Raw genomic sequence first — 72,089 nt, forward strand, 5'->3', positions numbered from 1 at the left:
AATAAGCATTAAGATGTTATTTCAAGTAATCTTACTGACTTAGAATACAACAACCTCTTTAGATGACGCATTGTCAACGCAAAATCTGACGCGAGGATTGTGTATCTGATGAGTGTTAGTAGGCGGATCTTTAAATAATCGCGACAGTTGAACTTCTTCAAGAAAAAGTATTGTACTTAATGAACGCCTTTCTGCAGTTCCATAAGCTGAAAATGTAGGTTGTATTCTCTGACTATCATACGCTACTCCTATTTGCAGCTTCATACAAGCACCACAAATTTCGCTTTTGGTACTACACATGTGTAACATAACACCGCTCTTTTTCTATTGGACAGGTCAGCATTGCCCTATTTTTATTGGTCAGCATAGTTATATAATTTCGCATATTTGAAGCGAGCTTTATTGGAAAAGATGGCTTTAACACATTTGGTTCTTTTGTTGTGTTGTTCGTGAAATATGAATGAAAACAGAGTTAGTAATCAATTATTTAAAAAAAAAAAATTTAAGATATTTTTTCACTAATCTATAAACTGATGTAACGAGACGGCTTTAATAAACAAATTGACAATGTGTTCGTGTTCTGATTCTTCAGTGATTTTATTCCAGCATTTAAATTTTAGAAATATCGGATGGATATTGTTATTTTTCAATCATTCCGGGTATAACATTTCTGTAATGAATGCAGCTCTGGAAATGGCATTGCTTTTTGGTGTTCAGCGCGTCGGCGCCTTAGCGGTACAGGTGAATTGTTTTAAGATGTTTTATTATTTTGACCAGAAAAAAATATGCGATGAAAAGAATCTGATACTTGTTGTCATATAAGACACATCTGTATTCAACTCGTCCAAGCAAATTCATATTTCCTAAAATTGTTGAATAAAATTATTGCCTTATATGACGACTCGAGGCAGCTGCAATATTTACCGTATGAAAAGACCGGAGAAGCAAAGAGACAAACAAAATATACGAAAATCAAGCAATTTTGGAACGTTTTATTCAATATTTGTAATAAATATGAATTCAAGTTCAAAAGACAGCGGATTTCGGACTTCAAGAGGGGAGGCGGTGATACACCCTCCATAACTATACATCTAATACCTCACATCAAATCTACTTTCTACTTGTTTCACAAATGAATCCGACTTGGTTCATAAGTGTTTCAGAGGAAATTTTTCCATTTGCTCGAAGCATGAGCCGATTTTCCGGAAACATGAAGTTATCCCGTCCTTCTGTCGGCTCGCCGCGAGCGAACCATGACGCGTCCGTGTTGTCAGGGGTGAGGTCAGTGTAGACGTCGTTTCCGTTGTTGTCAACGTGATACCACTGCCACACATTGCGTTTAACGTTCCAAAAGCCACCAATCCAGTAGCCTTCCAAATCTGAAACAAAGAAATATTTCGTACACAAATAAAATATATGTTTTAAAATTGTTTTAAAAATTCGTATTATTCTGAGAGTACTGACTAAATACAGAAAGCGTATGCTGTTTGTTTTAGTTTCAGTTTGCATTAGTCTATTAGATGGTTGGAGCCTTTTAATGATTGCTGGTTATTAAATGTATAAATACAGTCGAAACTCGTTAGCTCGAACTCCAAGAGACAGGCGAAAATACTTCGAGCCTCGAAAAATTCGAGCTAAGCGGAATGGCTTACATTCAGAATAAAGAAATCGGTCCTTACAATCCAGATCGAGCCAACGAGGAATTCGAACCAAGCGAGTTCGAGCCAACAAGGTTCGACTGTATGGGGAAAACTGATTAAATAAACGGTTACACGTACGTTTGAACCGTCGGCCCCCTAGTAGTGTATTAATATGATCGAGTTCTATTTCTGCGTTTATGTTGGCCAAGTAATATCCCCTGTCTGTGCAGTACCTCAGAGCTTCCGGGAACGACCTTGATCCCTCGTGAACCTCATAACAGGCGCCATTGTATTCGGACATTCCATTCGGACACTTGCTAGCATATGTGATGCCTAGCAACATCACCATCACCATGAGAACGATTAGAGAAGCTGATTTCATCATTTTCTGAATACAATATACACATGTAATATCATAAAACGCTATTAACAAGGAAATCAAAATGTCAACGCTTAGTTTAGGACATAACACCATTACGTATTAATATAAAATATAAGTAAACCACGATTCGATCAAATATTCATTTTTATCCAATATAAGTTAAAATCCAAAAATATGATTATGAACAATGCTTTTAAAAAATCGATTTTTAGGTACATTACTCCTAAGCAGTGTTGTTTCCGACAAATGCGTATCTTCTGATCTGTGAAACTGTTGCTATGTGGTTAAATATAGCTGCTGCAACCATCTGGTGCCCAGTGCTGGTCGTTCATCACGCGTGTCAGCGTATGACACGTTGTCTCTTCATGCTGTTACTCGGCAGATGCAGGCCCTAATAGCAACACTATATCGTTATGGCAATGATCTCAAAGCATATTTCGTGTCATTTCACTCGGAAAATGCTCGACAAACGGCCTCTGGCGATGTGCCTAGTTACCAGATCGTATAACGTGTGAACTGGATTAATGAATCAATCAAACAATAAAACAATTATTCGGAACATCTCGGCCATTTTCCATCTAAACAACCTCGGATTACAATGTCAGAAATCTTTTCATTTAACTACGCTGCAAGTAATATCAACTAAGCAGTTAAATATAAGGACTTTACTTTTGGGAATCTTAATTATTTATACTGTAATACACTTCATTGGCAATTAATTTAAACTTGGGTATACAAAACGCACGTTAAAACACAACAAATGATAAATACTATTATATAAATTTTTGCGAACTACTTCTATTTATGTGCCTTACATATTTGATTTGGGCATTCTATTTCATGTGTGTACGTTCACGGGTACACGTTTCAATGCTTATCTTGAAAAACGCTTGTGCTATGACAACGCTGGAGTTGAACACGTTTTTCTTATGATACAAGAACATGACTCAAGTACTATAAAGACCAGAGCAAACTGCTTATATGTTCTGGCCGAGAATATTGTTGCATAATCGAGGAGCCTAACACATTTTTATTTAAATCTAGTGTTGATTGCAGTAATCATAGCATCTATTAACAACCAAGTTCTCTAATGAAATGCTATGGTATCATACATTTACTGACAGTTAATTTGACAGGATAATTCCAATTCAGGTCAATTCAACCTCCATTTTGAATGGTAAAACAAAGTAATGTCATAAGTGTAATTTCATTTACATTTACAAACCAGCTAAGGGATCACTACGTTACTTTGATTATGTATCTTAGAAGCCGATTTCATTAGAAACAAGTGTAACAAGAGTTGTCACAGCTACGTGACCAATCCAGTTAGGCCTAATCGGACAAATAAACCTTATACAGCACAATATAGACCTGAGACCTTTACCTGTTGACCTTAAGGTCAATAGGGGTAATCTTTAATTTTCAAGGTAAATGAGATCAGGACCTTTGAGATATTAGATAACATTCGGAGCTCCTCGGCCATTTTTTTAAAAACAACCTCGGATGTATATGGACGGTTTACATACTTAAAAAGTGGTACGTTTAAGTCCGCTGCAAATAGATCGCGTAGTAATCTTATTTAGTAGTTAAAATTTATGACTTAACTCTTGGGAATCGTAATTATGTTTGCAATAATACACTTCACTGGCAATCAATTTAAACTGAGAGCATTGAATACAAATCTTAAACACTACATTGAATTAATGCTTTTATTAAAAAAAATACGGACTACTTCAACTGATGTACCGGCATACATTCGAGGTTGTTTTTGAAAAAATGGCCGAGGAGTTCCGAATGATTAAATAAGAGTCTTCTACAGGTAATGACCAAGCTTTTTGTGTTTATGATAACTGCAACCATAACTTTTGATACACTGACGTCAAAAACACTAGGGATTAACTGCTGGTCATTACCATCTTCTCTTCCAAGTTTGATAATCGCAGACACAAGCGTACTCAAGTAATCGATCGGACGAGCCTTTTTGTGCAATGTTTTCGCAACCGTAACCGTTCATATACTGACTAAAAATCAAAGTCATCTGATAATCATGACCCTACCCAAGTGACCACAAAAATAAGATGAGTGAAAACGCTTGTAACGTATTGTACATGCATGTTGTTTCGTCACGAAATCGCAAGTAGTGTAGCAGGTTTAATTTTCAGTTTAATCAATGTTATGTTTGTTTTATCATACCATAGATAATTGACATCAATTCGAAGTAATCATTATCTATTTTTATAAGCTCTCTTTGATTTTTGTTTGAGTGACATAAAACTGATTTTACATTTATGGTGTGTTTGCTTTTAAGCAAAATTCGAAGACTTTCGTAGCATAATTCTGCTGTATGATAAATGCTGCTACCGGTAAAATGTATTTCAAGTTTATACTTTAGCACACATGAACATGTTTGTTCTAACTTTGTTTCAACCTATTGTTCGATTACTTCGGCTAAAAAAATATTTGATCTGTGTAGCCATATTTAAGGTAAAAACTAAAAAAAATAATCTTGATATTGAAAATCATACTTATTTAACCGACGCCATGTGCTAAATATTTTTTGGATAATTATATTTTGAAAAAACAAATGTCAAATTATGCAATCTAAGCAATAGCAATCGGAATATTCGGAATCGGAGAAAATTACTGTGCTTACATAGAACGCATGCTTTACTTTATTTAATGACCTGCAATAAAATACATGGAATTTAATTATTTAGACAATTCACTTTCACGTCATTCAACAAAATGTTATTGGTAAGCATTTTTTTTAAAGTATTTAACTATTTTTTCGGTAGATCCGAAAGTTGGGGATGGTGTCTCCAGGTGTTGTTAGTCGTTAAAACCGGAGGTATGGGTGTAACCGGGAGTTTTAGGCGTTGGCTCAAGAAGCTAGTAGCGGGAGATCAAGGATGTGGCCGAGGATTTGTGAGTTGGTGGCGGCGGTCCCAAGCGTAACACCAGGATTTGGGGAGGTGGATCAAGGTGTTGACAGCTGTGCAATCAGGAGTTTGCAGCGGTAGACCAATGAGTTTGCAGGTGTGCAACCATAGTTTATGCGGTGGATCAATGAGTCAGCAGGTGTGCGACCAAGAGTTTTCCACGGTTGCTCAAAGAGTTGGAAGCTGTGAAACCAGAAGTTTGAGGCGTTGTATCCTGAAGTTGGCGTTAAGGGGTTTCTGTGTTTCTTTGTAACAATATCACCATAATTTAGCTCTATGCCGTATGCGATTATAATAATAGAAAAAAATAGTTACTATTAACCCATAAACGATTTTACTGAAGACTACTGAGCAAAAACACACATCATAGCACACATCGTAGCATCAGCTGCGTTTCGGATTTATCCAGCCCTTAGATTGGCTCGCTGTCAGCGAACCATGACGCATCTGTGTTGTATGATTGTACGCGTCACTTCCGGTGTTGCCTAGGTAATACCATTGTCACTTACTGCAATTATTGTTCCAAAAGCCGCCAATCCAGTAGCCGGCGTCCTCGAGCGATCCCATTTTAAACGTAGATAAAACAGAACACCGCTATTAAACTTACTTCCACTATAACCCCTTCTCCTTATCATCAATATCACCAGCAGCAGCTGTCATAGTTGGAGCAACAATGAAACATAAGTATAAAAGTAGCAGTGCATTCAGCAAATGTCAAATGGCCAATTGTATTCTTTTGCATTTAAATAAGAATAGCTTTTGCAAACATTGCACACAAGGTACCTCAAGTTCTAATGTGCTTAAAAAATTATTTCGAATGACACAATTAGGGAACAGTGGGCCAAAGAGCTATGGTTCTTGTCATATGCCCGGCACTCAACGAACTCAACATTTTGACAATCAATATCCTTATGCGGAATCAGCATGCCCTTTGTTCACATATAATTCACCATGTCATGAGCTACCGTATTTAGGGCTCACATGAACCGTACGCGGAATGAGCTCTATGCGGTCTTACAAAGCGTATGGTGGTATTTAGGTTCAATTCAATAAAACAATGATTATCGATTAACGCCAGAAAATAAGAGTGTGTAGCTAGTTTTTAAATCGATTGATAAACAACAAAAATCAGACTTGACCTACTTTTGAACACGTGGTTTTGCTGAATAAGGCCATTAATATGGCCGAGCTCTATATCTGCGTTTATGTTGACCAAGTAATATCCCATGTTTTGCAGTACCTCAGGGCATCACGAACCGATTTTATTTCATATAGAATCTCAAAGCATGCGCCATTGTATTCGGACATTCCATCCGGACACTGGCTATCATATGGCATCCCTAGCAACATCACCATCACCATGGAAACGGCAAGAGGCACATATTTTATCATGTCCTGAATATAATGATATCTATAATTAAGAGAATAGTGAAATATTTTAAAAAATGAAGCAATTATATCACATAACTTAAAGACGGATTGATCAATTAGTATTCTTTAAAAAATATATATATATTTTTTAAAACAGTGTTTTAGAAAAAATACCAGTACTTCTAAACATGCATTGTGCGAACACTGATTTTTTTTCAGACGAATAAGTTCCTTCTGATATGTATCAGTGCTATGAAATTGTTAAATACAGTTACTTGAATTGCCTGGTGCCCAGTGCTGTTCGTTCATCACGCGTGTCAACGTATGACACGTTGTCTCTTCAGGCTGTTACTCGGCAGATGCAGGCCCTACTAGCAACACAATCATTTTATGGCAGTGATCTTGGTGCCTTTGTGAGCTGTTTGTGCAAGAGTGCCACGATGTAATAAATACATGCCCATGGTTTCGAAGCATTTTTCATGTCATGTCCCTTGGACAATGCTCAAAAACCGATCAATTTAAAAAAATATATTCAAATTTAATTCGGAAACATTTGTGAATTCAAGGGCTTTAACTCTAGTTATAGTGTTGATTAAACTCGACCGAACCAGTATGCCAATAATATTACATGTAATAAATGTTGATCTTTTTTGTTTAACAACTGCTTTAGTTAGACAGTGGAATTGAACGAATACGGAGGACAATATGCTCCCTTTATGTTTTCCATACTACGCAAGCCATGTCATTAAATATCATTAGAAGCAATTGAGAAAAAATACAGCGACTTCAACGAGTATTTTGAAACGCACAGCCAGTACCAAATATCTGACGCATGCAAATATACACAGCATGCATTTGCGTTTTAAAGAATAAAAAAACCCCAGACCAGATCATATTGTTTTCTATTTAATGTGATATCAAGTGTTAAACAATAATACAGAGCTTTTGAAAAAATAGAAGCATTCAAATTATAACAACTGGAAGAGCAATTTTTATTAACTACATAAGTATATTTATAACACACACAAAGTAAATGCTATTAACAAAAAACATGAGTGTACATCAAGGAAGACAAATAAACAACATAAAATAATATTGTTACATACCCAAAATTCATTTCCTATATATTGATATTGTTCACAATCGTCCGATTTCAATTTGTAGAATGTAGGAATCAAAAATGGGTTGAACTTCGAAACAGGTCAAAAGTAATGTCCAGTCGTTTATGCAAACAAAGGTTTTGATATAGAGACGTTTACACATACGCACGCCCCAGAACTCATTTAATATGTATAATAAAATTGACGGGATAATAAATGCTCAAGTGAGCGAACATTTTGAGTTTGATCAAGTTTTAACGAGTCATTGGCCATAACTCTTGAATGTACAAAGCGATCTGGTGGAGACAACAAGTGAGATATTGTCCCCATTAACGCCTCCCCATTTGCTTAGAGATAAATACGAAATGATCCGAGTAAAAGAGGAAATAATGAATGTAGTAAAAAAATGTATAACTTAAATGCGAATGGCTGTTGATAGACTAGAATATTGCAGATAGAATGCCATTTAACATTAGTTACCAAGTTCAATTCAGATAAGACAATACATGTTAAAAATAAGAACCTATCAGATGGCAACACGTGCTCAAGTTAGGGAGAAAACAAAGATAATTTGGTCACTATTTTTGGTTTGCTATTGAAATAAACCGTTTTAATTGAAAACATTTAAAAGTCGTTTATTCTGTCGGAGGCGTTTGCAATAAAAAGTTAAGGCAGTTATATGAAAATGCATGGTTAATGAATTTTTATATGAAAATATATTCGATCGTTCTGGCGTTAAGTAATGCTGCTCTCCTCATGTCGCAATAATACACCACCTCGGAACTCGTATATACACTACATACAGTTTGTTGTAAAATACATCAAATAAAGGTGGTCTGTTAGGTAACCAAATATACCTGCATAAATGCACTAAAAGAAATGAAATACGCCATAACAACTAAGCCAGTAAATGACACTAACACTTGCCCACTATTCAATTTCATCAAATTCATAAACGAAAATTCAATAAGTACATTTTATAAATGTCACTGACCTCTTAATTAGTAAATTCACAAAGCAGAACAGAAGTCAACTTCAACAAAAGTACATAGTTTCAAAGTATATACATATATACATACATACACGGTAGGGGTATGATTTGTTTTACACCGCAAAATATAAATAAATAATTAAAGTATAACTATTAAAATCATAAGTAACAGTATGAGAAACAGTTATTGTAACAGAGGCTAAACACTATACTATATTTACATACCAAAAATACAGTAATTAATAGAGTTAATTACATCGACCAATACGCAAAATACATAATGGCGATATAATGAACTTACATGAAATTCAACATACATAAAAACATATTACTACGCCTTTCATAATAAATATGACTAATATGAGTCTCTATACAATACATGGTTATGTGATTAAATTAAGAGATAACTGTAAAAAAATCAGCTTAACCATACATATTTCTCATAAAAAATACAAGAAATAGCATCGCCATTTGGTCCGGTCGTTGGTCATTTTTTTGGAGTGTCTCCGAGTCATTTTCAACATTCATTTTGTACCATGTATAACAAAACATTTTTTTTTCTGTAACTGATGTTACATTTAAACTATATCAAACTGGCAAGTTTAAGTTTAAAGTGACACTCTTATTCAGAATCAACAAATTCACAGGTAAAACAAACTTAAATTTGAGTAATACACCCTCAACTACTTACTTAATTAATAATGCATTTATGGAAAATATTAATAACTATTAACAATATTATAAATGTGTATTTTATAGCTGAAAACGCAAAAATCATTAAATGATCGGTGAATGCTAAAAGATTTACTGCGATTTACTATGGTCTCATCAGAGAGAAATACCGTGCTTTTTGCACTTTTCGTTTAAATTAAACTCGTTATCCTTCATAAGAACCATTGGTTTTGACATTTGTTTATCCCTTTTGGTATATCAAAACAATTGTATTAAATGTTGAAATTATTTGGAAGTATTAGTGCATCTTTAAGGTTTGGGAGGAATCCGCAAAAAAGGCAAGTACGATTACACTAAGCTTTGACCAGTAACCATACTTCTTTAAAAACCAGACGAGCTAGCTTGTTTTCCATCTGTTACCTTTAGAATGGCAATGAATGTAGCAGAAAAAGTTCCATTTATATCAAATACATTTACTCTAACGGGCAAAGCCTTCCTAACAATTAAAATGTAAAGTCCATGTATTTCCCCAACAACAAAATGTCAAAATGATAAATGAAACTCATTATTATGATAAATGAAACTCATTATTATAGTAAAGCTGAACATCATTTACATTCCTGTTTCAGTTTTAAACAAAAGTGTACGATGTGTAAATCTAATTTCCGAGTCATGTTTATAAAATTGAATGCAGGGGTTCTAATGTTGCCAGCTGACTCTGAGTATGAGGGTAAGCGGGCATGCTTCCAAATTTAACATTTATTTCAAGGTACGTTTCAAATGTCCTAGCCAAAAAGCAATAATTTACAACTACACAATAGTCTGAAGGTAAAAGTACCCGTTCCTGATTTCAGAATTAATTATGAAATTTAGATTTACCCCTGTTTTTTTTCCTACATAAAAATACATTTAAATTAAATATGACAATGCAAATGCAATATTCAAGTATACACCCATGTCCATCAAACTTCAAACAAATCTATGTAACAGCGGATTATATTATACCTCAATAAAAAGCCATGACCTGTGTATGCTAAATATTGTTGATTTAAATATAAGAATATTACCAGACTTTGTCTTAGATTTATTCAAATCACGTGTGTAACAATAGTGATTAGGGTATCATTATACTAGACATCCGAAGCTTTACTTGCATAATTATCCTTATAACAAAGCCTTGAATCACGGAAATGTACATTTTTATGATTTGTTTTCATGTTGCGGAAATCATGTAGGTATGATGCAGTATTTGTTTACATATATCCCTATTTAATAAACCCCTATCAGGATTAATGAAAATGACGCGGGGTAAAAAATCGCATATCTATTAGTGAACGTTTTCATTAATAAATATATCTTTTATAAAAGTAAAGGTCAAAGCAAGTCGAAGTGAACTTGTCAGTGTTATCACAATAATTATCCAAATCACACAGCTTCAATGTCTTATAACACATCACGCATTCAAGACAGTGTTGCTTGGAAGCCAGATTGGCCACATTATATCATCCCTAACTAAAGATATTCACTTTCGACCGTTTTATTTTGTAGTTTGTATCAGTGACCCTTGGGACCCCAAAACGCAATCAAATGACAGGTCTCCATGATCTCTTTCTGTATACCAAGTTCGGTCACAATATGTCAACCCAAACTTGTAATTGAGTTTGACTCCGCACGCAGAGCCCGCACATGCATGTCTATGCCAACGCCGACGCCGAGGCGAATAGTACAGCCTTCTTATTCTTCGAATAGTCGAGCTAAAACACCAAATTTGGTAAATCCTGGTAGTGAAGAACTCAATGTACAGCTGTAGAATAACACAACATGCATCTCCTATATCAGTTACAGAATTTGTGCAATTTATCAGCACTTACATTAACAACAAAACTTTAAAATCCCTCGAAGAAAAGAAACTAACTAAATTATTGGATGAGAGTACAGATAATTCAAATCGAAGTCAGGCTAGATGGGTAGACGAAGAGTGATTTTTGAAGAGTACCTCGGTCTAATTGAACTAAGAGGGACCAAGACGGCAGACTTTGAAGCAGTTGTCAAGATCTTTTTCAATGAAAGTGGGATTAAGCTGACTAATAAACGCTTCATTCTAGATGACTGCAATACAATGAGTGGAGAGAAGACAGGAAGGGTTCATTTCTCTGAAAAAACTGCATTCAAATCAAACCAGTTAATTGTACGTTAACTAAAATAAAGTAAATATAATGAACTGATTTTATTTTACAAGACAACGTGTGCTATCAATAAGATAGTGTATACTTACAGTAATTTGTAAGTGTAAAATAGTAGAAATGGATAAGATACACTTTTTCTTGAATCATTTTTGCTTTTTAGGCTTTTAAAGAGAATACATCATGCCTGCCCACTTTCTCTATATGCCGGTTGCAGAAACGAAAAATACGAACTTTGATCTACCCGCCTTTTGAAAAAACAACAACAATGAAACAATGGCGGGAGTTACAAGTAGATGGAAATTGTTTGCATATTTTGCGAAATGGTCGTGTGTGTGTGAAGGCGCTCATAACTGTATGACTAGGAGCTATTGACATTTATTTGAGTTGTTGTCACAAGATATACTATTTTGTCAATGATTTTTGTCCACCAAATTAACTAACTGATTGAATCAATTCCCAAAATGAAGTATTTAAAGTAATATCCAGGTTTTGTAATTTATATTACTTTTTATAAGCATTAAATCAATTTTAATTGATACGTCATTATTCAAATGCCTACACGACAAATGCCTGACAGGAGGGCTCACAATAGGTTCATACTCCGATTAGAAAGTAATTTAGATACTTTGGATGCCTAAGACGAGGAGCTTGCTGACCCAGATGTTAAGAGGTATTCGTGCTAGGCAACAAGGAAGAAGTTGGTTTATACCATTCTCTTGCTGAACGACCTTCTGAAACCAGTAGAAGTACTGAACCGGTATCATCAAACAGATAAGTTTTTTTTTAACAAACTTAAATGAAGGCATGAACAAAGTCCTTGGGTATCATGATCAAGTCACACAGGAGAGGAACAGATGACGGATTAGAATTCTGAACAACTCCATTTAAATACAATAAGTTTTTTTAGTCTAGATTAAAGTGACTCAAATATTCTCTCATAGCCTCATCGCCACACGTTTTTGACTGCAATACGTTTGCAGAGGATGATAGTGATGCATTTATGGAAAGGTCCACATAGACTATACAATCGGGAGGTCTAAGAGTTGACAAAAATGTGGAAAATAAGTTCAATGGTGAACTATCATTTACCAAAGTAATTATCGATGCACAGTTATCTGAAACGGTGAAAAGTCATGTTGTTCAGTTCAAAATAACAGTGATGAGAAAATATTTGAAAGTTAAGATGAAGAATGTCAAGTTGATTTAAAGACCTCAAATTCCAACACTCAGGAAGTGGGCGCTTTGAAGCGCAAACAAACATGCCAAGAAACTGACAGTTTGGCTGTAAAACAAAAATGGCCGAACTAATCAGCACATGTGGCCCGATATCATCGGACGAATCAAGCGATGACAAATTGCATGAAATTTGCCAATCTCAACACGAGGCCCCAAAAGGGGAATGGCCCGAGCTGAATGATTCTTTCGATGAAATTGGCCAACCAGTGAGTGACGGGTTGGCTTGACTGGTTTACTGATCATTAAGATCTAAATCTAAACCGGAGAAGGTTAAAGCTCTTAGAGAAAAACATAAATGACCAAGGAACGTTGACAATTTACAAATATCAAAAGTTGAAGAGCAAGTTTGGAGACATCTGGAGAAAGATACAAAGTCTCATGACTTTGCAATGCAAAAGAGCCAACAAGATATGTGCATGGCTGTGTTGCCAACAATAAAAGCATTGCAAGTGTTGAAGCAAAGTAGCCCAGATTGGAACACCTTAAAGGAATTGACTGAGAATCTGATATAAAACTCTGGCACAATCTATAATTGTCTCCAATGAGGGAAGAATAGGGAGGATAAAAAGAGATTTGTTACCTATATGCAAGCCCCTTTGTGACACAATACTATCTGCAACGGAGTTATTTGGAGACAAGTTGCAAGAAAAAAAATAATCAAAATGATGACCACAAATTCAAAATGTTTTGCAGACAATCCGGACAATTGTACCTAAGTATAAAGATATTAACTAGGCTACATAAATGCTTTGTTGGTTTGTTGTCACATAAATTGTGTTTATGCATTAACATGTTAAATAGTTTTACATAATTATGAATGAGATTCAATTCTGATTTTAATGTTAAGTGCACTATTAATGTCATGGTTTATCTGTTTTACAGATGCTGATTAGTATATATTGGCATATATTAATATGTTATATTTTGTGCTTTATATAAGATCAAACCTGCAGGTAACGAGGGTGAGTATGCGACTTTGCTCAAACAGAACATGTTACATGTCCATGAAGTAGCTAGAGCTCACCTAGACAAAGAAGCACAACGGAGTAAGGAGCTATATGACAGCAAGTTGTCCTACAACCAGTACAGTGTAGGGGATGTAGTGTGGTGCCTGCATGAGACACGTAAGGTTGGTGTAACCACAAAGTTGCAAAAGGCGTACGATGGCCCTTATTTAGTCAAGGTTAGACGGTCTGCAGTTAACTTCATAATACAGCTAGACAAACGAGACACTGAGCGATTAATACACCACAAGAAGCTCAAACCGTACCGCGGAAGTTCCATACCGAAATGGATTCGAGAAGCACGCGCGTCGTAAATAAAATCCGTTTATATCGAGATCGCAGAAAACGCAAATAGGCACAATGAGACAAAAGGGCTTCTGGCACGATCAAGGTGTAATCAATGTTTTATGCTTACTTGTATTATTTTTTTCTTATGAATGGATCATACATTACAGATGATGAATGCTGAGCCATCCCGAAAGCAGTGGCAGTGCATAAGATGTGGGAAGCGAGACCGGAGGGACTGGATAGTTGGCCATATTCTGAAGGAACATGTCCCCATCGAAAAGGTGCCCTTCCGATGTACTCTTTATAAGTTCAGATGTCAGGATGGTGTGACGCTGAGGGACCACAATCAAATATATGCCAGACACCGGGAGGCAGAAGAAAGGTCGGTCTTCCCTGCTGACTATCGACATATTTTGATGAAATCTCCTCAACCCATGTATGTAAGCGAAAGTGACATGATTCGCCTTAATGCAAAGCCGACGGCTGTACTGGAGGTAGGGCTGGACGACATCCAGGATGAGTCGCCATTTCCGGATTGGCTGGGTCAACTCAGTGGACCAAGCACTAACGACCCACCTGTGCCAGAGTACACCCCAACAAATAAGGCACTTTTGAGTGACGCTAATGGCCTCTTTGATGCCATTACCTTTGGGGATTATACTCGCAGCCCCAGTGGGGACCTTCCAGTGTTGGGTGTATCGAACTCCGCTCAAACCACAATGGCGCATTCAGCTTCGGGTTACATTAGTCTGCCCCTGTAGCACACATAAGTAACCATACAGTTCCAACAGCAGCACCCGTATTGAGCCTGACTTCATATAGTTCTGCCCCTGTAGCACCCTTTGTTAACCAATCCGTTTCCACAGCAGCACCGGCATTCGGGTTTACTTCATTTAGCTCCGCCCCTACAACACCCATGGCGAACATGGATTATACAGCCAGTAAACTGCCTGCCGCGTTGAGAACCCCGGTTTTACCAAGGACACCCAGACAGCCAACACTCGACACTCCGGTGATGCCTACTTCGTCGTCTACCCCCATGTCAAAAAGACAAGCAGACGATGTTGTCGGGGTGTTGCCTACCCTAGAAGTCCGGATGGACCCATTATTTGGGGATATATCAAGCACAACGCCGCCGTCAACACCGCCACCAAGGCTAGAATTACCCAAGGGTTTGGCTGGCAGAGAAGAGGGAGTTCAAGTCGGAAGTAGCAGACGAACGGATACCGGGACGCAGACGTTTATGGAGGATCGCATCACTCAGGTCATTGAGGAGTGGTCAAATCGGACCATAAAAGCTTTTGATGAGAGCGTCAAGGCTACTAACGCTTCGGCCAGGGCCATGAAGGACAGCCTGGGTGAGTTGAAGGCCATCGAGAAGAAGGTGACACGCATATGCCATAGCATAGAGGACCGGTACCAGGATGAGAACCAGGAGCCGAGAGTGAGGAGCGTTGTCGTAAAGCGAACGGGAGAGGCACTACGCGATCGCAACGTGAAGAGGAACAGGAAAGGGGATTACTAAAGAAGAAGATTGATGTGTTCATTAGTTTATTTAAATGTTTATACATTGTAATTTATAAGGTTAATTGCATGTAAAACAAATGTTTTTTATGAACAATTTAAGGCACTGTCTTTTTAATGTTAATGATGAATCATTTGAATTTTAATGCATTTGCATTTGTTATATATAGATATAGGCGCGCTAGCCCTGGTTGAGCTTCGCCCGACTGTTAGCATATCCATTGTAAGGCACTTAAGATGACTATTTTTGCCTTCCTCGAATATAAATTGTTTATTGTTAATCAGATTATTAGATTCTACTAGTAATGTTATTGTGTGTTGTCATGATTTAGACATGAGATAACATTTTACATTTTAATTCAAACCTTGTTATAGCGGTATTTCACAGCAAAACAACGGCTTATATCCACGAGTATTCAGTAATTCACATTTAAACATTGGTACTTCCTTGTTTGGGTCGCCATTTTTGCTAAGATTCTTGGGAGTTCTGGTGCCAGTAGTGACCTCGATACGCTCTAGTTAGCATACTTTCACTTTCGAAAAATCACACTTTAATGATGTTTTCATGGCAGGTGATGATGGTTTTCATTCTTTCTTATGTTTGTTGTCATTACCGATGAAATATCTCGCCTTTATACTGTTTCATTAAGTAGAAACTTCGATTCCAAAATATTCCAAAGTTGTCGATTCATTTAAGCTGCCATCTTGGATTTCACTTGGCTGTCAGCCAATAGGCCCAACTTTTTGACCGCGTACCCCAATTTGTGGGACGTCGCCCAAATTTGCCCATAAATGCCCTATTATTCGGGTGCGCCCACCTGAGACAGTATATAAGATCCGGATTTTTCATATAGAGAAGGCAAGGCAATCCAGAATAACTCAACTGTAAGACCCGTCACGCTCCATTTCTTGACATTTCCTAAAAATAAGATAGAAAAGCATTTTAAAACAAGAAGTTCACATTGGAGCAACACTTTTATACAAGAATAAAAGCAATAATTATTATAAACAAGTAAAATACCACACTTTACAAAGAATAACGAATGCATAAAGTCACATTTACCTGATGCTGTTGTACATGTAACACATGTCGCTTGCCGTGCCAGAAAGCCTGCCTTTCAAACGATTGTTTTGCTGTGACCGCGTTATTTTCATACTGTTTCCGATGTTTGATGCGTACACATTGATTCAACTGTAACTGCATTGTGGTTTAATACAGTACAAGATACACAATATTAAACATTCGTTAAACTGTTCATCGTGTCCTGTTATTTATCACTGAGTTATACACAAGTACATGAGCAGAAAGTACACAGCGGTTCGACTAAATGCCGGAAAGTAAGGCACGAAAATATACTTAAATCCTCGTCTTAAACTCTACTGAGAAGAACAAAAGGAGTTGCTTGATCAGCTCATCCCCAGCATAGCGGCCGGGGGCGTAACAATATATATGCATATTGACTTTGTGGTATACGGTGTATATTATACCTAAATAAATTGAACCAGTCACTGGACGGAGTTAATTTGTGTATCCGGGGTCAGTTACAATATCAAGTGATGAGTCCAAGACTATATCATTCCTTAAGGATTTATGTGGAGTGATGTGAAAACGGACAGCTGATCAAGAGAACAACTAGACCTAGGGTATATGGGCGTGACATTAACATGTTATCTGATTAGAATACTGGAATACGATCGCAATGAAAGTACAAGTAAGGAACAAAAAACCCCACATTTTTTCAAGATGTGCTTGTGCATTCATTGCAGTATTGCCAATGACTGTTTAGGGAAATGACATGCCGTTTAAAGAGAAGTAAGATACAATAAGAGAAACCTTCATTGTTCTATATCTATGGAACGGACTATAGATAGACTGACCACGTGATTGGCCAGAGCCCGCGGAGCCCGGCACGCTCCAGCGTCAGTCATTAACTATAGCTCGATAGGATAACATGCAACTGTAGATTGTGTATTAAACTGTTAAATAGACATAGCCTTTTGTACTTGCCTTCACCCTTGTGTTGACTTTACATTAGCACTACTACAAATATAAAACATGATGTCAGAAAATAGACGAATTACGTAGTCCTGTGACAGTGATCTTGACATTATTTGGACTTAATTCATAACAGCGAAATATGGATATGTCAGGAATTACACCTCCGTGCATGGATTGGGACAGTACAAACCTCCCGGAGGCGTGGGAAAGGTTCAAGCGACACGTGGAACTCATCTTCACTGGACCTTTGAGCTCCAAATCAGAGATAGAGAAAGTGTCATATCTTCTCTTGTGGATAGGCGACAAAGGCCGCGACGTTCATCAAGCGTGGACTCTGATTGAAGCCGAGAAAAAGAGCCTGAAATCCATTTACAAGAAATTTCAAGCTCACGTCCAGCCAAAACTCAACCCAATTTTCGCGCGCTTCAGATTCTACAACGAAGTTCAAGGAGCTGACACTATCGACAAATTTGTCACTCGACTACGACTACGCTCACGTGACTGTAAGTTCAACGCAAACGAAGACGAAATGATCAGAGACAGGATCGTTTTCGGCACGAACAATTCAAGAATAAGGGAAAAACTCATCAATGAAGGAGAGAAGCTAACGCTTGACAAAGCACTCCAGATAGCTCAAAGCTTTGAGTACTGCCAGACTCAAATGGCAACCATGAATTTGACGTCAACGCAAACGGACACACCGCCAGTCACCCCAACACCCGTGGACGCCATACACAGACGTAACGGACGTAAGCCACCGCCAGACAACCACCAACAGCAGCGCCAACCACCACAGCAGCGCCAACAACAACGTTCATATCAACGATATGAGAAATCATGTGACAATTGCGGACGAGTGCACGGACCTACCAAAACTCAGTGCCCAGCATTTGGCAAATTGTGTAACAAGTGCCAAAAACAAAATCATTTTGGACATATGTGCAGAAGTAACCAGAATTACCACAAATCTGTACATGACATTGACGCTAGTGCTGTAGACGGTGCATGTGGATATTCATGTGACACACCGGAATACTACATCGACATGGTAAGCACACGTTCTTTATCACAATCGCCAGACCGTGCCTTCGTTCCCATCACTCTTGGTCCTAGCAAAGTACCAATACATTTCAAAATTGATACAGGCAGTGAATGCAACATAGTTTCACATGAAACGTTCAAACGCCTAAAATTAAGTGCCCCTCTCGAGCCCCCCGACAGCAAACTGACCTCTTACTCAGGCGACCTTCTCAAGGTTCTTGGAAAAGTGAGTCTTCCCTGCTGCCACAAATCTGATACAATCATGGCTACAATCTATGTTGTTGAAAATCGTGCCCCTCCATTGTTAGGACTCAGATCATCAGTAGAGTTGAATTTGATCAAGCTGACCTACTCTGTAGAAAACTCCCCCAAAGAGCCCCAAGTACTGACTAGGGATTCTGTAATGTCCGAATACAAAGAGCTTTTCCATGGAGTTGGGGAAATTCCAGGGTTTGCGAAATTACACCTTAAGGAAAATGCAGTCCCCGTTGTGAACCCCCCGCGAAAAGTGCCCGAAGCTCTTAAACCACGACTTAAGGACGAACTCGACCGCATGGTCAAAGACGGAATTGTCACTAAGGTCACCGAACCCACTGACTGGGTAAATTCGATAGTTTTGGTAGAAAAGCCAAAGACAGGTAAACTTAGGGTTTGCATTGACCCAAAGGCTCTAAATGACTCAATCCGTAGACCGCATTACCCAATGCCGACTTTAGACGACGTGACGTCAGAGCTATGTGGGGCTACACATTTCAGTATTCTAGATATTACGCATGCGTATTGGAGTGTCAAACTAGATCACGAGTCTTCCCTACTTACAACGTTCAGTACGCCTTTCGGCAGATATAGATACCTAAGGCTCCCATTTGGCATCACATCTTCAGGCGACATATTTCAGCAGAAATGCAATGAAATCTTTGAAAACTTGCCCGGAATTCATGCCATAGTAGACGACATTTTGATACATGGTCGCTCACGGTCAGAACACGACGAAAATTTGCGAAAAGCGCTCAATAGAGCACACGAAATAGGCATTAAATTTAATCCCGACAAATGCGTTATCGGAGCGACAGAAGTCCCTTTCTTTGGTCACGTCATTTCTAGTCATGGCCTCAAACCCGACAATGCCAAAATAGACGCCATTGTGAAACTCAAAACGCCGGACTCCCGCGCAGAGTTAGAAACATTCCTCGGCATGGTCAATTACTTGGCCAAATTCGCGCCAAAACTCGCCGAAACCACATCCCCTCTCCGGAGCCTCTTGCAGAAAGATATCGAGTTCTTTTGGGATGAGCCGCAGACACGCGCGTTCGAAAAGGTCAAGGAGACGATAACAAGCTCACCCGTTCTAGGTTACTTTGACCCAAAGAAGCCCTTAGTCTTAGAATGTGACGCATCACAAAACGGGCTCGGATGCTCCTTATGGCAGGACGGTAGGCCCATAGCATACGCTTCAAAAAGCTTAACTAATACTGAGAAAATGTACGCAAACATTGAACGCGAACTCCTTGCAATCGTGTTTGGTTGTAAGCGATTCCATCAGTTTAGGTATGGTAGACACGTAATAGTTCACAGTGACCACCGACCGATTTCTGCAATAATGAAAAAACCCCTGTCGGCAGCCCCTCCCAGGCTTCAGAGATTGCTGCTATCTCTGCAAAAGTATGACGTAACAGTAGAACACGTACGCGGAAAGGACATTCCCGTTTCTGATTACTTGTCAAGGCACTCAGTAAATGAAACTTACCCGACACTGATTGAAGGTTTGGACACACACGTCCATTCGGTTAAAAGACAGCTTCTTGTAACCGACTCACGTCTTGAAAAAATAAGACTATTAGAGACGATCATGACATGAAAGTATTGAAACGGACTATACTACAAGGTTGGCCGGAATCGCGGTCAGACTGCGAGTCCGCGGTAACCGATTTCTGGAATCACCGGGACGAATTGTCATTCGAAGATGAACTATTTTTCAGAGGTCAAACACTCCTCATTCCAAAATCCCTGCAAGTAGAAATGGTTAAACAGGTTCACACAGGTCACCTATGTGTAACCAAGACTTTACAGCGCGCCAAAGACTGTTTGTTTTGGCCTGGCATGCAAAGGCAGATCACAGAACACGTGTTGCAATGCCCTATATGTTTGACTCACAGAGATTCAAATACGAAAGAACCCATGATCTCTCTAGAATTCCCAGAATGACCGTACCAAGTTTTGTCAACAGACTTGTTTCATTTGGACGGCAGAGACTATCTACTTACGATTGATCATTATTCAAGATTTTTTGAAGTTGACCATTTGACAAATACACGATCTAGTACGATTGTTCACAAACTGCAGGCACATTTTGCTCGCAATGGAATTTGCGATGTTTTACATAGTGATAATGGGCCTCAATTTTCGAGCTCAGAATTCGCTGATTTTGCAAAATCATGGAATTTCAAACATCAAACGTCTTCACCTCTTCATCCCCAGGGTAACTGCTTGGCTGAACGCGGAGTAGGTATTGCGAAGAAAATTATGAAAAAAGCAAGAGATAGTGGTCAAAATGTATACCTTGCTTTATTAGAATATAGAAATACGCCACTAGATTGTGGATACACCCCTGTTCAACTACTTTGTAGTCGCAGAACCAAATCAGTTTTGCCAATCACAAACAAAGCTCTATTGCCCCAAATAGTGAATGCTAGCAAGGTGAAACAGACGGCTATTCATACAAAATCGAAGCAAAAGCAGCATCACGATTCATCATCAAGGCAATTAAAGCCCATATCCATTAATGACTCTGTTAGAGTTCAAACAGGAAAAATTTGGGTTCCTGCAAAAGTCGCGCAACAAAATGGACCGAGGTCATTCACTGTACAAACACGAGATGGAAAAATTTACCGCCGAAATCGCAAAGTTCTACATAAAACAAATGAAATTGTGTCAGACATCCTGCCTTTAGATTACAACATTTCGGCTAGCTCTCCGATTTCCCCAGATGCGCCCCAGTCGGTCAGCTCAGGTCAAATTCCGACTTCAAGCAATTCAAACAGTGAATCAGGCTCCCCTTATGTAACACGGTGTGGCAGATTTGTGAGAAGGAATGTGCGCAACTATGATCAGAACTGGGTTAACCACTAATCAGCGATCAAATGCTGATAAGCACATTTTCCTTTACCTGTGCTTTGAACAATGTAGGAGCAGTGGTTAACTAGCACGATTTATTGTTTTTACATGTAATGTATACAACTAATCCACATTGGTATTAGCATCTCATTGTGTAATGCAATAACTTATTTTATTCCAGAACGAGGAAGATGTTCTATATCTATGGAACGGACTATAGATAGACTGACCACGTGATTGGCCAGAGCCCGCGGAGCCCGGCACGCTCCAGCGTCAGTCATTAACTATAGCTCGATAGGATAACATGCAACTGTAGATTGTGCATTAAACTGTTAAATAGACATAGCCTTTTGTACTTGCCTTCACCCTTGTGTTGACTTTACATTAGCACTACTACAAATATAAAACATTCATATTAGAGTATTTTTTCTTATGACCTGACAAGTGAGGACGGTCCTCTGGGCATAAAACAGTTCAGTCATACTGTAATAAAATATTCAGATTTTGCTTGAAAATGTGGTTAGCCGAATACTCTGAACTTCAACATTTACGTTGAAGCGTGAAACACAGGTAAGAAAATAATAAAATTCTGCATTTCCACGCAATAAAATTTATTCCAGTAAATAAATCATATTAATGAGGTCAATACCAAAAAGCCACTCCTGAGACAAGAATTCATATGACTCCAGAGACTTCTTGAGGTCCAGATCTCGATCTTGCAGCCCACCCTCAAGGAAGGCAGATTATTTTCCCATGTCTTATGAGAGTAAGTTGTAGTTCAACGTAGTAGGTAAATTGTTGTCTGCTTAAATCATTCTAACCGAAAACCCTACATATGTTTGAAAAGTCCTATTACTGTCAGTATATTCTCCAAACCACTGGTCCTTTAATCAGAATGATTTATTAAAACACTGGTCAGGCATGCTGATGAAAAAAATTGCCGCCAAGCGTTTTCAATAAGGTCACTCTTAACTCGTCCATGAGTTAATTTTATTCAAGCAAGTGGAAATTCTTAGCTGTCTGCCCGATAGGGCAAGTCCCCGAGTCAAAAAGAAACTATTGTGCAGACTGCTCACATAAATTAAGAAATAGGAAAATTTATATTAATCTTAAGCATTACCGTATATATGTAGGGGAAATTGATCTGACTGTGATGTAAAATGCTGAAAATCAACTTTCTGCATTTTTAATGTGCGCCCTTTTGTGACCGTTAAGATTTTTTTCTTTGTAGTATATTATCAAAACTAGTATTTGAATGCGTGTGTGTTTTGGTCTTATAAGCCCTGTTTCAACAATTTTCAGCCATATTTTAGTGGATTGAATGCAGTTTGTAAGCATTTTACATACTATCCTTTCAGGATTCCAAAAGAGGGTAATTTTCTTACTTGCATCAATAAGGTATGCTGTTTAATCATCCAAGAAAAGCCAAGGAACAGGGTCGGGCTGAAACTACATTAGCTAAGAATTGTGGAAGACTTGGAGGAGTTTGAGGGAAGGCTTGAACGAGGGGAGATACTAACTGGCTTGGCAAGTTTTTAATAATATAGTACATAATTCATATGTATATTGTGGGTACTTTGGATTGTCTGGTAGACTTGATTCCACCGAGTGGCCACATAATACAGGGTTTGAGAGATTAACAAATGATTTTCAGCAAGTGATTCTCTCCTTATCAAGAGCTCTAAACTGGATCTATAGTCCCCAGGTTTCATAGCAAGTGAAACCTTTAAAACCTGTGAAAACCTCTATTTTTTTGGAAAATTCATTAAAACCTTATTTTTTTTGTAAATAACTATAAAACTGCCTGATGAATTCTCTCCAGAACTTTGATGTTTAAAATGAAAACCAGCCTGCTCTCATAGCCAACTATTTTTGCAGCTGATCGTGAACGTCCAATTTGTGTCGCTTACGTGGTTCATATCGTTCAAATTAAGGCTCTGTTTTGCTCTTTGACCAGAGGTGCTTAAAGGTAAATCCGGTCAGTCTGTTTAAATAATCTGGATCCTGATATTGACTGGAAAACTGTTTAATGCAACTCTGCAAATAGCCTAGTGCACTGTCTTCAAAAAACTCTTGTTATCAATCTAATCCTTTGAATTGTGTATATGCTGAAAATGGTATTCAAAATGAATAATATATGGTAAACCCCATATAATAATTTCCCACTGACTTCATTTTAGACATACCCAATGCAGAGGAATTTTGCAAATGACTTCAATTATGATGATGATGGAGTTCAAGGTGGGCGAACGGCTGCTCAAAAGGTTGCTCACCTAGAGTTATTGTTGGGACAGATTGCCAACTACTGCCCAGTGATATCAAGAAACACAATGGTAAAGAAATTCCTTCTGGCAAGACTGCAGTTTGGTTTTCAGTCAACTGGTGGCCACTTTCTTGATTTTGGTGCTATTAAGTTGGAACCAGGAGAAAGGCCATAGGATCAACGTCTAGCAAGTTTTGTTGAAGACAGTCTTCTCAAAGGCGGGGGGTCTACCAGTCACAATGGCGAGGTTCCTGCGGATGAGGAGGAACTTACTCCCACTGTTAAAAATGTCATAGTCCTCACTTGGCTCAGGCTCATTCATCCTTCACTTCCAGCTCTTATGAAACAGGAATTTGCTTTTGAGCTCCGTTCTAGGACACTGGCATCTCTTAAATATCTCTAGCAATTACTAGCTTGTTAGATGAGGTACACTCCCTTGCAGATGCAAAGGTTTTGCCTCAACGTTCAGAAGTGCCCAGACCCAAAGATCCAATTTGCAAACAAGCAGGACGGTCTCGGTTCCAACACTTTTTGAGTAAGTGTAAGTCTTTTCCAGAAGAAGAAAAAACCAGAGAAGGTTAAAGCTCATACAGCAAATCATAAACGACCAAGTAACGGTGACAATTTACAAGGACCAAAAGTTGAAAAGCAAGCTTGGAGACAACTGAAGAAAGATACAAAGTCTCATGACTTAGCAATGCTACAGCGCCAACAATATATGTACATTGCTGTGGTGCCAACATTAAAAACATACCATGTGTTAAAGCAAAGTAACACGTAAAAGGAATTGACTGAGGATAATTGTCTGCAATGAGGGAAGAATAGAGAGGATAAAAAGAGATTTGTATAAAAGCCCCTTTGTGACACCAAGCCATCTGCAACGAAGTTGCAAGAAAAAATGAAGACCTGATGAATCCAAACTTTTGCTTACAAAATCGTCGCAGAAAAAGCCTTTTTTATTGAAAAGGGGAGGTGGGGGGAGGGGCGTACCACAGACAAACGAACAACAGCAACTACTACGGTATCAAAAATTATCAAGGTACGACCGCGTGAACCGACCATCTCATCGCAGGGATATGGATAAGAAATATACGAAGGCGTTTTGGAAATAATAAACAATGTAGGTACATCAATTAAAGTAAAACTTGAAAATACATCAGACAATTTTAGAGCCGGAAAGATTGCTGACAATATCCATATGTGGGAAACAATAACATCGGATAGATGCATTTTAAATACTAATCGGGGGTGCGAAATATAATTAACATATTGGAAAAAAAACGTGTTGAGTATTTATAAACATAAATGTATTGAGAGGAAGCATTTGTGAAGAATATTTACTGTAGTCTTAATAAAACTCTACCAATTATTAAGGCCCAGTACAGTTTAGTAATTTGTTTATGAAAATCAGGGACATAAATCAAGAAGCTAGATACTTCTGTGCATAAATAAAAACACATTTTCCCGACAACATCATGTAATATTTTAGCTTGTTCATATTAATTCATTTGCAAACTCTGTGCATTTATACAAAATTGATCTGATGGCCCTATGAAAATTTCTTAATTTCATTACCACTTGTCACCACATGTATAGAATCAAGACTTTCGCATGTGTTGTATTTGTTTTGCATTTCAGACAATGGGTCCTAAACGCAAAGTGTCCATCAACACCATCTCAGATGAAAGCTAAAAAATGTTAAGTAGTATGGGAAAAAGTGTCACCGGGGAAAAGGGAGAGAATCCGGAAAGCCCTCTTCAGTGTAAGTCAGTCAGTATCTTTAGAAAAGGCAGCATAAGACAATAGTGATTTACCATACTCCGTATTGTACAGACGTTGGACAGCCTTGTTGCTATGTGGTTAGTGAAAGGACCAAAGACAATTTTTAATGAAGCTGAAGAAAAATACATGACAAACTGGCTAAAAGAAATGGCGCAAAGGGATACAGGAATATGTGAGTTTTTAGACTTTTTGCAGGGTGTTATTAAGAGAGAAAAGAGGAAAGTGCCATTTAAGGATGGACGACCAGGAAAGAAATGGTACTATTCATTCATAAACAGAATAACGAAATCATTAGCACAAGATATGACTCCGTTTTGGAAAAGAAACGGTCAAAGGTGTCAAAAGAGAAAACTGACCAATGGTGTAACAATTTCAGGGACTTTCTCGTCAGTAAGGATCTAACTGAAAACCCCAGCTGGATTTGAAATGCAGATAAGGCAGGATTAAATATGGGATAAAAAAAGAAAAGTCATAGGACCAACCAGACAGGACTTGGCTGTCCCTCACATAACAAGTGGAAAAGAAAGACTTACAGTTATGTTCTGTGGTAATGCTTCAGGTAAGATGATGTCCCCTTATTTAGTGTCCCCTAGTGTAAGCCTAAAATCCATTAACTGGGTCTCTGGAGGGGTCGGACATAGCATATACACCCAATGGGTGGATGAACAACCCAACATTGGCCATGTTCATTGACCACCTAGACAGGCATGCAGGACCTGATCGGCCGATAGTGTTGCTAATTGATAGTGTCAGCAGATCGTGTTTGGGTTGAATGTGACAGTTGTCATTAATGGATGCACACAGACTGCTAAAATTATGAACTTGATGAAAATGAATCATTCGTGTGCCCTTTATGTGAAAAATGATTAGCCTCCTACAACTTCGAGATAGAGTAACGATCAGGTAGACTGCAGGGCCACTGCGACGCACTTTCCAGGTGTCATACGCCAGGAAGCGGGCGGAAGTAAGGTAGCTATTAGTGTTGAAGGTTCAAAAATTGTAAGAGCTATCGGAGCAGAGCAATTGCAGGCAACTGGGACAGGGTCGGGTCTGTGCAACTGGCTTGACGGGTATAAGGCATGCGAAATTGCTGAGCTACAGCTGCAGGATAGTAGCATCGGGATAGTCTATCGCCGTCTACTCGAGGGTACGAAACCCTCATCTAAGCCATGCATGGCAGAGTCCTGAGGCGCGGCACAACTGGCTGATCTGGGACACCCTGACTTTGCATGATGGTGACGCCTTCAGGTCTCAGAATCCTGATAATTGGCCTCAGCTAGTTGTACCACACAGCCTGAAAAGATGTGATGCGCCTTGTCCACGACGCAGTCACTGGCGGCCACATGGGTATCAAAGCCACCAAGGCCAAGTTACTTAAGGCCTTCTACTGGTATAACGTCATAATGGACGTTAAGCTATATGTCGGCTCCTGTGACGTCTGTGAAGCAGACAAGCGACCCCAAAAGACGGCAAGAGCGCCCAGGGGACATATAGGGGTTGGCGCACCATGGAGCTAGACTTCATGAATCCACTTTCGGTCAAACCCAGGGGAAACCGTTACGTCCTCGTTGCCGCTGATCACTTTACGAAGTATGTCGAAGTGTGGGCCGTGCCGAGGCAGACAGCAGATGTATGCGCCGAGAAGATTGTGAAGGGCATCGTGTCAAGATGGGGTGCACCACTCTGCATCCACACCGACCAGGGTTTAGCGTTCGAGAGTAGCCTTTTCAAAGAGCTGTTACCCATTGGGCGTGCGAAAGATTCGAACTAGCCCTCCACACCCACAGTGCAACGGTCAAGTGGAAAGATTCAACAGAACACTTATCAAGATGGTTAAGTCGTACCTTAAAGAAGAGCAAGAGGACTGGGACCTGTACCTTGGTGTTCTAGCCGAAGCGTACCGCGCAACGCCAAGCCGTGCAACATCGCTCACGCTCAACATACTAACTATAGGAAGAGAAGTGCGCATGCCAGCAGAGCTCGTCTTCCACAAGGCTGTAAGTGGCGAAGATGACTTTACCTCAAGGGGAGACTACGCAAGGTCTTTGAGAGCAAGAATGCTCAAAGCACACGAGGTAGCTCGAAATCACCTCGGTCGATACGCGTCTAGAAACAAAGAGGTGTATGGCACGCGTGCCTCGCTAACTGAGTATAAAGTCGGCGACTTGGTGTGGCGTCCCCGGGGGATGCGGAAAGTTGGCGTGACACCGAAGCTTGAGAAGGCATTTGATGGGCCCTACGTGGTCAAGAAGAAACAGTCGCCGATCAACTTCGTCGTCCAGCTCGACAAGCGCGAGAGCGCCTCTTCCATCATGATAAGCTGAAGCGGTACCGAGGTGGGACAGTACCAAGATGGGCTGCAGAGCCCCGAAGACGGCTAGCCGATGGTCCTGTACCAGTGATAGCTGAGGGTCGACCTACCGAGTGTGAATCACCTGAGATCGGGAGTCACCTCGTTAATTAAGCATCTCTTTTTTTATTTTAGTGCACAAAGGGTAGCAAGAAGCAAATCATTATTATTGCTAAAGAACTATAGTAAATAGGCTTTAAAACGCCAGTAGTGATTTTCATAGTCTAGTGGTGAAACTGAATATTAACTGTGGTGCAAACTAACATTAAGAAGTGAATGTAAACTTTTTATGTGGTTGTAACGACCTGCCTTCCGATAATTCCGATCAAATTGCTGTGTGAACAATAAACGTGTCTTATGTTAACATATATTGTAGCGTAAAAGCATTTCAAAATCTAGGGTAAAATCATAAGCTGTATGTGACAGAGACAAAACAAACTTGGTTGTATATTTTATATGCAGACAAAATATTCATTGGAAGGGGGTGGTTGTCCTTTTGGTAATGGGTAAAAACTAAAACAGACCTCTTCCACAGCTTATACTACATTTACTCATAAGTCCGAGCTCTATTTCAGATGGACAGAAAGTTTGCTAATGGCGGCCTGATGTATCGGTGTGTCCGGTGCGACAGAATAGGTCGTAAATGGCAAGTCTTGGACCACGCTCTGAAGGAACACATCCCGGTGGAGAGAGTGCCTTTCTATTGCATCCTGTGCCGGTTTAGGTGCCAGGATTCCAAGACACTGGTAGAGCACACTAACAGGTATAAGCGCCATGTAGACAAAGTAAACAAGAAGGGGCCGAGTGACGTTAACCAAGTCCTAGTCCAGTCGAACAACCCTATCTTTGTTGGTGATGATTGGACCCAACCAATGAATAAGCTGACCTCGGCGACTGAGAATGGAGTACAGAAGGGCTTTGACAGCTATAACGGGTCGTGGGGTGTGACCGGGTCGGCATTCGGTTCCACCTTCCCAGGAGTCCCCCGTCCTACATTGCGGGCCACTCATCTGCCGCTAAACCCAGCCATGAACACTTATGATCCGGCCAGGATGAGGACCATGCAGACCACCGCCACAATGGCAAGGGATGTCTCACCAATGCAAGGAGGAAATGCCCTCTCAATTTCGGGGCGCTGACGTTCATGATAGCTGATGGAGAAGAACAGCCATGTACCTCGGCGCCTATAATGTTGCAGCCAACTAACTTCTACAAGCGACCCCGACAGCAAATAATGTACTGGAGAGCGATGGTACCTCGCAAACCAGGGTGGCGGCAGTGCATACGCCAACAACCCCTCTCTTCGATGAAAGGATCGGCGATCACATGTTGCCTGGTCCGCTAGATGAGGCGGACCTGATCTTCCAGGGCCTAGATCAGACCCCCAAGCCAGGAATGAAGAGGGCGGCACAGCCACCCTCGGGCTCCCCCGAACGAATAATGAGTGACGGGGGTTGACATTTTTGCAGAAATTACAGGTGATACAGTGTCAAGTTTCTCACCCTTGCCGGTTCCTGATAAGGAAGGTTGTGGTCACGGTTGTGTTGCCATGTAACTACATTTAAAAAAAATAGATATTGATTTCTACTTTACCAAACTCAGTCAGATGCTTGAAATTGTAAAAGAATGTGTTGTAATGGAACTGGAAAAAATGCAATTGATTATTATATGTTCATAGTTTCTATTACAGAATGAAAAACTGTTGTTTTCTGATATTTTAAATGGTAGAGTTGATACCCACTATACACGGTCACGTGATCATCTGTTCAGTTGTTTGGGGTATTCCGGATCTTGGTTAGTTCCGGATCAAAGCAGGTGAAAACAATCAATTATGAAAATTGTAATAAAAATTATCCTAAACAGTTAGTTATTATTGGAAGAGTTAACCTTTTTAAAGAATTCAAACGATTATTTGTTTACAAATTGCGACTTTCATGACCTATTTTTTTGTGTCAGACAATCGGACATGCGCAATCGCTCTTTTAAAAGTACGTGAAAATTATGGCGTTTCAATGAAAACATCGGAGTCTTACCAGTACGTATTGTTTAAATGCATCATATTTATACATCAAAATGTTCACAAATATGTCCTTTATGGCCCAAAATAAGCCAAAATTATATCGGCCGCCTGTATAAATTGCCACATGTTATGATATGATATTGATCGTTCAGGTAGTTACGGATCACGTGACTCCTAAATTGATACTCAATGGGGGATTTTCTCAAATGAATTTTGAGCTGTCAAACAGCTTTTTTGTGTTGTATTTTTCAAAAGAAATTGAATATTTATGCTTATTTTCATTTTAATGTTCAAGTGAATTATTTGAATGATCATTTTTACATATCCAGGATATATCTATGATAGTTTTGTTTAATAGAACTTTGGATTGAAAATTTAAAGCTTTAAAAAAAACACTTATTTACTTGAACTAAGTATTGTGTCTTGAAATACATGAATTGTTATTTTCAGAAATGGGAAAACCAAAACATCAAAGCCCAGCTGTGAAGAAAGCTAAATGTATTAAAAAGAAATACCAAAGTGGATCCCCCGGGAAAGCCCTGAGATGTAGGCGAGCCATTATCGCAATCGAAAAAAAGGTAAAGTCTATAAGAAAAGCTTCAGAACTTTATGGTGTATCCTATGTTTTATTTACACAGGCGGCTTTCTGGAGAAGTTGATTTAGAAAGGCAAAATGGGCCAATGCCCATTTTAAATAAATGTCTCCATATTTCATATATCCAGAATCTAAACCCAGAGGCTATAATCCATTGACGGGTGCCTTGTATGGATCTGACATAGCCTACATCAAAAAGGGTTGGATAGATGCCTCTACATTTGCAAAGTTTCTAGATCATTTCCATCTGCATGCTGGTGAGGAACGCCCAGTGGCATAGAGATAGATAGTGTGAGCAGTCACATATCCATGCCTGCATTTGAACTAGCTTGTAAAAGGGGCATCAAACTTTACCGTATTGTGCCAAACGCTACGCATCTAATGCAGTCTCTGGATGTAGGCGTGTTTGGACCACTGAAACAAAGGTGGCACCAGGTTGTGAGGTCCCATACTAGAATCAGCCCTGGTGTACTAATCAGCAAAGAGAACTTTGCTGAAAAAAGTAAAGAAGCCTTCCTTCAGTTTTATAAGCCTTTAACAATCATCAATGCCTTTCGTTCATCCGGAATCTACCAAGTGGACAGTACTGTAATCACAAAGGAGCATCGTAAACCAGGTATCACATTCGGTAGTGCAAAGTCCAAATCACTGGATGAATCCACAACAGAATCGAGTCTTGAAATACCAGAGCCTGATCATCAACAGCCAAGTGGATCATCGCTGGCTCTTGAAGCGTTAGAAATTGCGCTGACAACACCTATTAAATCCAAGTACACTAAACGTATAAAAGAGAGCTATGATGTTGAAGGACAATCGCCGGGTTTTCATGTCTACAAGAAACTTCTATCAACAACATGTCCCAAAACTGTGACAAACAAACCTATAACCGCCTTAGTGTGCGAACCATCTGAAAACGTACAAAGCAAGCCAGCTGTACAAAGTGAAACAAATGTTGAGAATGAGCCTTTCTGTGGACTTGATATGTTAGCAACAGTTGCATCTGCGTGTAGATCAGAAAAACAACAATCTTCAATTATTTCACCAACATTGAAGGAGGCACTTAGATTCCCATCAGCTGCGCAGAAGAAATTGAAGCGAAAATAACAAATTGATGACCTACCAAACAACCTCACATCATCTGATTCATTACGTGCTATGTCTCTGAAAAGCTTGAGTAAAATCAGGGCATTTAGAGAAAGGGAAATTAAAGCAAAGAAGAAATACATGTCACTAGCACTGAAGAAAAACACTAACTCAAAATCTAATAGTGCAAAATCTAGCAAAAAAAAAACTGTAGGCAAAAAATCTAAGAACATTAAATTGGCTCTGAAAAAACATACACAAGGAAAACTTCTTTTACTGATGAGCCAAAGCCCACTGAAAAAGAAGAAAATGAACATGATAAACGGGATAATACAAACGAAACGGACGTGACAGGTATTTATTGTAAATTAAGCTGGACAGAGGACAACTTCTTGGGAATTGAACGTGTCTGGGTACAGTGTGACATCTCCGACCAGTGGTTGCACTCTGAGTGCAGTAAAGAACCTGTAATCCGTGATGATGACTTCTATTGTGATAAGTGTGAGTTCAACTCAAATCTACTGAACCTATCTACTGTCTAGGAAGAGAACATGTTTCTAATAATTACCAGTACATCTTGCACATTAATATTTTGTTCATCTGTAACTGCCTTGAAATTGATATACATGTACATTTGTAAATATAGTGAATCTTAAAAATAAATACACTTATCCTGTTTTGTGATATTCAAATTCAATATCCTACTAAAAACATAAAATTTAGTGAATATACCTAATTTAATATTGATCAATTAAATACTTTCGGTTTCAGGTAAAAACCAGTGAGCCAGTTCCTGGTCCTTCAGGCACAACTAATGCTACTTTGATGAAGACCATTGTGTTTGAGAAAAGTGTTATTAAGGTATACCATGTCTACAAGATCAAGCCACCTACGGATCCGCCTACTAAACTTAGGGTGGACCGCGAATACACTAACATTGTAGACAAAGAGGCATGTATTTTGTGGCTGCCAGACCTTGAGACATTTAATAAACATATTCATGACATGGTTACAGACCAAAGTAGACAATTGAAATTATCCGACATTGCCGGCCTTCCAATTTGTCATGTACCAAGAACATTAGCAGGGTTTTTCAGAAGTGTTCTTGACGAGGAGGGAAGTATTTACGCCATTACAACTGGTGAACCGTGTCCAAGCTTTCCACTCTGGCCAGCACTTAACGAGAAAGGAGGGAGTGCTGTTATCCCATGCTCCTATTTCATCTCGTGTCCATCAAAAACATTTGAAATATCTGTCTCCCTGTTGCGCTCAGCATTGGAAACAATGCCATAAGGTTCAGCTATGAACGTGTCATTTATTTAGTGAAAAGAACAGTTGTTTAATTGATGCTTAATGATACAGGGTAAAATCTTCCAAGTGTGTAATCATGTTTTTTAAATGTGAATTTTTATATAAGTCTAGTCAAATTTTGATTCGTTTTGTATACCTGGTATGTGATGTTATAAGTGTGAGTATTTGTTAATTGATGCTTGATGATACAGGGTAAAATCTTCAAGTGTGTAATCATGTTTTAAAAATGTGATATTATAAGTCTAGTCAAACTTTGACTGTTGTGTATACCTGGTATGTGATGTTATAAGAGTAAGTATTTGTTTTGTATACCTGGTTTGTGATGTTATGAGTGTGAGTATTTGTTAATTCCTGTCTTATAACTGGAATCTTAATGAATGCATGTTCTAAAGTTGTGTTATTTAATGCTAGCATGAATGTTTAAAATACAATCTAGTTAAATCATTGTTCTCTTTTAAAATGCCCCCTTTGTTAAATTTGAATATGGCATGTCCACAATGCATATATAGGAATACATTGATTAACTGGTACAAATGTATGCCCCAACTTCTTAATTCAATGTGAAACACATTATATACTTCTAATTTAGTGAAGTGTAACCCTTCGACAAAGTTTTATAAATTTGATTCGCTATATGAGAGAACACCGATGAATCACAAATCATCTCATGTTGTAAAAAAACACTGTTTTTACTGATTTGAACTACTAAAATAATATACATTATACTTCATTAATATACATTATACTTCATTAAAGTGTTAATAAACTTGTTCACGCCGTAAGCTTGAGCGGGCGATCGTAGGTTTCAATTTTAGTGACGATAGCCCGCTAGTCACTTCCCGTTATAATGACGTCACGCAATCTCGTTTTTCAAAGGGATGCAATTGGACCACATTAACTTCCTGAATTCGCAGAAAAGAAAGAAATCACTATCGTATATTTAACGATGTAATCGCCTATCAAGAGGATAGGCCAGACGGAAAAAGTTTCCTTAAGTAATGGTAAACAATGATATATCAGTTGATGAATGAAATCTTCGGCAAATTAATTATTGACCTTACGCCATGGCTCGATAGGCCACGCCCCCGATAATCAGGGAAAGTTACTCTGCTTATGTCCGACATTGACCAAAGATGGCGGATAAACAAAGGCGTCTCGGTCTCCAGGATATTCCTGACAATATCAGCTTAGAATACGTAAAAGAACAAATATCGCTGAAGAAAAAAACAGAAAGCTTCTGCTTTTTTATCCGGCAGCTACATTAAAGAAATACAAATATTTGCGGGGATTGAGAAATCGGTCCTGATTCGAGATAAAGTTCACCCGAGTCAACGGATATCTGATCCTTGCCATGTAGTTAATCTGGAAGTTGACACTCAGGTCAGCTGCATTTTTCTGTGATAGCCAAAATAATCGACGAAAAATTTGAAATGTTTTGCAGTCAATCCTGAAATATATCTAGTGATGAAAACATTTTCCAAGACTATATCATTCCTGAAGAATTTATGTGGAGTGATGTGAAAATGGACAGCTGATCCAGAGAACAACTAGGCCTAGGGTCCATAGGCGTGACATTAACATGTTATCTGATTAGAATACAGGTATAAGATCACAATGAAATGTACTTTAATGAAAGACTCTTATAAGTAAGAAAAAAAAATCACGAGATCAAAATTTCTTTTCCAGATCTGGCCGTGCATTCATTGTAGTATTGCCAATGAGTGCTTAGGGAAATGACATGCTGTTTAAAGAGAAGTAAGATACAATAAGAGAAACTTTCATTTTTGAGTATTTTTCTTATGACCTGGCGAGTGAAGACAGTCGTCTCGGCATAAAACAGTTCAGATTGATTGTACTGAAATATTTAGATTAAGCGGGAAATGTGGATGGCCGAACTTCAACATTTACGTTGGCAAGCGTGCAACACAAGTAAAAAAAAAATAATTCTGCATTTCCACGTAATAAAATTTATTTCAATAAATAAATCATATTAATGAGGTCAACACCAAATAGCCACTCCAGAGACAAGAGGTCATTTGACTCAAGAGACTTCTTGAGGTCCAGATCTCGACCTTGCAACCCACCATCTACGAAGGCAGATAATTTTCCCATGTCTAATGAGAGTACGTTGTAGTTGAAAGTAGATGCTAGATTTTTGTCTGCTTAAATCATTTTAACTGAAGACCTAACGCATGTTTGAAGAGTCCTATTTCTGTCAGTATATTCTCCAAACCACTGGAACTTTTCATCAGAATGATTTTTAAAGCACTGGTCAGGCATGCTGATGAAAGAATTTGCCGCCAAGCATTTTCAACCATGTTGACAATAAGGTCACTCTTAACTCGTCCATGAGTTTTTTTTAAGCAAGTGGAAATTCCTAGCTGTCTGCCCGATTGGCCAAGTCCCCGAGTCAAAAGGGAACTATTGTGGAGACTGCTCTTATAAATTAGGAAATAGGAAAATTTATATAAATCCTAAGCATTACTGTATAAATGAAGGGGAAATTGATCTGACTGTGTACAAAGTGAGTTAAATTTTGTCTTAAAATTGTGTTAATTAAATAATGTAAAATACTGAAACTCTCTGCATTTTTAATGTGCGCCCTTTTGTAACTATACTATTTTGTAGTATATTATCGCAACTTGCATTTAAATGTGTGTGTGTTTTGGACTAGCCCCGTTTCAACAATTGCTCAGCCATATTTTAGTGGATTGAATGCAGTTTATAAGCCTTTCACATACTATCCTTTCAGGATTCCTAAAGAGGGTGATTTTTTTTACTTGCATCAATCAGAGATGCTGTTAAATCATCCAAGAAAAGCCAAGGAAACGGGGACGGGCTAAAACTGCATCAGCTAAGGAGTGAGTAAGACTTGGAGGAGTTCGAGGAAAGGCTTGAACGAGGGGAGATACTAACTGGCTTGGCAAGTTTTTAATAATACAGTACATAATTTATATGTATATTGTGGTTACTTGGAATTGTCTTGTAGACATGATTCAACCGAGTGCTCACATTACACAGGGTTTGAGCGAAAAACATATGATTTTAAGCAAGTGATACTCTCCTAATCAAGAGCTCTAAACTGGATCTATAGTTCCCAGGTTTCATAGCAAGTGAAACCTTCAAAACCTGTGAAAACCTCTAACTTTCGGAAAATTCATTAAAACCTTAAGTTTTTTGTAAGTAAACTATAAAAACAACCTGATGAATTCTCTCCATTTACACCAAAAATAAAACCAGTCTGCTCTCACAGCCAACTATTTTTTTGCAGCTGATCGTAAACGTCCATTTTTGTCGCTTCCTGGTTCATATGGTTCAAATTAAGGCTCTGTTTTGCTCTTTGACCAGAGGTGCTTAAAGGTTAATCCCGTCAGTCTGTCCAAAAAATCTGGATCCTGATATTGACTGGAAAACTGTTTAATGCAACTCTGCAAATAGTCTAGTGCACTGTCCTCAAATAGCTCTTGTTATCAATCTAATCATTTGAATAGTGTAAAAAAAGGCTTAAAACAGTATTCCATATCAGAGAAACACATTTTTTTTTGTCACCATGTTTTATATTTTCAAGAAGCAACTGTGAAACCTCGTTTAATTTTTGTTTGCAGAAGACGACATTGACCCGAATATGTGGCGTAACGGCTGCTGATCATACCAAGAAGGCTATGGAAAAGTGAGTTTTAAACAGAATCTAAGTATACCTAAAGTGAATATCACTCTCATACGAGCAATGCTGTGTGAAAACTAGCCTTGGTGTCAGCATTTTAAAATGCATAAATATATGGATAACCCCATAAAATAATGTCACACTGACTTCATTTCAGACATACCCAATGCAGAGGAATTTTGCAAATGACATGGACGTCTGTTTTAGCTAAAATTTCATCTTCGAAGCAAAGGTCTCAGTCATATTCATATTCGTCTTGTCAGAATAGATCTTTATGAGACAAATCTTGGTTTCAACATAAAACAGGATTAGAATGCAAAATAAATTAGTTGGTTAACTGTCTTCGTAATATGACGTCAATTGTGACGTTTTTTTTCTATTAATGACCTTTCTTACAGAAGAGGTTGGTTTTAGCACAACGACGCTCATGTAAGTTAGTGACGAGGATCTAAACAGGTAACATTTTTGCAGTTCTAAGGATCTGCATTATGGATAGAAAGCTTTGCATTAAACGTTATGTATAGCGTGTTAATAACAAACGTATGACTAGGTTTTTTTATGGTCCAATTTTTATGCTTCCCAAAGGGAATTTAGATTTGAAAAGGCCGGTCGGAGAAACAGTTACAACAGGCAAAGCGGCCGTGCTTATCAGCAGATGACTATGAGTCAGACCAATCAGGAGACATTGATTATTTCATGGCTTAAAAAGGCGGGACAATAGGCTCCCAACGTGGACGAGTGGTCCGATTTATCGACTCTTTTGAGGACAGTGTTGAAACTGGCGAGGAGATTATTTCTGGGTTAGCGGATGTCACAAACAAGGTTTTAAGGTTAAAAGAAAAAGAAGAAAAAGTTAAATAATTGAATCGAAATCGAAAAATATTGATTATCTCCAAGTTCCAAAAGTTGAAGAGACTATTTGACCCCAACAGACATGAAACGAAAGCGTATGACTTTCAAGACAAACACGAGGACAATAATTTACCAGCCTGTAATGATATATTTACTTTTTAAATTAACCCACCCACCCTGTCGAACAGTAAAGCGTACGAGATGTACAAACAAGAGTTGTTGGCGTGGAGAGAAGTGACAGATCATTCAAAGAGTAAACAAGGTGTGGCAATAGCTTTTTCACTCCCAGAAGAAAACAAGGAAAATATCAGGGAGAAGGTAATTGATCAAATTAGTTTGTACTTGAAGAAAGAGAATGGGTTAGATACCTAGGTAAAAGACGACCTTAGGGATAGTGTCGACAAATTTGATGATTTTGAAAGAGCCAGTGGCCATTCTATTGCTGAATATGTGGTAAAGTTTGACTCCAAATATAGGAAAATAGAGAAGAAAAGTATAAAAATACCCCCTCCCCCCTGGAGTTTGGCTTTTAGACATTTAAGGAAGGCAATTATCAGCAAAGAGGAAACAATGCTATGGCTTCTGTCAAACTAGAACCGGCTTCCGTTACAGAAAATGGTTATTTTAGACCTAGACAATACAACCAGTAGGGTTGCTTGTGCTCGTTGACCGTAAATGTTCATTGATTTAAAACATATAACAAATGCATAAACTATTAAACGGTGCCTTTTGATGCTTTGCATCAATGGTATTTCTTGTTTTTATCATTTACATTTATATGTTACAGGTGTGTCATTGGCATCTACCCAAATACTGGCTTGAAGATCACTAAGAAAAAGCGGAGCGTTGAGTGCATTCCAAGGTGTTGTCGCTGATAAATGAACAGGCAGACTTTAAATGGACGGATCAGAGTTAAACATAACTCTCATATATCTGTTTTGCACTCCCTTGAAAAATACTAATACATAAGTGTAGTGCAAGTAGTTAATAGCATGTGAACTACTTTGAAAGTATCAAAGAAACATTGTGTCATTATGACATTGGTTTCATTTATACGAAACGAGATGTATATACAGGTGATTAATAATTTCCAACATTGAAGCCTTAACTTTTTTCTCTCCATTTTTAAAAGTTTGTCAGAATGTTTTGCTATCTTTTTGCTATTTATTTATTCTTATTTATGCCATTACACTGGCGTGGACGAATTGTGTAGGTGGGGAAACGTGTACAGACAAACAGCGGGCTTGGGTAAAGGAGCTGCAAAAGTAATGTCACATGACACAATTTCAGATATGGTTTTCAGCCGACCAAGCCTGTTTCAGCTACCACCATGTACTGTGAAAACAACCTACAAGACCAGCAAAGATACAGATTGTCCAACTCGTACCGAACAGTTTTTTGACCGTAGTGATTTATAGGACTTAAAATTCCACAATGGCAAACATTTGGGAGAGCAAAGGAACACTGTATTACAAAATGCTACATGCACCATAGGTAAAAAGGGACATAGAAGAAGAAATCCTGCACCAAGAACGTTGTAAAAATGCCTCTAATCCTATTCAAGTCCCTTTGCCATGTGACAAATGCCAAACATTCTATGATAAATAGGTAAATATTAGTTTGGAAAAAAAGTTTAACCAAATCCACAGAAAATCAGAACACCTGTGTCCGGACTGATTTGCAATAGACAAGAAGAGCTAATCCTAATAAATTTGTGACTAATCAAATTTATCCTAGGTTTAAGGGATGCTTGGCAACACGCCATGGACAGAAATATGAACCAATTGCACGCGCCTGGTATGAAAGCGTGTCAGGTCACAAGTTTAGCAAATCCGGGATTGTTGTAAGTTCAGCGGAACCATATATTGCCGCCAGCCCAGACGGTATTATAGATGAAATAACAATTGTGGAAATAAAATGTCCAACACGCCCGCTATTAGAAAAAACGATGTTCTACTTGAAGATGGTGAGCCAAAATTAAGCTCAAATGGAAAAATGGTTATTATTGCCAAGTACAAGTGGCAACTTTTTGCACTAAGTCAACTTTGTGCAAGAGTTTTGTTTGGACAGCTGAAAAGCAGTGTGTTGTAAATGTTCCATACAGTAAAGACTTTATGAAGGGCATTCCCCGGGGAAACAGGTTCATGAAGTTCATGAAATAATTCATGAACATTGTGAACTCCATGAACAACTTCATGAACATCCAAAGTAATTCATGAATATTTGATGTATATTCATGAACTTGAAATTTCATGAAGTGTGAATGTTCATGAAGTTCGTGAAATCATTCATGAACATTGTGAACTTCATGAACATCCAAAGCAATTCATGAATATTTGATGTATATTCATGAACTTGAAATTTCATGAAGTGTGAATGTTCATGAAGTTCGTGAAATCATTCATGAACATTGTGAACTTCATCAACAACTTCATGAACAGCCAAAGTAATTCATGAACTTGAAGCTTCATGAAGTGTGAATGTTCATGAAAAAAATCAAACTTCATGAACCTTTTTATCAATTCCTGAACTAAATCTTGATATTTTTCAAAGTTCATGAATTAGTTCACGAACATAATAAAGGTTAAGTTCGTGAAAAGAGGTGTTCAAGAAAAACATCAGTATAATGTTATGCCGTTCTTATGATATTAAATGCTTTAAAACTAAATGACTGGCGAAATTGCACAACTCGTGATAAAGATCATGAAGTTTCAGTTCATGAATTTAGTGCTGATATATTTGTTATAAATATTGTCAATTAGATGATGTTTTTATTCCATTACAATTTGCATCCATACATTCATACACACATTGCATTTGAGAAGTATTCATTTTGTGGATAAGGTTCTTTAAAGAATAATTTTACTAATAAATTTTAACAGGAGTTCCTTTTGTGTTGTATAATAGTCAATAGTCAATAACACTTGACCACTCCATGTAGTACAAAATAATTATGACAGAATCATGTATATCTATTTATTATCTTATGTATTCATTTCATAATGGCATGCCCATGGGCACTTGGCATTAAGGCAACAAATTCTTCTGGTGGTGTAGAAGAACTTGCATTTATATACAACAAGGTGTCTATTAAATGATCAACTGGCACAACTTTCACCAAATTTGTCCCACTCACTTTATGTAAATGTTTACCAAATTGAAGCTCTTGATCTCTGTAGGATATATACTGCAATAGCACTGCATACACCAGATTGCTTTTGACATTATAAATAAAATACTGAACACTTCCAATCGACGACTGATCAACATCATCGTATCAAACAATATAGGATATTCTTCTCTGTAATTTTCCATATTTCTTGGAGCAGAACTGTTTTCCATTCACACGGACACGTTCCACAACTTTCATATGATTTGCATCATCTGCAAGGCATTCTGGTAATTCCCGGATTATTTCTTCTCTTTGGTCTATCCTCAAATGCTGCAATTTTCCACATATGTCACAATTATCTGCCTTTCTCTTCACTGTCCACAGTCCATCAGCAGATTTGGTAACACTTGCTCTGACTACAGAATCAATATGTTTTTTTTTAAGGACTTGTTTTGTGACATTGCCTGTCCCATGTGCAGACTGCAGACTGAAGGAGAGCAGCATTTGCATCCTCAAACGGAAAACAGCTCCAAGCCCAAACTGGTCCCCACTTAAGCACATAGGAAACCAAATGAATGCAAGCGTTATGTACATTTAGGCCACATGATCCCTGACCATACAATTTCTCGAAATAAGAATAAAACTCTCTAAGCAGGGTTGATGCTCTTTCTATTAGTTCAACTGAAATACTTTCTCCAAGAAGGATGTAAAGAGCTTCTGATAAACAAGCACAATGTTTTAAATAGTTGTCTGGTAAAATTCCTGTTAAGCATGGACCAGAATAAAACAACAACCACATTTGTAGTTCTGTGGCTTTCATATTATTAAAATGCCTCTCTAAGTTGCGGGGCAATCTTTCCACACTAAGAGCAGGTTTAATGTTCAGAAGACGTTTTGACACAGTCTCTGTGTGTTTACCAATGAAGAAGGGTTGACCACTATGACATGGTGAGAACCACTTCCTAAGTAAAGTATTTGTGATTCCTAATAGAACACAGTGCATGTAATCTGGAACAGTGCCTTGAACAACATCATAAGATGGAATAGCCAGTAAGCCTGATGTACCTTTGAATCCCTTTACGCGTTTCTTTTCTGTTCCAGTTCTCATACACTCAACTACTTCATCATGGGATCGTGCTTTAAACTCTTGGCCAAATTCTCGATATGGGTAACATCTTGAGTGTCCTTTACCTTGCTTTACGACTTGTCCAGGATCTTCACATGTTATACAACTCTCTGTACCATTGAAGTATGTCATATTCAATATAGAAGCTTTCGCTGGCAGATCAAAAACTCCACATACAACTGCCATTTTCACTGTTATAACATCATGCTGAATGAAACTTTCACACCTTCATTATATAGCAGCTCAAACTCCCTTCCAAGATGTTGCAACATTTTTTCAAATGGGGGCTTTCCTTTTACTTGCCAAATGGCTGCAAGTAACAAGTTATCTCGAGAAAATCTAAGAGGGGGACTCAGTTCATTAATAGCAATAAAGAAAGGCCACAACTCTACTTTGGAAGATGAATATAAGTTAATACCGTCAGTGTTCAAAATGGCTGTTAAGTTATATGGGTTACTGGAAAGAAAACCCCCTTCACTGTTTAAGAGATTCCTGTATTCTGATCCATCTGTAATGTCAGTAATTATACTTTCTGTCTTTCGCGTGTTTATTTGTGATTTACATTTATTTATATCCTCAAAAATCCCTGGTGTCTGTAGCAAAGTTGTCAACTGCGACTGAATATCCGCAATTACAAAACTTTTCCGAGGCTGTCTGTTAGGACTTAGCTGCTTCGCCTTAGAACCTTTGTAACGAAGACCATCACAGTTTTGAGATGAACACTTGAACTCATCTGGATTTTCTAAGAATGTATTACCACAAACTTCACAATAATGAACTTCTTTCATCTGAGGTACACCTGCACTAGAATATATAGACTCCATGTCAAACAAACCATCTGAGTTGGGAATCAAGTGTTTTATCATGTTAAGTATGTCTTTGCATGTATTTGCAGTTAAATTATGTTTCTGAAAAACAAGACAAAATTTTCAAAGCATGGTTTTCGCCCTGGGAAATTTCTTTGCTAGTTTCTGTAGAATTTTCAGACTGAAAATAATTATCACATGAGCTACTGTCAGAAATGGAATCGTCAAATTCACTTTCCCAAGAAGTGTCTGAATCATCAGTAGTATCTGTTCCAAACGTAACTTCAAGAGAACTTCTGTCAGAAGTGTCAAAATGTTCAAAATCACTGTAGGTTTCGGATGAATTACTATTCAAATCTGATGAGCTAAAATGGTCAGACAAACAATCATGAAATTCACTCTGACTAGCAGACTCCAGATCACTATTTTAATCTGAAATGATAAAATCAGTTTCTGGAATTAAAGAACATTTATCTTCTTTGTGATTGTGGTGTAATTCATTACAGTCTTTGGTTATGTCACTAGAATCTGCTGCTGGTGTCGCTCCTGCTGATGTTTCTGTATCTGTATCAGCTGTTTCATTCAGCACTGAAAATAAAATTATTGTCCAAATAAACATTCTGACCAAGTTTCATTAAAATTGGGTCAAATAAGTCGGCTCTTTGACAGGCATATAAAATTGAAAGCACATGACTGTACAAACTGTAAATTTTTAAAAGTGAACAAATAATATAAGCACAATTATCATAATATTAAAACATTTACATTTTAATAATTATACCTGATGCATGATCCCTGATTTGGTGAAGTGTAACATTTCTTCTTTGAACGAAATGACGATTACAACTTTGACATTCATATTTCCTTTTCCCATCAATAAATACTTCTTTGTAACTGCAGATGTTTTCTTTGTCTTCTGAAAAAAAAATAGTGAAAGGGATGGTTTTGTGAAAATAATATGAATGTCTTTGCTAAAAAACTTGACAAATCTCAATATTTCTCGATTTGTTGAAGCAATACCGTCAAGTCTTGAGATGACTACCCTATTTCAAATTGGAATTGTTTTGACTACATTGTGGAAGAATGTTCCTTAGGCCATATTTTTTTTTATTTTCTGGTTTACGAAAAAAAATTGGAAAAAATCCACCGGCAGCTGGGGAAAAAAGGGCCATAAACACCAAATTTGAAAAATGGCTATGTACGGCTGCTATGAGGTTTTATTGTGGTTAGCAATTAAGTTTTCAGTCATAAAATAGTGTTCATATCTAAAACCCCTGCTACACTTATACTTGTTCTCAGTACATCCTAAATTTCAAAGTCGAAAATTAATTGAACTTCTTTATTGCAGTTAACATGTAATTTGCTCTTGGCAAGCATGTGTCATTGTCTGCTGCATTATGAAGTTAGACTTTTAACAAACCTTCTCTGTATAAATAACTTTATTTCTGGGATTAATAAGTAGTTTATATTTCCATAATTTGAAAGTAGCATGACTATATAGATCAGGGGTCATAATCAAATAATTATGTTTTACCTAATTCTAAATTGAGCGATCCAGGGCCCTCAAGGCCCTCTTTTTGTATGAATTTTGAAACATTTTTTATATTCATAATTATTTTAAACTTTTTTTAATTGGACAACTTAAGCAATTCATATATTTCTTTAGTGTCTTAATTAAACCACTTATCAATTCTCAAAATAGCTTCACTGTACACTGCAATCTGTAAACAGGTGACCTACATTGTACCAGCACTTTGATGTCATGTGTATTGATTTTTCTGATCAAAGAATTTAGGACTGCCAACAAGGGGCGGTGTTAGGTTCTTTGATGTGAGCATTGGAACAAGAGTGATGATGCAATCCACACGGCATCATGAAATTGTCAGTGTAGCAGCCGGGAATATTTTAAAGAATGTATGAAATGTAAAACACCATAATAAGTATGTCTGGCTTGGGTAAAGAGTGTGTATGTGATTGAAAGTGTTTGATATGCTTCAAGGAAATTATAAAATGGATTTAATTAAATACCGTAATTAAATTGAATTTTTTTTAGGCATATAGTTTCAGTATAAATTCAGTACACGGAATAATATGGAGTTCTCTAATTCTAGAGGTATGTATTTTTTTATAATTAGTTATAAATCAGTCACTGATCAGTTGAATTTGACAAATTTTGGCAAACTACTGACAAGTTTCATCCTCCACTTTTGCAAAACTGAGGGTCGCCGGTCTAGTAAACCAGAAAATTATAAAAGAGTGGCCTTAAAATGTTGAACATGCGAGTCATAATGTCAAAAATAATTGTACGGCAAGTGAAAATTAACCACAAATAGCGAGGTCAGAGCTTTCTGCGCATGCCCAAAACATATCTGTCACCATGCATTGTATACACATTTCAAAAAATAAAAAAAAATACTAAAACTGAATAAAACACTTTTGTTTCATCTCCATTGACTATAAATGTCTTTTTGACACTAACCATGCAGCCCTTTGTGCAAACTTTAATGTTTTAAACAAGAAATTCAACCTTAAAAATGTTGACTGTGCCGACATTTTTCAATATTTATGCGGACTTCGCTATTTTTAGACATTGCACATGTTGGGATTTCCCCGACTGTATCAGCTAATCAAATGCCAATTTCGTGACAATAATTGTTGTAAACCAGTCTAGAAGCATCATTGAGCCCCCTCATGGGTTGAAAATTATGTAAATAATTAATTTTGATGTATAAAAACGAGTTTAAAAAATGACATTTTTTGACGCATTCTTAAAAATGGCCCGGTGCTTCAGCAATCTTCACATTCCATTGCAAAGAATGGTTATTTATCTTGATTTTTAAACCTTTCCCAAGAAAATCGGATGATGCAAAGACATGATTCGAGCCGCCTAAAATAACTACCCCTCACCGAGCCTCGTCCGTTTTCGCGGGCGACCAAGAGTTGCCTCCTTTTTCGACTCTTCCTCCTGACTTCCGGTGCCGTGCGGTGAAACAAAATATCGTGATTTTTTCCAATCCGACGCCAATTCTGCGGGAAAAGGCTACATATTTGTAAGTTAACAAACAGTCTAATTATTTTTATCATAATCCCCTGTGTTTTAGCTTTTGGAAACATTATTTAGTTCGATAATTAGCGAGTACATCGTCTGTCAGTTTTACCCCACCCACCATTAAACTCCAATCTTAATTTTTTGTGCCAAATTGTGGTTATATTATAGATTATTAGTCATATAATTTGATCAAATGTGTTATAAAGGGATAAATTATTATTCTAGATTACAGTGTCCTGTGTTGATGATTTTTATTGTAAAAAGGATTGACATTTTCAATTTTTTTTATTTTGTATTATTTTTCTTTCGAAACTCAGGCTGACTGCCAGTGGATTTCAAAATTGATTTTGTACCTATGTTATATTTTACTAGATTTTTCAACTGAAGTTGTGCTCTTCATTAGCATAACATGGCACTATATCTGAATTATTTGGATATTTTTAAGAAAATTAATTTAGAAATATGGGTTTTTCCCCAATCATGTTAGAATGCACCAGGCTGGAGACCATATCAGTGGCGTACCTGCCCATACGGTATGGTAAAACGGTAAATTTATTATATATACTTTGATTAATGAGTCATTTTATTGCGACAAATGCAAAGGGGTAAATTATTGTCTTAGTGTGTAGTTCTGAAAACGGCGCAAGTACGCTCCTGCCTGCAAGATATTTTTATTTGGTCATATTTAGAAAGAAACTAAAGCACCTTCGTGTGAAGTCTGCAACTGTACCATTTCACAATTTATTGATATTCTGGAACACTATAATGGAAAAAAATATTGTTGTTTTAGGCTGATGAGTGACTACGACAGTGATAGAGACCTTTTTGCGGACACACCTCCCTCACAACGCTCGACACAGTATCCAGAGGTTTCTGGTGATACGCATTGGTCACACCACTCGACACAGTCTCCAGAGGTTTCCAGTGATACGGTTTCGTCACAAGGCCCGACACAGTCTCCAGTGAGTTTAATTGATTTGCTTTCGTCACAACGCTCGACACAGTCTCCAGTGGGTTTCATTGATTTGCTTTCGTCACAACACTCGACACAGTCTCCAGTGGGTTTCATTGATTTGCTTTCGTCACAACACTTGACACAGTCTCCAGAGGTTTTCAGTGAAACACCCCCATCGCAGCGCTCAACCCAGCCACCAAGTCAATGGACTTCTTCTGATGATGATTATGTAGTAAGCATAGTTACAATCACCATTTTTCACATTGTTCAGATAAAGCCAAACAGGCTACCATCTAAGTCAACTGTGAACAACATGAACATTCAAAGACTTGCTTTAAGTCAAAAGCATATAGCAGAAATATTTACCCCTGAAAGAAACACATGTCTTCTAAGTGATGAGACAAATAAATTCGGGAAAAAGATTGAAGGTATTCACGCCACAGATGAGTCGGGTAATTACTGGGTCCTGGGAGTCAGGGAAATTGTAACCAAATCTGGAAAAGATGTTCTTCAGTCCCTACATCAGATATTAGGAGATATTGATGCATTGTCAGAGTCTGCAGACAAGCCTGTATCCAGAGAAATCCTGAAGAATATATCTTCAACTATGTCTGACAGAGCAAGCACCCAGATGAAATTCAACCAGTTGCTTGAAGAGTTTAGAACTGATGTATTGAAAGAAGATCTTGGTGAAGAATGGGACAATATGAGTGAAGAAGAGCAGCTGTCTATAAGCAAACTTTGCAACTTCTTCTGTTCTTTACATACATTAGTTCATATGGCTGAGAAGCATCCAAGGCTCTCATTGAATATGAAGTTGATACTGATAGAGAAGCCCCAATTCTAGATCCAACTTTCAAGAACAGCGCGGAACCAGGAACAGTTCGTTTGGTGCGGACAGCATGCAAGGCATTTTTCAAAGGAGGCGATGAAAAGAATGGTCAGTATCTCACTTTCCAGACATACTCCAAAGATTTCTTACGTGAAAATGGCTTTCGAGGTGTACCCCTGGAACGGTTCCGAGGGAATCGTTTTAACATACTATTTCGAAATGCGGCAGCACTGTTCTTCTTGAAAGATAAGTTGCAGTCATATCTAAGTATTGAACATTCAAATAGGTTGCTAGCATCTGTTCACCATGACATAAATATCCCAGAGTATGTGGCTGGGTGCAAAGCCCTTGGATTGATTAGTGAACTTGTAACAGTCCCTCTATGGTGTGTGATAGAAAGTGAGAACATTCACATAATTGAGGCTCAAACTCTCTACCAAGAGCTAGTAAAGTATCTGGAGGAACTGCCGCAAAACATAGCAAGTTTCATGAACGGTACATTTCTTTTGTCCTTCGCTAACAGAGAGAAACTGCAAACATCAAAGATCTCTATAGCATTGTTCAATGAATGGGAATATGATGGACAAGTACAGATCATATCAATGATAATAGTACCTGCACTGTGTGAACTTTGTAAAAGGCTATTTAAAGACTTTTTGCCAGAGGGTTTGTGGTTTAATGCACCAGGAGCTGTTGAGGACAAGACGCGCAGCGCACCAAAACACAATATGTTTTCGGAAACTATATTTGGGCACATGGATAGGTTGCTGCGAGAAAAGCCTAATACCTCAATAATTGCGTCCGAAGCGAATCTGATGTTTATACACAACAAAACAAATGAATGGCTTAGGGACAAAACTGAAAAAGAAAAGGAAGTTATTCTGAACAAAGCCAGAAAAGATGTAAAACATTTGAGGAGAGCTTTCAAACAGAGAAACGCCCAAATAGAAACTGAACGCAGGAGAATACTTGCGGAAAAGAGAGAAAAGGCTGAGCAAGCGGAGCAAAACAGAATAAAGAAAAGGGAAGATATAACTGACAATGTTCAGCTTTGGGGGTTGTGGCAAACGGAACAAGAGGTGGATTCTAGTTTATCTCGGATAAAAACAAAGACTGAACAGGTCAGTGCCCTCATGGCCCAGTTAAACTTCAGAAAAACTGTATTTGAACAGAAATGTGAGGACAAATCTGTGTACAGGATGTCTAAAAAGGTTGATAACAAAAATGTGCCATTGTCTGTGGAGGAACTGACACTAAATGTCAAGAAACTTGTCAGAAAGGCATATGAGGTAGATGTTGTTGCTAATCCCGATGAGCAGGTTCTAGTAGGCAGGAAGATAAATCATGCCTTCATGACAGATGGTGAAAGAACATGGTACATTGGCAAGGTCATCTCGCAGGTATTATCACTGATTCTTGCATGATCTGTGTTGCTTTTTATTATATTTTGCTATAATACACTAACACATCATGATATTGACACCATCATTTATTATTTGGTCTTGACTTCATGTAGATACAGTACTTAAAATATAATTATGTTATGTATTTTAATGGACAATGAAATTAATGTACAAATGCTTTTTTTAAGTAATTGACTAATTACTTACTTTGATTACATTTATTCACCAAAGCATACTCAACTTGATATTTTAATCAGTTAATATTACTACAACCTTAAACCATTTCAGGTCCCTGGCTTTCCGTCATGGTTTAACGTCAAGTACAGTGAGGACCAAGCCATCTACTCCTATCGACTTCTGGATGATCTTAAAAGTGGGGAACTGAAATTGATTGTGTAGAGTGGTAAATAAATAAATACAAAGATTGTGCATTTATTTACATTGTTTTACCTCACATGAGCTTGAACTTCTCAATAGGAGTCAAGTAGTCGGTGATCGTACGATTTTGTATGTTGATGTCATTTGGTGAACATTTTTGGTCCAACAATGTAACCAGGAACTGCTTTGCTAATTTTGCAATAATTTCACTGAAAGGTTCCTTTGTGTTAAAAGTATAATTGCAAGATTAACCTAGCTAAAAATTATATTTAAAATGACCCATTTGCCACTTGTAGTAAAAATGGCAAAAATCGGCAGATAAAGAAATGAAAAACATAATTTTGAAAAATTTTGGAAAAAAAAATAAGCTTTAATCAAACAAAGGTTATTATTTCTGTAATGTATAGCCCATAAGCTTTACAAAAATGTATAATTTTGGCATGTTACAGTATTTTTTTTAAAAAGTGCTGATCTCGCTACCACAAAACAATTGAACAAACCTTCGTCAACATCGTGCTCATTTTTCAAATGCTTCAATAAATCTTCTTTGTTGGCGAACAGCCTTTCGCAAGACACGCACTGACGTTTGCTCTTTCCATTTATGTGAACAATTTTAAAGTCTAATTTTCTTTTCCGCTCCATTTCTCAGGTTTTTGTTTTATAAACTTTGAAAGCTGCTGCTGACATTTTCTTTGCCAATTTACGATATCCGGTGAAAACGTTTTACGGTAGTCGCAAAAATGTAGTTGTCGTAAAGCACCACGTGATACAAAGCGCCATCTAACCCAAATGTTATGTATAGTGACTAATCAAATACCTCTAATTTGGTACCCTGCGTTTTTTACTACGGAAACGCTATGTAATATTAAATGAAGGAACCAAGACAAGTTGTTGGCGGTCAATTTCTCAAATCATCATGGCGGAATTGAAGAAGCAGAAAAAGGTTTTAGTCTACTGGACAGACGAGAAACGGTGGTCAACTGTTGTGAATCTGCAGTCAGATGTAAAGATCATGATGTGAGACCAGGGACTCGTGCGATGACAAAATTCCAAGGGAAATATTTTCCTGCTATCATCATTGCAAGTATGAAAATAATGAAAAACTCATCATACATACCACCAGTTTTAATGAAATGATAACATTTTAAGACATTAATATTCATTTTTTCATACCTACAACCTGAATATTTCGGACAAAAATTACCGATGTTACGTTTGTCACGTATTTTCGCGACCCCGTTTTTTTGACAATTTTGAGCATAAATGATATAACTTAGAAACAAACTAACTGCCTTTATGCTTTAAAGCTTAAAACTTAATGGCCAAACGCATCTTAACTACATGACTTCCATATCTGTTTTACTTTGGGGATATGGAAGATCGATCTACATGTTTCAATAATGTCTCTGGGACAGTGGGGGGGGGGGGAATTTTTATAAAAAAAACATGGGAAAATGTATATTCTATTAAAGAGGGGAATGGGGCCGAAGTTCGGCACCCAAAATCGTGAAATGAGGGCCCTGGATGTCGAAAGTATTCGAAACCCGTACATTTCGTACGTCTATTGATTGAAAATCCGATCCAATACAACAATAAAAAATATTGTTCTCTGGGATATGAATTCAATGAATTTGCTTGTTTTCAATGCTTTACTCCTTGGTCAGGCAAAATAATTGGTCTGTACTGGCTTTCAATGAATATCTATACAATAAAGTAAGCCAATATTAAGTTAAAATTTTAGAATGTTCTGACAATGTTCATTAAAACTTTTCAGAGGAAGAACAGAAGGTTCTTGATGCGCTGGAGGAAGATTTCAAAGCGTTCCTAAATGACTGCTTAATAGAGGAGGCGGGCGAAGACATAGAAAAATGTGTTGTCGAATATGCAAAAGGTAACAAAAGTCTGTTAAACTGTTAAGTATTAAAAAGTATCTGCATGTCCAAAACTATTCAAGCTACTGACTTGAAACTTCACAGGTGGATAGATCTCAATGTGTAGAATATGCAAGACACAAGGACCATAACCCTTGGCTTCAAAATTTTGGAGTTATTGCCCTTTGTTCTGCAACTACCCTTGACAAAATGTCCTTGTATTGAATTTGATGAACACTAAATGAACAAACCACTCTGCTGCGACCAAGAGTAAATATTTGGAGGGGCATCACCTGGTCCTGCCGGCTCTTGTTTAATGGCACATTTTCCAAGGTGGGGCAGTATAAATACAAGCTCATATTTATTTTCCAGTTAAGAAGCCAACCCAGACTGCAGAGCCGGACGTAATGAAGAGGCCAACCCAGGCTACAGAGCCGGACATGTTGAAGCCAACCCAGGCTGCAGAGCCGGACAGCTTGAAGAAACCGACTGAGACTGCAGAGTATCCAACATTCTAAGAAAAAAACAGAACTGACTGTTAAATTGACTGGAGTATTTGTGTGTATAATGTGTTAGGAAGTTAATAGATTTTCGAGTTTCAGTTAGAGTTCTTATTTGTACTGATACATAATGGATTTTTCCTTTTTTCTACAGAATATTCGAACCAGGTCGATGTCATTATACCCCACAAACAAAGTTTGGAGGGGGTATAAAGGAGTCGCTCTGTCGGTTGGTCAGTCATTGGTCTGTCCGCATAATAGTCGGGCGTTGGTTTGTACACATAAAACATAAGTTAAGGAGTAAACTACTTCCACATTTCTTAAGCGATTGGCTTGAAACTTTGAACATGTCATCACTATGAAAGAGATATGCAAGACAGAAATTTCTTGCAGAGTCTTTCACCTTTGAAAATGTTCATGAATAAGTTCATGAAATGAAAAGTTCGTGAAACATAGATTTTGCTTTTCACGAACTTCATGAATTTATTCATGAACAAATTCATAAACTTTTTCATGAACAAATTCATGAACTTAATGAACCATGTTTCATGAATTGTTCTTGAAAAATTCATGAATATGTTCATGAATAAATTCATGAAATGAAAAAGTTCGTGAAACATAAATTTTGCTTTTCATGAACCAAAAATTCATGAATTAATTCATGCACTTATTCATGAACTTCATGAATATGTTTCCCCGGGGTTCTTTCTAGAATCCGTGACTTTTTCTTAAAGCACCTCCCTTTAAGACTGACAGAAGAGTTCCAGGTAAGTCGGCTGAAAATTTCCTCTGAATACAAATCATTATTTATATATTCTTAGTTTTTAAATGATTGGTACATTATTAGATCATAAAAGGTCAAGGTAACTCTACCTAAAAGCGATTGGCTTATATTATATGATAATATGACACAGTAACTTTTTTTTAAATTTAGCATAACTCACCACTGACTTGGTAGGAGGGTCAAAACCTTTCCTGTTGATGGATTTCAACCACTGCAGGCGATTTTTTCCCGATGCCGGTATGCAGTGGAATTTGAACGGTACACGACATGGACAATCTTTGCCATTTTCAACATTATGAAACTGGTAAGGGGAATTTTCCCAGTCGTAAAGTTTTTTTCTGGTTATTGCTACAATTAACCACAACACACTGCCTTCCACCACATCGTTTATATGGCATAATTGTCCGATATTTGATCGATTCGAGAGATTTTGACAGATCATTGGTCTTCCGTAATGGTCGACAAGTTAATTGAATGGTATTTGACAGAGGAGATAATTCGTACTGTACTATTAAATAGAATTGTCTATACTTGAGAGTAAAACTTGAGAGCAAAGATCAGAAGTATCAGAGAGAATCACCAGAGAAACCAATAGAGACATATGAATTCACATGCTTAGTATTTGGTGTAAACTCACTCATACTTGGTACAGTTTGTATCTCGACACAATGCACATACGGTATCCGATGGCTGCTGTCATTGTGATGTATATCCCGCGAAAATCCTATTTTTACTCTACTTCTTTGTTTGTGAATATTTTGAAAAGTTGTCCATCAAAGGCAAACCTTAACCGCCATCAATAAAATTCACGTAGTGCTTTCCAGTAAATTTTAGTGTACAGTGGGGACCGAATCTTCACACTTCTGCAATTTGTTATGAACAATTCATCTAGAAAAATATCATGATTACTCGCTTTCTCAAAACAGAGCTAGAAGCATCACTTAAGAGCTCTAGGCTTGATATTTAGACAAATGTACCCATCTTTACAGCATGTTTTGTATTTGACTTACAAAACCGACCTGAATCCCTGATCGAAATGCTTTAAACGAATATGGGAAGGAAGATGTATGCCTAGTTTCAAGAACCTATGTGACAAACTTTAAATATGTTGGCTGCGATATTGTCAATGCAACCAGTCTGTGGGGTAATTTAAATTTTCATCGGGCAAGTTATGGATGATAAATCCAGTTACACCTGCTGCTTGTTCGGCAGCTTGTCAGTCAGATGGATTAACAAAGAGGAGAAAGTAAGGTCATTTTGAAAATAAATCACATGACAAGTATCACAAGACAAGTATCTTACCATTGTCCGATGAATCTTTTGAAATGGCGTTTACCTTCACGAGGCAAATGCAATCAGAATAAATATGTTGTCTTCGTTCCTAAATGCTGGACACACACCCATGAGAATTATAAGAATGTCAGATTACTGACATAAACCTGATATTTTTATCCTAAAACCAACTATACTGAGATGGTATCAGCAGAGGAAGGCAAAAGAGACCGAATCCAAAATCTTATGAATCAAGAAACTAAAATGGTACTAAACTATCAGGATTTACTGCACTATATGTATTGCTCTGCTACATGTATACTGATGTTGTTAAATCAGTATTAAGATGAACAATAATAGCCAACATTTCTGCATGTGTATTGTACAATTGTGTTCAAAAGCTACTGCAAAGCTTTGCAAGAGTGATTTGCAGTAAATTTCTAGCCCTGCGCTGATATTTGGCGGCAGCGGTGAAGATTTTTTTTTTATAAAATATGTTTTCATGGAAGCAGAGCTGCTGAACATGCTCACATATTTATATTGGATTATGAAACATCCACAAGTTCTTCCATGTCAAGGTCAAATAACAATCTAACTTTTGACAACACCAACTTATAAATAGACACCGGGCCGATTAAAATACCCTAAAATATTTAGTTCAATCAAAACACTTATGGCCTTTTAGAGCTTTGCAGAAAGATATGGAAGTATCATAAAACGTTGATTGTTCATGTAAACAGAAATACTAATATTGATACTGCAATTTTTTCATCTGGTGACTAGTTCCTTTAAAACTCTTACCCAAAAAGTGCTGTGTACCCTTATGACAAGTGTAATTTGAATCATGAATAACAGAAATTGGTGACCTTCAATATGCTTTAGACTCAAAAGATAAACTGTTGTGTTGAACTTTGCCAACACTTGGACGTCAAAGGCATGTACACATCCCAGTGACTCCTAGCATAAGTGTTTGTATATAAGTTCTGGAAGCACTCGGGACGTAATATATATTTTAAAAGTCTACAGGCTATGAAATTTTATAAAGGAATCTAAGGGATTCAAAATGGGTAATTATGTCTCCTGTATTTTATTTATGTGTTTTAAGTTTTAATTACTCCTGAGTAGTTTGTATTCATTATTCAAAAATAAGGCATATAAAAACTACAATACTCTTGCTTACATTAGAAAACAAAATGTATCCCACATCTGTTATAATACATATTTAGTATGTTTGAGCTTAGATGGCCATGGGTGTAAGCTATACAAAATAATTATCATACCTGAATTGATAAACAGTTTAAATTATGTAGTTAAATAAAGTGTCACATTTGCTGTCATGACTACTGCAATAAAAAAATAATCTAAACTAACCTAAGCTAAACTTAATAAATATCACATTTTAAATAGATATCACATTTGTCAGTTGCTTCCCTCAGACTCGTTACTGGAGTGGTCCGGCTGGTACAAGGGATTGTCAAGCTCAAACACGATGGCCGGATTGATCGGCCTGTAACCACGAGTACACATTGAGGCGTTGATGAAGTGAACACCGCCTTTCTTTGTCTCTCCATATCCTAACAGGGACACACAAAAAAAGATTTAAGTTTTAATATTAAAAGGTTAAATAAATAAAAAAAAATCACAATTCTGCTGTTGAGGCAGCAAACAAGTTTGCTTGGCTTTTCCCTGTCCACAATTTAAGGTGTGGGTAGGTTGGTCGTTTTGTTTAACTTCCTTACACCCAAATTCAATAATGAAAAAGAAAATGACTACCAGGGGATTTAACTCTTATCGAGCAGCATTTTTTTAGACAGTTGAGGAACTCAAAATAAACAATGTATCAAGATAAAAATGAGATAATAAAGATACGTGTCCTTACTCATTCAAACAAAATTATCAGAAATATTAAATTGTGACAGCAAAGGGACACCAGATCATGATAAGTTCCAAGTATACACAGAAAAAGTTTGTTCATGTTAGAAGTCGTTACATACAAAGATGTGTCCAAGCTACATTAAATTGTCAAATACATAATTATAACAGTGAAATTGACATGAAATATTTATTGTCAAGAGGTACCTTCGTGTATGTGCCCGAACACATGGACCTTTGGGGAGATTCTTGTCTGTAAAACATTCAAAAGTTCCTCACAGCCAGCATGTTGGTCAGGGTGTTCTCCATATGTGTCACAGATACCTGGTAAGAAAAGCCAAACATTTAAATCTGTTCTGTAACTGGGAATTCAATATGCATATAGTTGCACTTGGACTGTCTCGTTACAGAGCTACATTTTACAGTTTAATAATATGTAATTCCATTCCAATAGCAGTAGCATGTTCCTATTAAACAAGAAGTAATATGTTTTTAAATTTTGTAGTCAAGTCACATAAAAGATAAAATAATAGCTTAATTGGTTGAGAAAAAGATCAAATATACAGCTATTTTATTTTAACGTAAAAAAATTGGCACATTACTATAAGAGTTCGACAAAATAAAGTATCATATTTCTGCCAATTACCATAAGGTGGACAATGGGTCATAAGAATATCAACATTGTCAGGAATTTTATCCCATTTTTCCGCTAAAGGCTGTCCACGATCTAGCTGAAACGCAGTGCTACAATACAGGGGTGACCTGAAAACATCAGTTTCAAATATCCATTATGCTTTACAAGGAAACATTTGGTATGGTTTGGAAAGCAGGGCTGGTATGAATTAAACATCTTGAGTCATTTCCAAACTTATGGTAAATCATTTCCTAAGTTTAATAAGTATCTCACTGGTCATTTGATATAATAACTAAATTAAATATTAATATTTAAAATACTAAATTTTCATTAATTTTGTTGAATATTCATACATTTATTTAAAAATCACTTATACTTTAATTTCAATTTGACTATTGCAATTTTAAGAAATCACCTTAAGTTAAGAAATGACATACATGTAAGATGTTTATGAATACCGGCTCTAGACACGAATGTTCGATAGTAGCATGATTAATCATTTGAGAGCCAAGTGCAAGATGGGAATAGCTTGAAATAAGAATAGAAAGAGTGAAGTTAGTCTTACACTTAGCCCTTGTGTCGTAAAACGCTTGTTAATCTGATGCGTTTTATGATTTATTTGTATGCAGGTCAAGGCTTTTAACATGTACAACTGTCCTAAAATACTTAAAAAAAATCGATTTTGACATTTTAATTGATGCAGGGCAGATTTCTAGGACACCTTTAAATTTGCATTATCGCATCTGAGTGTTTACGTACAAACGGAATCAAACCTAAAATTATTCAAATTTTTTATGTTTGATACTTCTCCGATACTACTGTATATCAGATAGAATACTTAAGGTAAAACATTCAGTAAACTTCCTCTTACCAGGGTGCACCATATATCTTAATGCCTGAAACAATCACAGACTCTTCTTGGAGGTAGATACAGTTTGTCAGCAAGTCTCGGGGGTGCTCAACACCTAAAATAAATAATTGTACAGATAGACAACACATATAACAGGATGAATAATTACATGGCTGCACTGGCAGATATATTGTGTCAAGCAAAGCTGTCTTGAATTGGTTGTTTAAGAAAATATTTTAAAAAAAAACAACAACACCATTTTAGAGTTCTACTACCAGTAACATATACATATATATATATCATGTTAATTTATAAAAAATTATAAATTTTCATTTTCCAAGGGGAGAAAGGGGGTGTTATATCATCATGTTTGATAGTGAGGTAAAATAAACAGCTTCATGCCAAAGTTTAATTAGCAAAGCAAAATAAGGCAGTCAGAGTATCACTATAATTAAAGATATATTTATAAAATAGCTATGTTGAGGACAGAAGTTGTTGACACAGAAATTATATATCAAAAACAGATATAGATAATGGACATATATGGACATAACAGGAGTGTCAATCAAGTAAGGTTTTACATACCGAATGTTTTCAGCATATGTTGCATTGAGACTGGTTTCTTTATTCTTCTCCTGGTAGAATCCAGGCATGACTCATGGTTTCCTGCTATCACAACTTTCACTGGGTGGGGAAATTGACCTGAAGATGAAACAGGGTCATTTGGGTTTTATTAATGTTGTTTCTTGCTACCAAAGTTGAGAAGTTATTTGAAATTCCCCTGCTGTTGACCTGTATTAAACATGTGTATGCATTTCAAAATTAAACGTTCTGACAAAAACAAATTTTTTTAAAAGGCAGGATCATTTAAGACACCCAATTTTTTCCATCTAGCAAAAAATGTATTCCAACATGTTACCTTCATATATATTTATATGATAACAAAAAGGATGGGAAAATAATTTTAATACACAATTTGCATCACTTCAGACCCTTTGCAGTAGGCACAATAAGGGTATTAGCTTAACCTACCTTAAGCCTACCTACCCTACCTATTTTTGAAAAGGATGTAACCCTAACCAAACATTTAGGCCTTATGGGAGGGTGCTGTCCTTTTTTGAAAGCACCCTTCTGCCCTCATGGAGACCAGAATGTGTACCCTCCTGCCTTCAAAGAATTCAATGCTTATGATTATCAATTATTTCTTTTGCAGTAGGTTCATGAAGGTATGTTACCATGAACTTTTACGTCATCATCATAACAAAAAGTCATTGATATATAATTTTTCATACATATTTCTAGTGTTATATCACAACAAAAAGTGTAAAGTGACATCATAAATAAATTATATTGTTGAAAATGGCCGCGCTAAATAGCAACTTTTTTATACATGTACATGTGTATAATGAAAAAAACAAACTATTGTACATAATCTCCATAGCGCCCTCTTTCCACATACTAAGTTTCATTTACCTAGCTTGGATACTTTTTTAGTTATCCCAGGATGAGAATAACTACTATATTTTGAATAAGTCAGCAGCCATAACTCTGCATAATTTTGTCTGACAAAAAAAACAACCAATGTGCATGATCTCCATATTGCCCTCTTTCCATATACAAAGTTTCATTAACCTAGCTTTGATACTTTTTGAATTATCATATGACCAAATTGGCTATATTTTTAATGTCAAGGGTAATAACTCTGCATTACATTGTATGGGGAAAAAAACTAGCGTGCATTATCTCCATATTGCCCTCTTTCCACATACTTAAAGCATACTAAGTTTTATTAACCTAGCTTGGATACTTATCAGATATCAGTAAAACCAAGATGGAGATTTTTTTCTGGCAACGGCTATATGACCAGCCTCTACACATGAATTATATTGAACATATATATGAATTTGACCACTTCGTTTGACAATTTTGAAGATTTTATGCTCTTGGAATTGAACGATGACACCTACCCAGTAACTGATTGAAGTATTCAATCTCTGGTAGATTTCCCTTCATACTGAAGTCTCCAGCATGTAGAAGCACATCACCAAGGGGTATATTGAGTACATCCTTAGGGTACAGTCTCATATGAGTATCTGATATACACACAAACTTGATCTGGGGTTTGGCAAAAATGACGTTAGGTGATGGCAAAACTGTCTCTTCCAAGTTTCTATTCTGTCTTTCCTTTGTGCTGATTCCTTTACTAGATGGGTTTCCAACTGTGAAGTCATTGATCTGAAAAAAACAAACCACCATGACTTGATTAAGAAAAATAAGCTGTCATTCTTCTCATTCTTAGATGAATGATTCTTGATGTGTTGTTACAAGTTCCATTTCAGATAAAACAGAAAACTCTGGGCTATAATCCATATACTAAGCATAAACTCCTGGGGTGGTATTCATATAACTTCTTAAGTAATTTCTTTAAACTTATTAACAAGTCAGTTTCCTAAAAAATTGTAGGCAAATAAGAAAGAAATGTATGATTTTTTCAATAAAAGTATGTTTTTTTAATCAAATCAATAAAAATAAAGTATTAATTTAAGATAATATAAAGCGATTATATCATATGGTAAGTAAGATTATTATGAGATACTTAAAACCCAAGAAAATGACTTAAGATAGGAAATGACTTAACATATTTTAAGAATACCACCCCTACATTCACTATGATGTGAACATTTTGCAATATAATACTAAAAACCTATTTTTTTCCCTTCAAAGATGAAAAAATACTTCAAGTTCTATTATTCCGGCCAAAAATTGTTCTCAAGTAATAACTCAATATTATTAGAATACTGAAGTAAAATGTTGGTCTATATTTTTTTGTAGAAGGTACATATTAATATACAAAATTGTCAACATAGTCCATGAAAAAAGTGATCTTAAATATAGTTAGAACAAACAAAATAATTGATTAACTTTTGGCTGCTGTGTGGTTGAATTGATTTCAGATAAGAATTATGTGTAACTAAACTAGTTTTCTTAATTGGAGCAATAAACAACTCAAAACAAGTTAGTTATAGAAAGGATGATGAAGATTTAATACCTTGAAAAATGGATCACTGCTGGCCATACAGAAATCACAGTTATCTGCCCTTACAACTGTACAATTAGAACCAGCTTCATCCACTTCCCACAACAATTGCAATGTTTCTGTGTATGATGACAATACCTCTTTGAAATAAGGTAACATAAGCCTGAAAATATATATTAAAATAAGATCCAAAATTTCTCCAAAGTCCCTCAACTCTATTTTGGAAATGTTGACATTCTTGACTTTTTCTGATATTGAAGGCAACATTTTTATTTCATTGTATGCTGACGCCATAAAGTATGATAATAAAGGAAAATGTTGTAGAGGGACGACGGATGGACCACTACGGACGACGGACAATAACCCTATCATAATAGCTTAAACTATGCACTTTGTGCTCAGGTGGGCTTAACCAATGATGCTATAACTGTAATGTACATGACAATAAGAATAGGCAGCCAAAACGTTCTCTGACATTTGACATTTAAAGATGTAAATAATATGAACAGTGTTTAAAAACTAATCTAATTGTACATATATACATTTAACATGAAGCTCATTAAAATGAAATAAGTGGTATCTATTTTTAGCACTTGTGTAATGTAAATGCTCAACTAAACATGAATATAATTTATGTAAACAGAGAATGCCATCTGCGTCAAAATGAAATATATTGAAAAATAATCATATATTGTAACTGTTGCCCGTATTTTAAATTGCGCTTTTTGCGCATCCACACTATAATTCTGATTCACAGCGAAAGAAAAATGTGATTTTGTAAACCACTGGAAAGTTTTGGAAGTGTAGTGTGTGTGGGTTAGAACCAGCCGCCTGGTTAGCTCAGTTGGTTAAAGCGCAGTGCTAGTGTTCTGGCGGTTGAGGGTTCGAGCCCCACACCGGCGCACTTTTCCTCCAAAATTTACTTTACTGGTGGCAGCGGTAAACAGCAGGAGTGCCTCCGTCGGCCTTAAAAGGTTAATGGGGGGAGGAGTGTAGTGTGTGTGGGTTAGAACCAGCTGCCCGGTTAGCTCAGTTGGTTAGAGCGCTGTGCTAGTGTTCCAGTGTAAGTCCAAATAATTGTACGTTGACGGATTTTTTACGAATTTGATATGGCAAATCCTTCACGTACAAATTGTTTTGTACCAAAAGTGGGTAGTTATTCTGATCGGGATTCCAGGTCAAAGCATATTGCCTCTATAAAATATCATAAAAACAAGAAATATTACCAGTTTATGTTATTTTATATTAGTTCTGAACACAAAAACATAAATATCCAACAAGTAATTATGAGTTTGATGGTTTTTTCTTCATTTCGTTCTGTCAAAACATAATGATATATACATGCAAGGCTGCAGTTCACAGTTTTACATCAATCAGAACACTTCGGCCACGGCGGAGTTGTTATGATTGTATTTACGAGGTCTATCTCGACCCTTGTCGGAGGTGGCCAAGTTATTATAATTGGGTTGAGTTGTTCCCCTTGGCATAATTGTTGTCTGTGTCAGTCAAGTTTCATTTTATTGGAAAGGTAAATCATGTGTTTTAATGCTTGTTGTGTGCAAAATAGCTTTGCACTTACATGGTAAAATATGAATATAAACCTTTATTATCATAACATATTCAAAAATAAAATACTGAACTAAATGCAATTTAAATATATTTGTCCCCCGAATCGCGAGTGTCCGAGAACTACTAGTGTCCGAGAACTACTCGCCTACTGGTATGGATAAAACATGTTTATTTGCGTTTATTTGTATTGTAAACAGGTCAATATTTCAAAACCTTTTGCTCTTTTAAACGTTAACTTTATAACTGTTACAATAAACTAATTCAGTATTTACCTTCAATACAACTAAAACGTTAGTAAAATGTGTTTTTTTTCTTTCAATTTAAATAACGACGCAGTCAATGTGTTTGCTTTTGAGTAGCAGACTACACTTTCAGGAATATATTTTAGTTTATATTTGTATCTATGTAGCAGTTACGTCCCTTAACAAATTACAATTACACCGAACAACCCCAGTCGTAATGCATTCCGTTTATGTTAGTGTTACGGTATACAGTAGATGCTGAGAAGGCGTGTAAGCGTCCCAGTAGAACTTAGTGAACCACTTTCCAAGTGAACCAGGACCAAGTGAACCACTTGGTCAGACGTCACAGTGAACCATTTATTTAGTTATAGGAAATATTGTCTGAATGTAATATTATATTTCAGTTTATTTTCTGGATTAGAAATGGTTGAAAGGTAATATGAAAACATTGTTAATCATATCATATCAAAGTGTTTAATTATTAGTATTTTGATATAACAATGTTTTGAAAAAAGAGAATACAATCAAATAACAAAACTACAATTTTTATTTAATCCCCAACGAATATATTATCATTACTTCCTACTTTGTATAAAAATGTAAAAAAGAATATTTTTTATTAATAACAATGATTTGTGCTTTGTCATGTGTTGTTAAATATAATAAATATATCATAATATTTATGTATCTCTTTCCCAAAAGTTCTTATTTAAAATCACCTATTTGTCATGAAGTTTTAAAAGTCTTATGTTTTCATGATTTTTCAAGTTCAAACTGCTAAATAAGTCATATTTGCAGTGTAGCAAATGTGTGAAGTATTGCATTTAAATGATGATAATTACTAGTTATTTTCCCCTTTCAACGGCTTTCATGAATTGTGCCATCACACAATAGCCACTACTATAATGTATATGTGGTTCACTTGGCCCTGAAATGGTACACTTGGGAAGTAGTTCACTTAGGAAGTGATTCACTTAGTCCTGCACCCGAACACTTTTACTTTTAGAGTTCCGGGCTCAAGCCACAGTCTGGCTGCACAATGTTTTATTAATTGCTGAATTTAATTAGGATAAACATGCGCGATTCTAATTTAATATCGTTTTACAAACGTTTGAAGCTCAAAATATTAAAACAGGAATTTTTGGAAGACCAATGTGACAAAAAGTAAAGACGGCATGGGTCAAAATATTGAAGAGTACACCTAGACGGGTAGCTCGTTGTACTATTGTAGACATATTACTGTCAGGGCAGCTGTCAAACATTAAGCGTTTTGTTGTTGTTGTTAAGATAACAGCTGTTGAAATGTATCAAAGAGTGGTATTCGCCGTGTGTGTGTGTGTGTGTGTGTGTGTGTGTGCGTGCGTGCGTGCGTGTGTGCGTGCGCGTGTGCGTGTGGCCAGCAGAATGTTCGCCACCTACGCTTATGTCCCAAAAAGTAACAGTGAGTGAAAGTGTAGCTGTTTCCAATATAAAGAGTGCGAACACTACGCTGCCACACGAAAATGTCCTCTTATCCACTACTAAAATACATCCAATCCGATAGTCATAGTTGTATTCGCGCCGAATATGTTAATGCAAACACGACAAACACTACTGGGGACTTTTGGATCTTATATAGAAAAGGAAACACAATATTTAATTGATATTGGCGCTCAAAGAGCTTATAATATGGACGACTTGGGAGGGAAAGAGAAAGGCTGCAAGGTCAGATTTTTTTTTGGTTACGTTTTTAAGCAACAAAAATTAAAAAAAAATACAATTAGAAATCACATAGTTGAAGCTAAGGCTGAGAGACGGAAGTTATCCGATAACAGAAAACACTATCCCGGAAAGAACTCGAAACGCGACAAGGAATCCTGCTAGCCTATACATAAACATAATATTATTTTAAATAACTGAAATGGAATCTGAGATTTGCAGCTACTGTACAAGGTATAACTTAAATTTTGTCAATTGAATTTGACACAACATTTTTGAAATTATTTCTACTTTTACATTATTCAAGCTGTCAAAAATGCATTAAACTACGGTTATACTTGAAATGCTACTTTCAGGAAGAACAACCGAAGCTGACGATAGAGATGAAGACATCAGTATGCTCGTTCTCACTCCAGGAAAAATCCTCACAGATCGATCAGATGTTGAGAAGTTCTACATTTTTGTTATAAAACAAGATATCTGTATCACACACATGCATAAGATTTTACCCAATTGAGTACGCTATTTAAATTTTAGTTTATGATGGGAAAAATGAAATAATTTACGTTTGTTTCATATTATGATTCTATCAGATTTATAATTATCAATATTCTACGTCGAAAAGTGTATTTATTATGCACAAAATATTCTTCGACTCTTGTTGCAGTTGTAGATAAATGTATTTAGAAAGGCTGCAACATTATGTTTACGATAATCGAAAAGGTAAAGAATATTGATAGGTTAAAAGGGTTTACAATGGTTAATGTGACTAACGCTGTTAAAAAATGAAATTGGCAGTTTTCCTTACAATGGAGATATGTTTTATTGTAAGTTACCTTATTTGACTAAATGAAAGGCATACATATGCCAAAATCAGTTGATTCCGAGAAAAAAAAAAGGATTGCTGCGATAAGAGTCAGGTTTGTGCACGTAAACAGGTTAAAACACCCAATAAATTTACATTTCACTGACCTCCAAGGCGGTACCTAACAATTCCTGATAAACATACCAAGTATTTTTATATATATAGTTTATATTCACTGTGCTGTTTGTGGAGTTTTGTGCTGTTCTTCCATGTTTCTTGATTGTGAGTTTTTGTTTTTGTGTTGTTTGTTCTTGGCTTTTATCCTGTACCATCAAACGGGGTCTATGTTTAAACGTTTTGCTACTGAGCATCTTTCTGTAGTTTTTCACATAGGCATTGACTTTATTTATACAATATAGAAAGAACATTTCTGTAATTGTTGTAGCTATTGAGATAAAAAGTGTTGAACCTTGCCCATAAATCATTTAAATATTATCATTAAACTTTCTACAAAAAATGTCTAAGAGAATACACACATAAATAACAGTGGCCACATTATAAGTATAACTATTTTTTAATCACGCCTCCGTCATGAGAAATTCGTCCAGTACTCTAACTTTGGCCCAAAGTAAAATCTAATCGTTCTAGTTAGTCACATGACTCTTGTTTTAAACATTGCGACAGGTGTATAGCAAATGACATATATCTCGATTTAAATATCTATTGACCCCCGTCCTTGTTTTTACTCTTAAAAGAAAAGAGAGAAACGTAATTGAAGAGGGAGTATAGAGGCGTTAGCTTATCAGTCGGTGGGTAGGTCGGTCGGTGGGTCGTATGATCAGCGTTCGGCCGATTCCTTAAGGTAGGGTTGACTGATTGAAGTGATTTAGTACAAACGCTTCTGAACACAAATTGGATAGGCAAAGTAGAGGGAAAGCAAATCATGCAGTAGTGCTACATAGTAATGTGCTCTTATTAACGTTGGATATGAGATGAGTTTGTTTGCAATCAAAATAAAAGAATATTGTATAAAATGTAACATTAATTTGATTTAGGAGCCAAGTGTTTGACCTCACGTCACGTTACCCAGTTTCAAACTAATAAAATATTTCATCAAGGCAAGATTGGTCCAGAAATATTGCAAATATATAGCCTCTAAAGTGTTTATAAGGTTTTTCTAATATTTGACCTTGTGACCTATATCTTGACCCCATGTGACCTTGTTTCAAACTTATTTAAGATTACATCGAGGCAAATATTCTGATTAAGTTTTATGAAGATTGGAAAGGCTCCCAATATGTTTTCATATTTAACCTTATGTCTTAGTTTTTTTATCCCATGTCACTTCAACAGTATATTAAGATAACATCAAGGGGAACATTCTGATTACAGTTTGAACACCGTCTGACCACTCAAATCCAATATTTGGTTCCAGACATGTTTTTATTCAAAGATTTGACCTAGTTTCTGACCTTATGTGGCCCAGTTTCAAACTATTCAATGATTTTAACAATGAAAATATTCTGATAAAATTTCATGAATATTTGATCAGACCAATTGCAACTAGTCTACTTAAAAGATTTCTTTCAAAGATTTTAACTAGTGACCTAATTATCGATCACATATTTAAACAATGTCGTTTTAAAAGACTATCGTTTATATATATATATATAAGGCGCCTGCCTTTGTTTCTTGTGTATATGCTTGCATATGGCATAGTTTACAGTCATTCACACCATACTAAGGCAAACGTATATTATTGTTACTACAACTTAGCAATTATAAATTCTACTTCTTTGTCGACCCAAAAAGTTCTTTTATTTGAAAGAACAAACTGTTCAAAATGATATTTAAAATCATAACATAAGTGTCTTGTAGTTATTTGATTTATTATCGAGACACAGACTAAACGTTTCTTGAAAATGATTCTAAGTAGTGTCTTCTAAGCGACAATTGAGCGTTACTTTTAATTGGTGTCTTTGTCTTCGTAATTGCTGAAAGAAGAAGTTTGGTGATTCTTGGTCAGGTATTCAGGTTTTATGTGAACGTTGTGCCTTCATTCGAGGATAGTTTCTCAACATTTGCTTAGTCATTTTTAATTAATTTTCAACAGTTGGTAAACGAAGATGTCTGACCGATATTTAAGGGTCATGCGTTGCCAAATAAGAATTGACGATTCGTAGTTTCACTGTCATTTTAAATTAAAATTAGTCCGTTTTAGTCCATGTGGAAAATGGCCATATCATTTTGCCGTAAAACCTTTTTGCTTGAATCTAAACTGGAGTCTGTTTTGAGTTTTCAAAACCGTCAATCTGTGAGAGTGAAGCTTTATTATTAAAAGTTAATTATTGTATGTATAGTCTTCCTTAGACAATAATAAAGACCTGGCAAAATTATTTTTGTGCTGTCTTAAACTCTAGGAATATCCAATTTCAGGTATTCAAAGGTACCCAAAAGTTAAAATCCCAAGTTCTAGGATTAATGTTCTAAAATCTTTTTGCAAAAAGGCCTTCAAATGGCTAGGCGTATCTAAATTAAGGACTTCGGGACTCAGTCTCTGTAAGACTGGGAAGTAAAACAACAACAAAAATCTGAGTACGGGGCGACATATTACTGCCTCGACACGGCACTCACAAAACTGCTGTGAATATTAATAATACAATGAAAAATAAAGTGACAAATCCAGTATTTGAGCATTCAAAAATAATCCCTGTTTAGGGGCACAAGGCAAAGGCCCATACGACAATACTTTAGTGAAAAGCCACCAATTCCATTAAAACGTTAGAGAACATTGCTTAAAGATGCACTGTTGCTCCCAAATAAAAATTACCACAATTAATAATATTGTTTTAATATTCAAAAAAGATGAATACATGTCGAAAACAATGGTTCTAATTAAGGATGCTGAGTTTAATTTGAAAGAAATGAGCATACAATACGGTAGTTCTACCTTACGATACTATAGTAGATCACGGTAAATCTTTAAGCATTCACCTATCATTTAATATTTTTGCGCTTTCTGCTATTAAATGCACGGTTACAATCTTGTTATCAGTAATAAATGTTTTCCATAAATGCATTATTTAGTAAGTTGTTAAAGGTTTATCAGTCAAAATTGATTTTTGTTAAACATGTGTATGTATTAATTTTGAATAAGAGTGTCACTTTAAATAGCGATGTTAAGGACTATCCTAAAAAGGATTATACACACTATTTAAATATATTATCTTTATAACCAGCATATTCCTTACTAAGGAGTTCAACATTGTCATCAATAATTTTAAAATGTGTTTGCATTACCAAAATGAAAAGTGAAATTATAGTGTTATTTTTAGTACGATAGAAGAATCGTTCAATTAAAAGCATTAGACAAACTTTATGTTAATATTTTGTGTAGAAGAAATCCGAACTTATACATGTAAGCGATATACAATTAAAACACATGTAAACAACTACTTTACAGTAACCACTTGCAGTTGAGGTGGCGCGCGACCCCCCCCCCCCCCCCCATTCCCAAAATATTCCGAGTTTATTTTTATATCAGCATGGGGAAAATTGTTATAACGAGGCTCAAAATGCACCATATTTGACTAGAAATATTTACAAATTTCTGGAGAAGTACTCCAAAACCCCATTTAAAACGCCTCTAACATCAATTCCTAGACCCGCACCTCGTAGCTAGGAAGTCTTGGAGGTTTGCTGGCTGACCTTGAAAAGATTTGGCATCTAGCGTTTAGTTAATATCTAAGTATAACATCTATATAATATGGGTATTCCAAAATATGATTTAAATGCTAACTGACCCTATTTTTATTTTTTATCGATTTCTCGATTATTCTTAAATCATATATAAAAACAAAAATGAAAATATTGTATAGTTTTGCTCGCTTGCTCCAAGTTCTCTTCTGATATATATATATATATATATATATATATATGTATCTTTTAAGATCTGATTATTATAAAACATTGATATATAATTTCATTTCCGTTAAACATGTCAAGTATTAATCCATGTATTTTGTTATTAGACCATTTATCAAAGTATTTCGTTTTTAGACCATTTGTTCGCTTGTTGCTGAATTATTTATGTTATGTTGAACAATAGGTATTAGCTAGTGTGACTATGTTTATCATAACTGACTTGACCTTAAGATTATCTTATCTTATCTTTATGATATATGAACAATTGTTTCATTAAAAACGTTATTATAGCCGGCTTCAGAGTCCAACTCTATTTTTCACAAAACCCAGGCTAGCATAATAGGTTGAATCGAAGATGCTTAGTCCAAGGTGTCCGTCCCTGGTTCTGTTGAAGAGAAGCTCCTCAAGGCAATCGTATGCAAGGGGATGAAACCCCTGGTGAAACTTGTTTACGAAAAGTTGTTTAGTGTCTCTCATGATCTGGAGGTCGCGCACGCCATTGATGCAGATTGAACGCACCTGCTTCCCGTGGCACTTTAGTCCGCTCCAGGCCCAGTTTTTGTAGCGGGCTAGGAATGGCTTAACAACTTCGTCTGTCTCCGGTATGCCTGCAAAATAAATTGTTTTACCGCCGATTTAAAATAGGGGAGCAATTTGGGTCCTTTATTATGCGTTTACAATGTATTTTAATCAAATGTGTGTCCCTAACGAATACATCAGAATTAGAAACGCATGCTTAAAAACTAAACATATGGTTTGGCACGTTTTCGCAAAAACATCAAGGGAAAAATGCCAATATTAATTTAGTGAAGGATATTCCATTTCGTTGGAGTCATTTCAATACGTTGGTATGAGAGCTCAAATAATGTTTGTTTAACTAATTTCATCTCAGTCCATGCTTCTACTTCTTTTTTGCATGAAACAAACACTTTTTGTTGATAATGGGATGCGATATGCGATGCAGTCAAAACTAATACTTGCTACGTTCTGGTATTGTGTTGATTTATTGGGAGAAAAACAGCCAATTGAGCCCAATATCTTGTTTAAAGGCAATGAAATCAAGGCCAAACTTATAGAAAGTTCCAGACACAAAGATCAAGTCAAAACCAACAGCGAAACTGATATCTTGTTATAAGTCAATGGGCTCAAAGCCAAACAAAGAATGTGTTTAAATGCAAAAAGATCAAAGTCAAAGAAATATCTTAATCAATATCTTTAAAAAAAGGCAAATGAATCAAGGCCAAACCAATATATTGTTTGATGGCAAATTGATCAAGGGCAACCAAATGAACAAATTGTGTGTAACAGGGTTCAAGGCCAAACCAGTATATTGCTAAAACACACAGAGATGAAAGCCAAACCAACAGCCAAACCAATACGTTACTTAGGGCACAGGGATCAAGGCCAAACCAGTATCTTGTTAAAAGACACAGAAATGAAGGTCAAACCAAAAGCCAAACCAATACGCCACTAAGGGCACAGGGGTCAAGGCCGAACCAGTATCTTGTTAAAAGATACAGAATTGAAGGCCAAACCAAACAGCCAAAACAATACATCAGTAAGGGCACAGGGATCAAGGCCGGACCAGTACCTTGTTAAAAGATACCGAGATGAAGGCCAAACCAAACAGCCAAACCAATACATCAGTAAGGGCACAGGGAACAAGGCCAAACCAGTATCTTGTTAATTGACACACGAATGAAGGCCAAACCAACTGCCAAACCAATACGTCACTTAGGGCACAGGGATCTAGGCTAACCAAAAATATTGTAAGAAGACACAAAGATGAAGGTCAAACCAACAGCCATACCAATACGTCAGTAAGGGCACAGGGATCAAGGCCAAACCAATATATTCTTTGATGGGAAAGAAATGGAGGCCAACCCAACAGCCAAACCAATACGTCAGTAAGGGAACAGGGATCAAGGCCGAACCAGTATCTTGTTTAAAGATACAGAGATGAAGGCCAAACCAAACAGCCAAACCAATACGTCACTAAGGGCACAGGGATCAAGGCCAAACCAGTATCTTGTTAAAAGACACAGAGATAAAGGCAAAACATACAGTCAAACCAATACGCCACTAAGGCCACAGGGATCAAGGCCAACCCAATATCTTGTTCAAAGATACAGAGATGACGGCCAAACCAAACAGCCAAACCAATACGTCAGTATGGGCACAGGGATCATGGCCATACCAGTATCTTGTTTAAAGATACAGAGATGAAAGCCAAACCAAACAGCCAAACCAATACGTCACTAAGGGCACAGGGATCAAGGCCGAACCAGTATCTTGTTAAAAGACAAAAAGATAAAGATAAAGGCAAAACCAACAGCCAAACCAATACGTCACTAAGGGCACAGGGATCAAGGCCAAACCAGTATCTTGTTAAAAGACAAAGAGATGAAAGCCAAACCAACAGCCAAACCAATACGTCACTAAGGGCACAGGGATCAAGGCCAAACCAGTATCTTGTTAAAAGACAAAGAGATGAAAGCCAAACCAACAGCCAAACCAATACGTCACTAAGGGCACAGGGATCAAGGCCAACCCAGTATCGTGTGAAATGATACAGAAATGAAGGCCAAACCAACAGCCAAACCAATACATCAGTAACGGCACAGGGATCAAGGCCAAACCAGTATCTTGTTAAAAGACACAGAGATGAAGGCCAAACCAAACAGCCAAACCAATACGTCACTTAGGGCACAGGGATTAAGGCCAAACCAGTATCTTGTTAAAAGACAAAAAGATAAAGATAAAGGCAAAACCAACAGCCAAACCAATACGTCACTAAGGGCACAGGGATCAAGGCCAAACCAGTATCTTGTTAAAAGACAAAGAGATGAAAGCCAAACCAACAGCCAAACCAATACGTCACTAAGGGCACAGGGATCAAGGCCAAACCAGTATCTTGTTAAAAGACAAAGAGATGAAAGCCAAACCAACAGCCAAACCAATACGTCACTAAGGGCACAGGGATCAAGGCCAACCCAGTATCGTGTGAAATGATACAGAAATGAAGGCCAAACCAACAGCCAAACCAATACATCAGTAAAGGCACAGGGATCAAGGCCAAACCAGTATCTTGTTAAAAGACACAGAGATGAAGGCCAAACCAAACAGCCAAACCAATACGTCACTTAGGGCACAGGGATTAAGGCCAAACCAGTATCTTGTTAAAAGTCACAGAGATGAAGGCCAAACCAACAGCCAAACCAATACGTCACTAAGGGCACAGGGATCAAGACCAACCCAGAATCTTATTAAAAGACACAGAGATGAAGGCCAAACCAACAGCCAAACGAATACGCCAGTAAGGGCACCGGGCTCAAGGCCAAATCAGTATCTTGTTAAAAGATACAGAGATGAAGGCCAAACCAACAGCCAAACCAATACATCAGTAAAGGCACAGGGATCAAGGGCAAACCAATATCTTGTGAAAAGACACAGAGATGAAAGCCAAACCAACAGCCAGACCAATACGTCAGTAAGGGCACAGGGAACAAGTGGAAACTAATAAATTGTATGAAGTAACTGGGGTTAAGGCCAAACCAACATCCAAACCAATATCTTGTTATATGCACAGGGATTAAGTTTAAACCAATACAATGTACTTGTTATAGGCTCAGCGGTCAAGGAGTGACCAAACACTTGCTATAGGCACCAATATCTTATTCAAAGGCATACAGACAATTCTAATAATATCTTGTTTAATGGTACATACGGATCATACCGGCGAAACAGCTAAATGAAAATCTTGTCAAGAGATTAGGAATCAAACCTAAACCAATATCTTATTTAAAGGAACATACAATAGGAAACAAACCCGATGTAAGCTCAAACAACATCTTGTTTTTGGCACAGGGATCAATGTCAAACCAGTATCGTGTTACAGGCGTAGGGATCAAGACAAAACAAGCAGTCGATTCAATATCTTGGTAATAGATACAGGTGCAAGAC

General features: G+C 37.0%; 4 protein-coding genes and 1 pseudogene across 4 annotated transcripts; 2 read left to right on the top strand and 3 right to left on the bottom strand.

The window, feature by feature from the left end:
* Positions 1 to 977: 977 nt before the first annotated feature.
* On the bottom strand, positions 978 to 2,267 carry LOC128236231 (snaclec crotocetin-like). The gene is made up of 3 exons (XM_052951111.1): positions 2,244 to 2,267; positions 1,779 to 2,028; positions 978 to 1,379 (listed from the first exon to the last, which is right to left on the bottom strand). Exons 2-3 carry the CDS (start codon positions 2,023 to 2,025, stop codon positions 1,111 to 1,113), a joined length of 516 nt encoding a protein of 171 aa, XP_052807071.1. The 5' UTR covers positions 2,026 to 2,028; positions 2,244 to 2,267; the 3' UTR covers positions 978 to 1,110.
* Positions 2,268 to 17,471: 15,204 nt separating this feature from the next.
* On the top strand, positions 17,472 to 21,777 carry LOC128235623 (uncharacterized). Its single transcript, XM_052950429.1, has 2 exons — positions 17,472 to 18,599; positions 21,669 to 21,777. Exons 1-2 carry the CDS (start codon positions 17,472 to 17,474, stop codon positions 21,705 to 21,707), a joined length of 1,167 nt encoding a protein of 388 aa, XP_052806389.1. The 3' UTR covers positions 21,708 to 21,777.
* Positions 21,778 to 26,193: 4,416 nt separating this feature from the next.
* On the top strand, positions 26,194 to 31,601 carry LOC128235624 (uncharacterized). Its single transcript, XM_052950430.1, has 2 exons — positions 26,194 to 26,278; positions 30,784 to 31,601. Exons 1-2 carry the CDS (start codon positions 26,194 to 26,196, stop codon positions 31,599 to 31,601), a joined length of 903 nt encoding a protein of 300 aa, XP_052806390.1.
* A 22,231-nt stretch (positions 31,602 to 53,832) lies between these two features.
* LOC128235285 (metallophosphoesterase MPPED2-like) lies at positions 53,833 to 61,803 on the bottom strand. The gene is made up of 8 exons (XM_052950099.1): positions 61,730 to 61,803; positions 59,901 to 60,051; positions 58,819 to 59,086; positions 57,437 to 57,553; positions 56,873 to 56,966; positions 56,014 to 56,129; positions 55,575 to 55,691; positions 53,833 to 55,069 (listed from the first exon to the last, which is right to left on the bottom strand). Exons 2-8 carry the CDS (start codon positions 60,045 to 60,047, stop codon positions 54,915 to 54,917), a joined length of 1,014 nt encoding a protein of 337 aa, XP_052806059.1. The 5' UTR covers positions 60,048 to 60,051; positions 61,730 to 61,803; the 3' UTR covers positions 53,833 to 54,914.
* A 6,620-nt stretch (positions 61,804 to 68,423) lies between these two features.
* LOC128235626 (beta-1,3-galactosyl-O-glycosyl-glycoprotein beta-1,6-N-acetylglucosaminyltransferase-like) overlaps positions 68,424 to 72,089 on the bottom strand; it is a 5,609-nt pseudogene continuing 1,943 nt past the window's right edge.

This window comes from Mya arenaria, chromosome 5 (assembly GCF_026914265.1).
Source record: "Mya arenaria isolate MELC-2E11 chromosome 5, ASM2691426v1".
Taxonomy (NCBI): domain Eukaryota; kingdom Metazoa; phylum Mollusca; class Bivalvia; order Myida; family Myidae; genus Mya; species Mya arenaria.

Coding starts and splice junctions, on each gene's coding strand:
- LOC128236231 (XM_052951111.1), bottom strand. CDS start 2,025: ATGATGAAATCAGCTTCTCTAATCGTTCTCATGGTGATGGTGATGTTG. Junction 1,380..1,778: donor AGGGGGCCGACGGTTCAAAC/GTACGTGTAACC, acceptor TCTTTGTTTCAG/ATTTGGAAGGCTACTGGATT.
- LOC128235623 (XM_052950429.1), top strand. CDS start 17,472: ATGGATATGTCAGGAATTACACCTCCGTGCATGGATTGGGACAGTACA. Junction 18,600..21,668: donor TTCTCAAGGTTCTTGGAAAA/GTGAGTCTTCCC, acceptor ATTTTATTCCAG/AACGAGGAAGATGTTCTATA.
- LOC128235624 (XM_052950430.1), top strand. CDS start 26,194: ATGAACAACCCAACATTGGCCATGTTCATTGACCACCTAGACAGGCAT. Junction 26,279..30,783: donor GATAGTGTTGCTAATTGATA/GTGTCAGCAGAT, acceptor GCATAGAGATAG/ATAGTGTGAGCAGTCACATA.
- LOC128235285 (XM_052950099.1), bottom strand. CDS start 60,047: ATGTTACCTTATTTCAAAGAGGTATTGTCATCATACACAGAAACATTG. Junction 56,967..57,436: donor ACATATGCTGAAAACATTCG/GTATGTAAAACC, acceptor TATTTATTTTAG/GTGTTGAGCACCCCCGAGAC. Junction 55,070..55,574: donor GTTCGGGCACATACACGAAG/GTACCTCTTGAC, acceptor TGTCCCTGTTAG/GATATGGAGAGACAAAGAAA.